Raw genomic sequence first — 69,157 nt, forward strand, 5'->3', positions numbered from 1 at the left:
CTCCAGCACAGACACACACACACAAGGGCACACTGAGGCTTGGAGACGGGAAATGACAGCCCTACATCATTGCAGCTGAGTGCCAGAGTCCAGACTAGTAGCCTAGCAGGGGTGACTTACCATCATAACAATTGTGGCAACTCCTTTCTAGAGCATTCGCTACCTGCCAGGCATTGTTCTGAATGCTTTGCATGAGCCCGCTTATTCATTTCTCACAGGCTGATATTATCTCCATTTTACAGATGAGGAACCTGAGACCAGGAAGGCTGTCATTCACCCAAGGTCAGGAAACTGCCGTCCAGTTTACCCCAGTGCTACCCCATGGATAGAGAGGGGGGATGAATTTGGTGCCTCTCCCCCAAGCCCCCCAGCCTAGCTGCCAGCAGCTCCCTGGAAACTCCCGGCGGAAAAATAATTGTGCTGGCCTAGGGCTGCTGGCAAGACCCAGGAGCTCCCTTCTCTGCGTCCTGCTGATGCCAGGTAACACTCACTGGGAAACCCGGGAAGGGGCTGGAGGGGAGTAGGGAATGGAGAGCACCCGCTCAGTTGTGGGATGGGGGTCCCCACAGATTCAGAGGGGACACTGGAGCCCCACTGTTCCCAAAAGTGGGATAGGGAATTGGGTTCCCAGCTTGGCCTGGCAAAAACAGTTCCTGGCCCTTCCCTCACAGCCCCAAAAGGCACCCACCAATTTCCCTCACGACTGGAATGGAGTGTTTCTGGAGCACCTACTGGGTGCCGACAGGCCCTGGGAGAGCAGATCCTATTCCTTTCCCTGCCTGGTCTGCCGGAAGAGCAGACAACAGGGCAAGCTGCGACAAGAAAGCCACCAGGCCCCAGTCACTGTGCACTGAACCCCTATGACACGCTGGGAGTTCCCACGCCCACTGGACCCTCCCAGCAACCCCTCGGGTGGCTGTCAGCAGTCCCATTTTCGAGAACTGGCAACTGAGGCTCCACAGGGGAGAGTGCTGGTCTAGCGTCATCCAGCTAAAAAAGGCAGCCCCAAGACCCCACCCCAGATCATCTGATGTCAGAGCCCACCGCCTCTCCTAAACCCTTCCTGGAAAGTCCTGGCATCAGAGCTGTAGGAGTGAGCTTTCCTGGGCAGGGCCCCGGCTGGAGATGCAGCCTCCCCCCTGCACTGGGAATAGCAGGGGGCCTGGACCTCACTGGACACCAGCCTTTCTTTTACAATGATGCATTATTTATCTCGTTCAGGCCACACATGTGTGAACTCTCTAGATAATTTTGGTCTGTCCTTTTAAGCAACAACAGTTATAATTTAACCACTTATGAGGAAATGAAGTCTACACAATGTCTTCTCTGTGTCCCTAAGAAAAAAATATACGACCACAAACCTTTTTCAGGCCACATCACCGTAGGGTAAGAGTCTAGGTAGAGTAAGAGCCTTATTGAGAGGGGAAAGGTTACCTGCACTCACACAGGTGGCCTCCACCTGGTATGTTGTTATGCCTGCTTTTAATGATTGTTCTGCATCCTCTCTTGTTGTTTGACTCATTTCTAAAAGCACTTAAGGTCTGTTCTGAAGAATGGAAAATGAGTCTGATGCCTCTTGTTGGTGACTGGAGTGTCCATGATTCTGTTGGGAGCACAGTTAAACAGCAAAGGGAATTCATCAAGAGAATCAACTATCAAGTACTGCTCAAGTTCAGGAAGCTCTGGGGACTCAAGGATTGAGATCGGGGTCTTGACACAGTGTGGCTTTTAGCCTGTATAGTAGATTTGTGCCAAGTAGAGAAAAGTTCCACTTCCTCGAGACACTTGACTGCCATCTGCTGGGAAATTGTCCTGATAAATACACAAGTATATCTTGTTAACTGTGTAAATAGCATCCTTTAGAATTATGCACAACTTGTAAGCTGTTCATGGCAGCTCTGTCTTGATGTCAACAGAATTCTCCTTCTCCATCACATTGTACCTTTTTCTGCCTCCATTTTGGTCTTCCATGCCTTAGATTGGCTTTATCTTTGTGGTCAAAATGTGACTGCTCTATAACTCAAGAAACAAGGTCCCTTTCCCAGGCATCCCCCAAAATAAAAAAGTATAGGTAAGGACTCTGGACCATATTGAGTAACACTGCATCACTAAATCACCTCTGTGATCATGGAGAGGGGACGGGTGTCCGTCAGAGCAGTCAAAGTTACTGCTGCATAACAAGCCACCCAAAACCTCAGTAGCTTGAAGAACAAAGATTTACTCTCACTCATACTGAATGTCCATCCCCTGTTTGAGTGGGGGCTCTAGTCACCTTGGGCTTTAGGGGACTGAGACTAAGAGATGCTATGGCTCAAAACATGCTCCCACCATCACCATGACAAAGGGTCACGAGAATCACCCACAGGCTCAGAGAGCTTCCACCCAGGAGGTCCACAAGCCCCTGAGCTCACAGTTCATAAAGCAAGTTCACGGCCACATCCAGCTTCAGAGGGTGAGGAAATATAGCCCTGGCCTGGCCTGGAAGAAGAATGAGGAGGATCTGAACTTTCATCACATTTCTACCTTCGGGGCAGGGGACCACGACTGTTACAGCCTGGGGAAAGAGGAGCAGGAACTCCTCAAGGAAGGGATGGGGGTGCCGGCTGCCCCAAACCACTGCCCAGGGTACTCAGCCAGCCCAGGACGGGAGGGCCATGTGTCAACAAGACGGCACGGAGCAGCCGCACCCAGCCTCTGGACACTGCAGCCAGCAGGACCTCCAAGAGACCCATGGGGACCAGAAGTCCAGGGAAGAAACACACGTACTCCAGCGCAGGAAGAAGCAGAGTCTGGGCACCCCGGCCCAGACTCCTCAGCTTCTGTAGAGGCAGAGTCTCGATTTGTTTTGTCTCTTGATTTTTGGGGTAGCCTCAGTGGATGGACAGGAGCTAGGCGAAAAAGAAAAGCTTTCAAACATCCCTTAGAGTCACAGCCCCCATTTTACAGAAGCGAGTGGCACCTGTATCTGGTCAAGGAACTTTCACCAATTCATGGAGCTCATTGGAAAACCTGCATTTACCAAGCGACTCCCCTATACCAAGCCTGTGTTCACGTTTCTGGAGTCCCTGTCTATGGGTCCATGGACAAGAAAACACAGACATCAGGGGCACATCGCAAAGCCAGGCAGGCTCACCTCTGAGGCCTCAGCCCTCTCCGGTTGCCCTCAGGATTTGGAGGGGTTGTCTGGGGTGGGGGGAGGCTGAGAGGAAGGAGCAGTGGGCATTTAAAGGGATGATGGGTCTGGTACACGAGCAAGGAACTCTGGGACCAAATGGGCGGCTGCAGGCTGCACTTAAGACACATTCCTAAGCTCCGAAAGGAGAAATAAAAGTGTTCCCTTGTCTGCGAGTTGAAGAGACAGCAATATTGTGGTGTAACTAGGACCAGATGGGCTCCAGGAATTTCCAAAGGCCTTTTAGCATATTAGACAAAATAGCCTCCCAGCCACACACCATAACTTTGTCTGGCCGCCTGGGTATCGGTTACCGAGACGACCAGCAGGCTGAGCGCACTGGCTCCAGGGTCCCAGAAGGGAGTGGGCCTCCGGCCCAGCAGGAACCCCTTCCCCGTTGCCTGTGACACCTTCCCCAGAGCTCCAAGGCCAGGGCACACTCAAGAGTCAGAAAAGGGCTGGGCAGTCCCAGAAACAGCCTAGCCAGAAGGCCCCCTGTTGTGCAAACCCTCCATCACCCCCACCTTCCAGAAGGGGGAGGTTACGCCCCACGAGGTGCCCAAGGGTGGAGCACATGCCGCGGCTCAGCGCCAGGCTCTGGGGTGAACCAGGGAGCATACCCCAGCTGGGAGACAGAACGTCCCTGCACCCCTCTCCTCAGCGGCAAACACCATTGTAGGAGGATGAAGCAGTGTAGCACACGCCAGCTGTCTGGGTGCCTGAACTGTGCGGTGAACCGGAAGTGCTGCATTGTGTTGGTTGCCATTACGATGGTCTTTGGAAAGCTCTGGCTGTGAGACCATCGGCCTCATTCCCCTCGGAATAGTATTATTAGCTAATAGTAATTGAGCACTTACTAATGCCAGCGCAGCTTCTGAGGGGAAAGACTCAGGCTCAGGGCAGTGATTTGTCTCATGAAAAGCCCTACGACCTTGGAGTGAAGTGGCCCAGCTGGGAAGCTAATTCCTGCTCTAGCCACCGTGTTACACTGCCTCCCAGGGGCCCAGCTCTGGCATGGAGCAAGGCCCCCGTGTCTCCAGGTCTCCGGTTTCCTGTCCGTGCAACAAGGGGTTGGACGGTGAGTCAGGAGGGTCCCTCCCACGCTCTCGTTCTCTGGATCCTCATGTTGTCCTCGAATGACCCAGAGACTATATGCCAAGCCCACTTCCGTCATCTCACACTGTCCTTGGAGAGGGAGAAGTGAACCTCAGAGAGCAGATGCCACTGGTCCTGGGTCACTTTGCTGGCTGGTAGAAGAGGCGGATTCAAGTCCAAGGCTACCAAGTCCCCTGCCTGCATTCTTTCTCGAGAGACCCCCTTGGCAGAGCTCATAGCTCCTACCTGTCCTGTCAACAGCATCTTAACCCTCACAACAACCAGGGAATGTGGAGAAAAACACGCGGGGGGCGGCAGAACCCAGCCTCTGCCACTTGGCCAGCTGTGGCCTTGGACAAGTGCTCGTGCCTCTCTGAGCCTTGCTTTCCTAGACTGTAAATGAGGCTCCAGGTCCCTGCCCAGGGAGGCTACTGTGAGCATGAACAGAGAGGGGGAGAGGGGGCACGGAGGCTGTGTGGTTTGTGGCGGGAGGGCTTCCCCAGGTCCTCTTCCGGATACGATCTTCTATATGTGCTCCACGTGGCCCCTCGGTCCCTCCCTCCTGCCGCCTCCTATAGGACTGACGGGAGGAAGCCTGGAGGCTGGACTCTGGTTCGTCTGCTCACCAGGGATGCCAGGCTCCTCAACAGCCCTCCGTGGGGCTCACATTTCCTACAGCCAAAGTGATGGTGGGGACTACCCACACTGGGCTGGGATCTGAGCAGGCCCTTGCAAGGGACAGCCTTCCCTCTCCTCCAGCCCAGTTGCGTCCCATCCAGCTGCGGGGGCACGAGGCTGGGCCTCCGTGCGCCGTCTGCGCAACCAATAGGTGGAACAGCTACTATATACTTCAGATAATTCATATATGAATTATGCCAATTTATAAAGCACTTCTCCGTGCCCGCTTGGTTTTATTTTTTAAAAAATTCACTTTGTGCTTGCCCCATTCAAGCTGCAGAAAGCCCAATGTGTGTCCTCCAGCTGAAGAGCACCTCAAGCGCAGGACATGGATGCTGTTCGTCTTTTCAGGCTCCAGTTCCAGCACACGGCTGCTTACCCACTTACTGCCACACTGCCTGCTGCCTGGCCCTGCCCCCACCATCCATGGGCCAAGGAGGCTGCTTTGCCCCTCCAGGTTCCCGCTCTCATCTGGACACTGGGGTGCTGACATCTGCCTCTCCCTGGATGGCTGGTAAGGGTGTGAGCCAGGAAGGGGCTGAGAGGTCCGGGTGGCCTGCAGAACACTACACTCCCCAAGATAGTCTCATTCTAAACCTTGGCCCACAGGTCTGATTTGGGAAAAGGGCACTGGTTTTGCAGTTAGGTGGACTTGGGGTGGATTTGGGTCCATTCCCTGGCTTTTTGATTGCCTGCTGTGTGATATTCACTCCTCTGGGTCCCTGTCTCCTCATTTTAAAAACAGCGATCATGATGATGGGTAACCTTTACTGAGTGCTTACTTTGAAAATTAACAAAGGAAAACCTCACTAGCATGGCCCCAAGAGGCCAGCAGGGGGAGCCCTCACACCACACCACTAGACGTCAATTATAGGAAACCCTGTCATTCAGACCTCAGCAGAAGAAACTTCTAAGAGGAAAAACCATCAGTTACAGCTCCCAATAGGAAACGATGCACGCTGCATCTTCTACAAGAGACTGACTACCCCAGCAACTCAGCCAGTGGAAAACCGTCAGCGCCTTTAACTCTTGCTTGTCTCCAACTGGACTTTCCTTCAGAACAACCCCTCCCAATTCCTCCCCTTCTCCATAAAATAACGTTCCTCTCCTTTATTAAGGACCAGCTATGGTTTTTACCGTAGCTTGTTTGCCCCAAGTTGCAACTGACTGCCATTCCCCAATACTCCCCCCCTTTTTTCTTTTGCTGGTAAAATAACGGACTTCTTTTTAAGATCAACAACTCCTTGCTGGACCCTGCTTTAAGCACCTTACTAGTTCATTCAATCCTCATGACAAGCCTAAGAGGGAGGTACTATCTTCCCCATATGCCCCATATGTATTGCAGATACATAAGCTGAGGCGCAGAGAGGACATTTTGCTCGGCTAGCAAGGGGAGAAGGTGAGACTCAAAGCCAGGCTGGTGAGAGATGGGAGGCTAAGCATTAACCGCTGTGCCCCACAGCCTCACAACCAATCCCAGGACAGTATCACTCCTAGGGGAGGGCACTGAGCTTCCCCACATTGGCCCTGGGCCCAGAGCAGTGTGTCCCCTGGCAGTGTTGGCTGAGCGAAATAAAACCAACTCAAGTGTGGGCTTCCCAGGAGGAGATCCTGGCCCTAAACCTCAAGCATTTGGCCGAGGAGCCAGGGAGGGTCCTGGAAGTCTCCTTCAGATCTGCTGGGGAGTCCTGCTAGGCTGGAAGGGCCCCACCTCTGTTACACGCAAGACAGCGGGCTGGGACATTCATTCTGCCTCTGCCCACTCCCTCCCCCGCCACAACGGGTCTGTTAGCCTAGCTTCTGGCATTCCCATGGATGGCTTAGTTGCAGCCGGGCACTGCTGTTTCCAGTGCCCGTCTGAGTGCTCCCCAGCTGGCCCCAATGGAGAAGAGAGCTGTAACTCGGGCAGATGAAACCTCTTCTCTCCAAGCCTCAGCTGGCCCGCCAGGCAGGCATGGCATTAGGGTCTCTGGGGAGAAGCAGGGAGGGGGGCTCGGAGGCTCTGAGCTGCTGCCGTTATCACCCCCCACAAACCTGCTCCAGACCTGTGGGCTCAGGACTGTGACTCCCCAGAATTGCTAAGGAAGAAGGCTCAGAGCGGCCAAGCCCAAGGTCCTACATTCAGGCCCAGGTAGAGCAAAGCTCCCATGTAGTGGGCTCGGGCTCCAAGGTCTACCCATGCCTTTGTGCACCGGGCTGAGAAGGGCTGTTCTGCATCCCACTTCAGATGTCCATGCTCTAGATCTCCAAGCAGCTATGCATGGGGTCTTTTGCAGAAATCTCACACCTGCCAGGCATCAGGGCTGCTGGTGGGATTCCAATGGACAGTGCTTTCCCAAGCTTGCCTGCTCCTCAAGTTGTCCCCAGAGCAGATGTCTGTCCCCAGCCTGTCCCCACTCTCGCCCTAGGCTGCAGATCCCTCCCCACCTCCCCCTGGATCAGCAAAGCTGCTGTGCTAGACCCTCAGTAACCCCCCCTAGTTGGCATGTTCCTTGGGTTTTTATAACTTGGGGTGTCACGTGCAAATAGCAAACTGCACGGATCTTAAGATCAGATCCTGAACACTTCACCTCAACTATCCTTGATTCTTAATAACCTGGACTATAGGAGAATCATCATCCTCAGGACTAACATTTCCAGGAGCTAAGAAAATGCGGCATGGCACCCTAAGTGCATTGCCTATATTACGGCATTTAATTCCTGGAACCACCTTCAGGTAAGGACCTTCAATGGCCCCATCCTACAGATAAGGAACCAGCTTATAATTCTGGAGCCTTGGTTCAAACCCTGTTCCTCTGCTCACTAGCTGTGGGCCTCAATCAGCTAACCAACCCTCTTTATGCCTCGTGTCTACATCTGTAGAACAGAGATAAAAATAGCTCTTAACTCAGACTTCTGTGACGTTCACCTCGGCCAAGAGTCTGGAACAGGGCTTGGCCTTTGTCAGCTTTCATCACCCTCCTTACGCCCAGCACAGGGCTGAACTGGACTCCTGCCCACCACCCTCCAATTTTGTCACCTGCCGCCCTTGTCCCCGGCATGAAAACTTGGGGGCCATCCTGCTCCTGCCCAGGCTATGCCACTAACACTGGGGTTGCCCTGGTCACTCGACCAGGCAGGACAGGTTCTGCTCTCCCCCCTTCCAGGACCCCTCTGCCGCAGCCCATCCCATCCCCGTGCTCCATCCACATGCTCTAACCACAGGCCATGGCTGGAAACCACCCCCCACTGCACCCCACCTGTGCACAGCCACCATCAAAGCCCAGCCCTACATGCCTCCCCTCCCCATACATCATTACCAGACCCTGGGCCCTCCTCTATCAGGAGATCAACAACCCCCACCTCATTCCTTCACTCCTGCCAAATCTGAGGCATCTGAGAACACATCCTTCAGTATCTGGCAGAGGTAGGTTCAAACCTGGGTGTTAGCACACATGTGGCCTGGGGCAAATGCCTTGTCTGGTCTTAGTTACCTCATCGGTAAAATGGGAACAATGACCTACTTCACTGGACTCCAAGAACGGAATGAAAATACTAGCATTTATTGGGCAGCTCTCAAGGTCAGGCTGTGTGAATTTTAAATCTTTACTTCCTTTAATCCTAAGGAGGTAAGGACGCTTCCCCCTGAAGAACACACAGCAGCCAATCTAGTCAAGAACAGCCTTTATGGTTCTCTACAAACAGAAGCTCAATGGTGATGAAGCGAGCCCACTGCCTGCCCCCAGATGTTGCAGGCCCCAGGTGGAAATGAGGGGATGTTAGGTACCTTCAGTCAGGTGCAGAGAAACCAATGGCTAGGACCCGGGGGCAGGTGTGGGAGTCCAAGTGCGCGGTTAGTGCCTCGAGGTCTAGTCCAGGAGGTCAGTCTTTTTGATGTTTATGCCTTTGAAACCCTTCCCCCATCCTCCAGCAGAGAGAGCACCAAGGGAGTATGTGGGAGAATGCAAGAGTACCCCCAAATGGTAATGAACAGGAGTCCCCCATGTGGGGTTGGTCAGGCATAGGGAAGCCTCAGCTGGCCCACTTTCCCTCCCCACCCCCCACTTGTGATCACTGTCTAAGAACGCACCCAGGGAATGAGGGGCGGATACCACCCCCAGCAACCAGCCTCCTGGGGGACCCTGAGTGTCCCCTTCAGATCAGAGCACAAAACAAGGTCAGGGTCTGCAGCATTTCAAAGACCAGATGTCAGGGCCCACTTGGGACCTTGGACTCCAAGCGCCATCAGGGCTTGGGCACTATGGGTGAGGCCAGTGGAGTCTATAGCCCCTTCCCCCACAACTCAAGGCCCTGCCCTAGCTCCTATCCATACAACCTACAGGCCAGGTTGGAGACCTCTGCCCTCCATCTGGGAGCTCTAGCCTGGCCACCAGCACCTCGGTCCTTACTTGGGGCCTTGGGTCCTAGCTTGGCCACCTGCCCCCATCCGCAAGATCCCCTTCTGGGCCTCATCTTCCTCTGTCCCCTCCCCACTGGGGCTGGAAGCCCCTTCAAGCCTCCGGTGCTGAGGCCCATCACAGAGCCAAATGTTCTTCCTCCAAAACCTGCTACTTTCCCTAAACAGGCAAGACAATGGCTGAAGCATGGATTTGGGGCTCCTCAGACCTACCCCTCCCCTTATCCCCACCAAGGAGCCCCGGGAAAATAGGTCCAGCTCTTGCTTTATTGAAAGGGGAATACCAGATGAGAAAACCCACTGGCACCCCCTTCCCAGCCACCCCTCACATCCAGGCCTAGGGCTCCCGCCGGCTGGGAATCCAAACCCCACACCCCCAGAGGCCTACCTGCAACCCCCAGCTCTTGGCCCCACTCACACGGGCGCCCATGGCTCCTCGTACCCCTCCTGCGTGAGGAGAGGGTGAAACGAATCCTATGACTTCTGCCCCCAAAGCCTCACCTGCCGTTCTCCCTCCTAGCGAAACCACCTACCTCTGCAGGGCCTGGTTAGACCCATGACCCCCACATGAGGTCTTCTGGGACTCAGGCCCTGTCTTCCGCCCCTACCCACAGAGGGACACCCAGTGGGGAGAGTGGAGGGACCGCCCCAAAGGCCGGCCCAGTCAGGGACAGGCCCCCGCCCCTCGGTGCCTCCTGGCTGCTGCCCCCACCACCCCCGTGGTTAGAAAAGGAGAAGCACTGAGGGGCGGGCGGGGCTGAGGCAGGCAGGGAGCCACGCAGAAGAGCAGAAGGGCAAGAGCGTGGTCAGGGCACCTCAGGGGGCAGCAGGGGTGTGTCTGAGTTCTGTGCCGAGACACTGGGGGACTCAGCCCCGATGAGCCCGAGGCTGTACAGATTAAGGATGGAGTCGGCGATGATGCGGGCTGTGCGCTTCTGGTAGCCACCAGAGGTCACCATGAGGATGGGCACCTGGCGGCCACGGACCACCCGAAACACCAGCTCGTCCCGCTTCACGATGCCCTGTGGAGGGATGCGGGAGGGCTTGGGTCCTGTGGCTCTGTCCAGAAAGTCCTGCCCAGCCCCTCCCCCACATCAGAAGCACCCTGGTTGGCGGGGGGGGGGGGGACTCTGCACCCCTTCCCCCGGGTTGGGAGGCACCTGTGGGCTGATGGACAGCCCTCCCAGGCGGTCCCCCTCCAGGATGTCTGTGCCCGCGTTGTACACCACCACGTCGGGCGGGTGCTCCTGGAGGGCCTTCTGGAGGTTCCGCTCCACTTTATCTAAGTATTCGTCGTCCTCTGTGCCCCACTCCAGCTCCACCTTCCGCCTGATGGCCTCTGAGGGAGAGACAGGAAGAGCGGTGTGTGTGTGTGTGTGTGTGTGTGTGCACGCGCGCGCGCCACACGCAAAGCTAGGACACAGGCTCAGGAGGGTCAAGGTCCCCAGCAACTGCTCCGCCTCCTTCCATCCCAAATGGAGCTCAAGAATGCAAGGCGGGAGGGCCAAGGGAGAGAAGCGACTTCAGCTAAAGCATTCTGCCCAGGGGGATTTAGGGACCCATGTGGGGGACATCTGATCTCATTGCCTCCTTGAACCCCTGTCCAGAAATGTGGACACCCTGCTGTGCCCTCAGGCCCAAATCCAGCACCTCCGAGACTCATTTCAGAAACCCAGGCCCCTGGGCCACACCTGGGGCTGAATTACCCTCAGCAGATCCACAGGCATAAAAGTCCCATTCCTGCATAAATGTTCCCTATTTGCCAAGTGGCCAGGGCACTGTGTTTTCAGAGAGCATCAGGGAATCTCTGCCTTTTGATTAGTAAGTTTAACCCACCTGCATTTATTTTAACCACCATTATATTTGACCTGGTTTACGCCATCTTCGCATTTCCTCTTTATCCTATTTTTCCTTTTTTCTTTTTTGTCATTCCCTGTTTTCTATTAGACAAACACCTACAGAGGAGGGGTTCTATTTTTCTTCTTCTGGTGATTACCCTAGTATAAGGTCCCACATGTGTTGTTTCTTGGATAGGTTTATGCGATCTTGGATGGGTCAAGTGAGTTAAGTCTCAGTTTGCATGTCTATAAAATGGGAGCCACCACCCCCTCCCAGGGATACTGAGGATAACTGAAGTGACTTCTGGGGAGCCCAGCATATAGGGAACACTCAGGAGAGAGACCTCCATCCAAGCATGAGTACAGTTAGGGCTGAGGGAGAGGGGGCAGCTTACGCTTGGCAAAGCGGTCCCCAGGGTAGATGTGGCGGTTGTAGACGTCCATGATATACACGCGCTTGTCACCCATGAAGTCCCGTTCATGCCCATTGCCCTATGGGGAAGGCATGAAAGCTGCTCACATGCAGGTGCCCTCGTCAAGGCCAGGACCCACCCACACACCCCAAGAAACAGCCCACGTGCCTGAGCAGCTCAGCTGGCCCTTGGAGGCAGAGGGTCTCTTGGCTGTTAAGCAGCAGAGCTGGAATTCAACCGCAAATCCCAGCCCCATGGTCTTCTGGTGTGACCTTGAGTGAGCCCCAGCCCTTTAAGCTTCTTCTTCATGGAGTTAGAAAGGAATTCTAGCCCTACCACCCTCCCTGGTCTGCAGTAGGATCAGCGGGGGTCAGAGATGGGCAAGGTAAACTGGAAAGGGCTGCACAGGTAATGACTTGGTTCCAGAGCTTGCTGTCACTGGACAACACCCCACCCACCCACCCAAAGCAGGGCACCCACCAGCACTAACGCACAATAGCAGGGGTGTGGGAGGTCTTTGAGAGCCCATTTCAGGTCCTGCCTTGTCTGACCAGAGGAGCCAGCCCAACATTTGGAGTCCTGAGGACTCTGTTGCTTTACCCCCAGGCAGTAAGTTCTTGAGTAGTGGCCCCGAGCCCCAACAACCCTGAGCCTCTGTCTAAGGGGCAGGTCCACAGGAGTCCTCAGCTATCTGCAGGGGTGGCACCCCAAACTGACCAGGAAGCACTGGGGAGCCATAGCAGGCTTCAGAACATGAGAGGGGCATGGCCAGACTGGGCTTTAGGAAGAGCCTCAGCCTGGTGTGTTGGGCAATCAGAAGGGAGGAAGGACCCTTGGGTTTGACAGAAGCAATGAGGAAGACCCAGTGCCTGGCTGGGCTGAGCAGGGCAGAGGGACAAAGACAGCCCTCTGCTTCCAATCTAAGGTGCAGAAGATGGGCAGCGAGGAGAGAGGAAGATGAGGGTGGGAGTGGAAGAGGCCCAGCTTGGCACTTGGCAATGTTCCCAGGGGGAAGGGAGCCCCACAGTGGGGCACTGTGCGACGGAGCTGAGGGGGCCTGGGAGGCAGGGCCACAAACCGCAGCCCCCACAGGGTACTCACCTGATGGGCATCGAGATCAACGATGGTGGCTCTGGAGATGCCTTCCACTCGCTCAAACAGAAACTACCAGCGGAGGGGAGGAGGAAGTGAGGACCCAGACAGGCCAGAGGACATAGCCCCTTGAGGATTCCTAGTTGGTGAGGGGTCAGGCAGGAGGCCAGACACACTTGTGGGCAATGAGGCCACCAGGCAAAGAATTCACCCACCCAGGAGAAGCACGAGAGAAACGTGTGTGCATGGTCTGGGAAGACCCCCTGGAGGAGGCAGCACGTGCTGCGCCCTGGCGGGCTGGAGGTCAGGAACAGGGTAGTAGGGCCTTGGAGATTCCTAGGGAAATATGTAGGGGTTGAGGAGGGAATATCCCCTCACGGCTGTGCCTGGAACTTCATTCTCTGCATTCTCTGTCTTAGCCTACAAGGCTAAGAACTTCATTCTCTGCATTCTCTGTCTTAGCCTACAAGCCCAAGTTCTCACATCTCCTTCTCTGGGAAGCCTTCCTTCCCCTTCCCTACCCTCTCAGAAGGTCTCGTGTGTGTGTGTGTGTGTGTGTGTGTGTGTGTGTGTGTGTCCCCTTCTCTGAATGGCCAGAGTCTGCTGACCTACTTGCCCTCCCCTCCCCCATTTGGTCTGTGCACCCTCTGAGAACAGGGAACATGCCAGCCCCATTCCTGATGCCCAGAACCAGGCAAGGCACAGGGTGGCTAAAGGGAGTTCAGCCACCCAACAGAGATTTAGGCCAGTGCCCGCCCTGCCCCTTATCTCTCTGAGTCTGGGTCTCCTCTTCCGTGCAGAGTAGGAGTAATTGAGGTGAGGACGGCAAGCGGGCTGAGCCTGCCAGAACCAGCCATCCCCGTCATCACATCATGTCCCATGCCTCCTCCCTCCAGTGGAATGATGTGCTCCCTATATTGTTGACCAATGGGCCGCCCCACTCCTGACCCCACCATTGTTGGAGGCCTCACTATCTCCCCGCGGCAGGGACAACGCAGAAGAGCAAGTGTCCGGTCCCAGCCTGGATGGGTACCCCCCCCCCCAGCTTCCTCCCCTCCTGGGACCCAGCTTCCTTCTTTGTAATGTGGAGAACACCCAGTGGGGGGTGGCAGGGGCATTCCAGGGAGGGCTCCTGGAGGCAAGGCCCCACATGCTCTTGGGCGCACCTTGATGGCCAGTGTGATGTCCGCATAGGCACAGAAGCCCCCGCCCCGGTCACTGGAGCAGTGGTGGAAGCCGCCACCTGCAGGAGAGCACATGTGGTGTGGTCAGGGCCTCACACTGTCCTCCCCCTCCTCCAACCCCTACCTCCTGCCTACAGCCCACGCCCACTCAGCTCCCAGGGACAGGCTCCTGGAACTCCAGGTTGGCCAAGTGAACTAAGCACCTGAGCGTGTCGCTATGCCTGAGTCAGGAGATAGCTGACTCAGGAGATAGCTATACCATCACAGCCATCTCTGTCCACAGCAAGAAACCTCTCGGGCTATCTCAACAAGTCAGCCCCCAGTGCCCATCATAGCCCACCAGGGGCCAGGAGCTCATCCTGCCCCAAACAAATAATTGTCCCTTGTCTCTGTAGGGCCATGCCTGCCTCCATGGGACATCCCATGCCAGGATGGGGCAGTGGGGCTTTGGGAGACCCATTTATCCTAGGACCGCCCACATGCTGCAGGTTGTAGAAAGGCACGGCCAGGAAGGGTGCCATCTGCTGGTCATGGCTGCCCATGGCAATCCCCTGGGCACCAGAGTCAGGCTCCAACCTCTCCCCCACTCTGAGAAACCCTTGCCCTGCAGCACCAACAAGAGCTTGAGTTTCAGGGGCCTCTAGAACTGAGCCCAACAGCTGCTCTAGCCAGCAGTTCAAGTCCAGGGCCCACGGCTACAAAGGACTTGCCTCTTCTCCCACCAAGAGGCTGTCAGTGGATCTTAACAGTAAGATAATAGCCAATCATGAACTCCTAAGGGGGCACAGAGCTCACTGAAACCTCCCTACAGCCCCAAGTGGGGGCACTGTTATCATCATGTCCATTTTACAGATGAAGAAACTGAGGCACACAGAAAACCAGCACCTTGCCTGGGATCACACAGTTCACTAATGGCAGAACGAAGATTTAAACCCAGACTGGATCAAGACCTGGGCTCTTAACCTCTACCAGGTCATAATATCTTCCAGGCAGGAAGGGGTTCCCTGGGTCTTTATGAGGACCCTGCTGCAGCCACAAAGGCACGTCTCCTTCAATCATCCGTTTAGTGGTGTTATCGTAACATCACTGTTATGCCAGGCCTAATGCTGGCTACCCGGCAGTACCAAGAAAGCCAAAGGTAGAGGTTCTCTGCTCCAGGACTCTGAGCAAGCCACCAGGCCTCTCCCCATACCTATTTCTTCATCCATACCATGGTACCAACAACAACAATGCCCAGCTCAAATGAGAGGCCAGAGAGGAAAGAGGTTTGCTAACTGTGAATTGCTGTGTCTCCATGAGGGACAGATGAAGACAGGACAAGGAAGAAGATGTGTGCAGCCTTCCCCTGAGCCAATCTTGTGGGAGAGTCCAGTGGACTGCAGGGTGCGCCAGCACCAGAGAAGCCCCAGAGAAGGACATGGTATTAACCCTGACTCTGTCTGCCCATTATGCAGACTGTCCTGGGGCCCAGGAGGCCGATGGAGTTTTTTCAGGAAAGACTCTGAAATGCTGCAGGTTTCAGCCACACCTGGGGCTGCCTAGGGAATGCTGAAGGCTTTAGAGGGCTTTAGAGGGAGCGAGCTCCTTATCACTGAAGTATGCAAAGGCAGGGTAGGGAAGCCATCTGGGAACTCCTTTAAATAAGGATCCTACCCCAGATGGAGGGACTAGCTGGTCCCTCCCAGACACCAGATGGCCACATAGCCTCCCCCAATCCCACTTAATAAGGCACCAGAGCCTCTCAACTCACAGGGGCTGCCTTCAGATTCCTCTTGGCCCTCCCAGCCCCCAGGATCCAGCAGGCCAGGCCGGCCAGGGAACTCACCCACATTGATGGCCCAGCCTCGTTCCATGGCCAGCTTCCCTGCCTTTGGAGACAAGCACAGGGTGAGGGGCACAGGCAATTGATTCCCCCACTCAGTCATTCATTCCCAGCTTTCCCCATTCATTCCATAAACACTGTGTCCAGCCAGCTCTGAGGTAGTGCTGATCTCTGAGGCGGGGTTCAGGAGGCACCCATCCTCCAGCAAGCTCAGACTCAGTCTTTGAAGCAAGGACCAGATTGGCTAGCATATGAGATGTGCAGTGCATAAGCCCCTTGGCAATTTTGCCAAGAAACTGGAAGAAATCGAAGTTAAGTAGTTATGATCACCCAGGAGCTGACAGCGATCTCAACAAGGCTTTCAAAGGAAAATAGACAATTTTGTGCCTGTGGAAATACAGCAGACTGAATACCAAAATCCTGTAGGAAATCATCATTTGGGGGTGGGCAGTAATATTCCAATAAACAAACAAACAAACAAACAAACCAAAAACCCCATTAAACAAAAAAAGGGACAAATTTGCAAAGCTGAAAAGAAAATCAATAGGTCTTGGTCCAGCTCTGGATGAGATCCCATGTTTAAAACTTTAATGTTCCTCTACCACTAGTTAATTCGGCAGCCTGTGGCTAGTTTTAAAGACAGCTACATAGGGGATATGACACCTAATTTTGCTGGAAGGGTTCTTTACTACCACCAGGATGCAGGGGGAGGGGAGGGTCACCCACAGCTGAACTCATGGGCGTTTGGTTATCTTATATACCAGCAAATACGGCAACTCTAATAGGCGGTCAATGGGGGTAGGAACAAGGAATTCAATGTCCTGGCTCATGTGGGAAAGGCTTTGGGAGAAAGGGTGATTGTTCCTGTGTTTTGACAAATATTCAGGATTTTGTTCAACTACAAAGTGGGAGGAGTGTAGTCCAGATGGAGAAGCCCAGGGTGGGAAAAAGCCCAGAGACTTTTGGGGGTCCCGAGCCCAGCAGTTCCTTCCGCCTGCCTCCCCACCTACCATGATGGTTCCTCCGGTCTGGGTCCGAAGGGGCTTCAGCACCTTCCTCTGCACAAGGAAGTTGGGGAGGAAGATGACTGGGGGGATCTCTGTGATGGTCGCAACAGCAAAGGACCACTGTGGAAAGAGATGCAGGCCATTGGCCTCCCACTGCTGTGCCTAAACCTCAGAGGCAGCAGCTGGGAAGTCAGATTCCTTGTAATGCCGGTTTCAAGGTGCCCTGGGTAAACTTCCAGTTTAGCACAATTCCTTTCATCAGAAATGCGAGAGCATCCCCCCACCCAGCTTTGGGCTCAGTAAAGAGCTCTTTCCTTAAAGCTGTTGGCCCACATTCCTCAGTGCTCCAAAGCCCTTGGCTGCCCCCTTGTGCCCAGAACAAGAGCTGCAGAGGACTACCATTGATGGGCTGCAGACCCAGGACCCCCCCCCCCCAAGCTGGCTCCCTGTACAAAACAGGGTGGGGGAGGGAGGAAGACACTGAGGTCCTGACCTGGGAAGATCTCCTCTGGCCCAGCATGACCTCTTCATGCACTGGAAATTGGACCTCCATTCAAAAGGGTGGCCCTCATCTCAGCTACTGACACAGGAGAGTCTAGGGTATCCAAAAGGCATTTGCTCCAGGACACAGTCTTCCCCTGGACCCTGGGCAAATGTCCACTCACCCAGGTCCTGAACAATCTGCTGCCTGGTTGAGAATGTTCCTGGATCTATGTTCCCTGCTCTCCCCTGACCCCAGGCAGAGCCTCAGAAGGGCCCAGGGTTCTCTGTAAATAATTAGTGAGTGCCTGGTAGGCAGCAGGCTCCAAGGCAGGGCCAGGCCTTTCCTCCTGACAGGCCTCGCAGCCTAGTGGGGAGACACTTATTTGCAACAAACCCTTAAAGGAGAATGTCGTCTGTGTCCGGGTGGGAGCAGAGAGGCTTTCTAGAGGCAGTGACCTTGAAGCTAAGACTGAAGGTGAACAGGAGTTGCCCAGATGTCGGGGTAAAGGTGAAAAGACAACTGGAAAGTGAGTACAGGCTCCCAAGAAGTTGGGCTGTGCCTGTCACATAGGGCCTGGGCTGCCAGAGAATATTTTCAGATAGCCTGGTCACAGCAGTGGGGAGCCATGAAATGGCGCTTTCCCAAGCTGTCCTGGCTGCAGCAGGAGGACCAAATAGGGGAACATAAACAGAAGCAGCAGCTTGCCCCAGGGAGGAAGGGAGAGATAATGAGGGTCTGGGAGAGGTGAGAGGGGCACAGTTAGCAGATAGAACAAGGGGGAGGGGCAGACAGATGGGTCAAGGATGCAAGGTTGGAACCCTAAGACTCCAACCATGAAGGGCCAGGCCCAGAAGTGTAGCCCACTGGGACAATCGAGGGCTGTCCTGGGACAGGTTGGGGGTGGGCAGAGGGATGGCGTTCGGGAGGCTAGGGAGAGAAGTTTCAGGAAGGAGCAAGCAAAGAGAGGTATTCAGAATGGGGAGCATGGCCACTGGGTTCTCCCACCAGGAGAGGAAATTTAGGGCAAAGGAGGCCCGAGCATGTTCAATAATGAGGAGGAACCAGCAGAGGGGGAACAGGAGAGGCCAAGGATGGGGTGAGACAAAAGGGGATATGCCTGGGAAGGTGCTGGCAGCACCTTAGTTGGACAGTGCACTTCGGGGTCAGTGCAGGACAGGATACCCATCAACCCCTGCAGGGGCCGCTGCAGCCACCATGGCCAACAGGGAAGACGTTATTCAGGGCCCAGGTGGGCTGGGCACCCAAGCTGCCTCAAACTGCACTGACCAGCTATGTGGGCACCCCTCCCAGGCTACCAAGATGGGGACAGCTCGCTCAAGTGAAGGAGCTGGTGAGCGTGGCCCATAGAACCCAGACCACTCGTGGTCTGAAAAGAGAGGTGCCCAGCCAGCCTTCCTGAAGCCCCAGGCCTCTGGCTGTAACATGGAGGGCACCGCAGGGTCTATGGGTGGGGGGTGCTGGATGTGAGACCAGGATGGTTAGAAAGCTCCAAGACCCCTCCAGGTACATGTGTGCATGCAAGCATGTGTGTATGTGTGTGTGTGTGCATGTGCACATTTGGGGGGGGCAGACCCAGAGGGCAGAAGGTGACCAGTTCTGCCCGCTCAGCATGCCAATCCCACTGCCAGACACAGGCCTGGCATGTGGGAAGCACAGGGCCACTATTTTCTCTGAATAAACGGTATAATAACAAGTGAGCCACTGAGGGAAACACATTAAGTCCCTGCCTCCCCCTCTCTCTCCCTCAGCAAGCTAGCAGGGAATAAAGTTGTAAAGAAAATGGAACCTTATCCTGGCCTCCAGAGAGATCCACTCAAGACACAAAAGCCATGAGAAGGGTGGCTTTTTTTTTTTTTTAAAGGATTTTATTTATTTGAGAGAGAGAGAGAGCGAGCAGGAGGAGAGGTCATCGGGAGAAGCAAGTCTCCCTGCTGAGCGGGACTTGATCCCGGGACTCCAGGATTGTGACCTGAGCCAAAGGCAGTTGCCTAACCAACTGAGACACCCAGGCGCCCCAAAGGGGTCTTTTAAACTGTGTTCCACAGCACCTGTCCAGCTCAGCACTCCCATCAGGAAAGGGTTCCACGTCAAAGAAGTCTGGAAAACACTGTTCCTGCTGTCTACCCCTTAGAAATTCAAAACACACTCTTGCACATTAAAAGCTCTAAATCGTGCAGTGAAGAATCCTGTCGAACTTTGCTTCACCCCACCTCCCAAACTTTCTGGCCACCAACATCCGTCGGCTGGCTTGGCTCATCTTTATAGAACCCAAACTGACCTTCAAAGGGGGCAGTCATCTAGAAAACACTGGGAACCTCTTAGGATAGAGGATGAATTGTACATGGGCCAGGTGTAAAGTCACCAGAAGCACGTCTGGGATTTGGCCAAGGTGATGTCTGCCAATGCATCCACTTGAAAGATGGTGCTAGACTTCTCCTGGGCCCCACGGTGGTTTCTGTATAAGGCAGCAATGGTCTAGACTCATGCCATCCCATCCAGCCACATGTGGCTACTTGGCTATACTTTTAAAATAATTTGAAACGTGTTTAATTAGAATTTTGTTACTTCAACGAAAAAAGTCAACCATACTTTGATAAAAAACAAAAACAAAAACTAGAATTTCTTTTCTCAGTCTCCCTAGCCGCAGTTCAAGTGCTCAATAGCCACATGTAGCTGGTGGCTGCTGGATAGAGCGCTTCTAGAACATTCTTAGCATGTCAGAAAGTTCTATTGGATGGTAGTGCTCTAGAAAAGCCACCAGCAACCAGGCTGAAAAATAAACCAGGGAGCAGGGGAGAAGGGGGGGATGAGCCCTGGAGGATGGGGAGGGTGGGGAGGGGCCACAGAGGAAGGGCAAACAATTTATCTGGGACCTGTGGCCCAGCGCAGATCTGCCAGAAGCTCAAGTCCTGGGAGAGCCTGGCCCCAGGCAAGAGCACTGAGAGATGAGCTAGAAGCTTCTAGAGTGGGGACAGGGCTCAGCAGTCCTCCTCAGCATCAAAGTAGTCCAACTCAAGGCTCTGCCACTGCTGTGTGAATTGGGACATGGCCCTTTACTTCCCTCCTACCTCCTCATCCACGAACCAGGAGCACCTCCCCACCAGACCTAAAAGGAGGACTTAGTCCCATCCACCAGGCCTACCCTTACCTCCCCATCTGAAGTACCCCGACCTGGGCCCTCCCTCCCCCCCAGTTCCCAGCTTTGCTTTATCTTTCTGAAGAACACCTGTCTCTACCTGACATCACAGTATGTCTCTGTTGTTACCAGTCTCTTCCGGAAAGGGGCCAGGGCCAGGAAGGGCAGGCAAACACCCATTCCTGCCATCCAGACAATGCCCAGAGTGACACCTGGCACACAGTAAGTACTCACAGCACATGCCATCCATCCTCGCCCAGTTCCCTACCTGCACACTCCACGGAGGAGGCCACCTCACCCCTGCCACCCAGGAGAGCCCCAAACAGTAACCGGCAGAAAAGGGGCTAGAACAGCCCGGCCCTCTGTCCTGAGATGGCACAAGGAAAGGGGATCCCCCCTGGGGTCAGGTGAGGCCACGCTTCTGCTGAACCCCCACGGGCACCCCCAGCTTCCCCTGCCCTCTCTGCCCCCCACCCGCTCTTACAGGTTTCACCGCCAAGCTGGCCCTTTGGGAATCCCTTGCACCCCCATCCCTGATAGCCCCAGCTTCTAGAGAGTGCTTCTCTGAGGCATAGTTCCTGGACCAGCAGCACCGGCACTTGAGAACTTGCCAGAAACGTAGACTGCTGAGGCACCTGGGTGGCTCAGTCGGTTAAGTGTTTGACTCTAGGTTTCAGCTTGGGTCATGGTCTCAGGGTCGTGACATCAAGCCCCATTGTTAGACTCTGTGCTCAGCGGGGAGTCTGCTGGAGATTCTCTCTCTCTCCCTCTGCTCCTCCCCTCACCCGCTCACGCAAACTCTCTCTCAAATAAATAAAATCTTTAAAAAAAAATGCAGATTCTCGGGCTCCTCTCCTGACCTCCTAATTCAGAAACTTTGGAAGTGGGGCCAGTGATCCATGTTATGACAAGCCCTCCAGTGGATTCCAAGGCTTAAGCAAGTTTCAGAATCACTGCTCTAAAGAACTTGACCCCCTCCATGTTGAATGAATGAATGAATGAATGAATGACACGAACAAGGGAGGTCTGCCCTAGCCTAATGCCCCCTGCCCACCAAAAGACATGGCCTATAAGCTTCCACATCTCAGGGTCTGGCCAGGTACCATGGCCTCTATGCCCAGCCAGCCTTTTGGGGACCCCACAGATAGCAGGACATACCTGAGGTTGACGACATCCCTGGGACCCACCCACCCCCCACTCCGCCCCGTACTCTCAGCTCTGCAAGGCTCTATTCTCCAGCTGCCTGATTTCCTCAGGTGGACCCTACCCTCAGAAATCCAAGCCAAGAATTGCTCTCAGGGGAGAGATGACTACAACCCCATTTGGAGCCCCAGTTGCTTCATTTGGGTCAGAACTCTCCATCAGTGAAAACAGGAGCAAAAGGAGAGAAGGGGAAAAAGCCATGATCATTTCAGTTGATGAAGAAGAAGCCTTTTCCAAAATCCAACACCCTGTCATGAAAAGTCAATCAACAAACTAGGAATAGAAAGGAACTCCCTCAGCCTGGTAGAGGGCATTTATCATATAAACATGCATGCATGCACAAACACACACACACACACACACACAATCCCATAGCTAACCTCATACACAGTACTAAAAAATGGAAAATCTTCAGCCTAAGATCAGGATCAGGACAGGATGCCCATTTTTGCCACTTCTATTCAACCTCACACTGGAAGTTCCAGCCAGAGCAATTAGGAAAGAAAAATTGGAAAGCAAGAAGTAAAACTATGCCTATTCACAGACGGCTCAATGTTAGTGACAGAAGGCCCTAAAGACCACACACACACACACACATACCTATTAAACTAAAGAAGTGAATTCAGCAAAGTTGCAAGATCTAAGATCAACACGCAAAAATCAGTTGTATTTCAATACCTTAGCAATAAATAATCCAAAAAGGAAATTTAAAAAAGTATTTAGAGGCACCTGGATGGCTCAGTTGGTTGAGCATCTAACTTCAGCTCAGGTCATGATCTGGGGTCCTGGGATCAAGTCCTGCATCAGGCTCCCCCCTCAGCAGGTAGTCTGCTTGTCCCTCTGCCCTTTCCCCTGCTAGTGCTCAATCTCTCTCAAATAAATAAATAAAATATATTTAAAGTAATTCCATTTATAATAACATCAAAAATAATAAAATACTTGGGAATAAATTTAACTTTAAATTTAAGGAGGTCCAAGACTGGTACCCTAAAAACTACAAATCACTGCTGAATAAACTTAAAGCTCTAAATAAGTGAAAAAATATCTCATGTTCCTGAATTGCAAGAAGTAATATTTTAAAGATGGCAATATTCTCTAAACTCATCTACAGATCCAACACAATCCCTATCAAAATCCCAATGGTCTTTTTTGCAGAAATAGAGAAGCTGATCCTATAATTCATAGGGAATCTCAAGGGATCTTTAAAAAAACAACAACAAACCTGAAAAAGAACAAAGTTGGAGGACTTGAAATTTCAAAAGTTACTACAAATCTTCAGTCATCAAAACAATGTAACAATGCCATAGGACTGACATATACATCAATGGAATAGAATAGAGAATCCAGAAATAAATCTATACATCTACGGCCAGTTGATTTTCTACAAGGGTACAAAGGCTAGTCAATGGGGAAAGTACAGTGTCTTTAACAAATCATGCTGGGAAAACCAGAGAGCCACATGCAAAAAACTACAGTTGAACCCTTACCTCACACCATATACAAGAATTACCTTAAAATGGATCAAAGACCTAAACACAAACTGAATCTCTTAGAAGAAAACAAATGGGTCCATCTTCATGATCCTGGATTTGGCAATGGATTGTTACATGTGACACCAAAAGCACAAGCAACAAAAGATGAAATAGACAAACTGAAGAAAATGTTTTGGACCTAGAGGCAATGTTTGCACCACATTGTAAATATACTAAAGGTCACTGAAATTTTATACTTTTTTTAAAAAAGATTTTCTTGAATTATTTGACATAGAGAGAGAGACACAGCAAGAAAGGGAACACAAATGGGCAGGGAGGGAGAAGCAGACTTCCCACTGAGCAGGGAGCCAGATGCAGGGCTGGATCCCAGGACCCTGGGATCATGACCTAATTTGAAGGCAGATGCCTAACAACTGAGCCACCCAGAGGCCACTGAATTTTACACTTTAAAATGGTTACTGGTTACACTATCTGAATTTTACCATAAATAAGGAGAAAAGAGTCCTCTCAGGGAGGAAGAGATAGAGAAAAATCAGAGGCAGCAGTGGGGTGGGGGAGCACTTCCTCAGAGACTCTCTGATACTTCAGCCCCTCCCCCTCCCCAATGCTCTGCTGCTAAGGTCTGTATCCCTCTGGACAGGACTCTGAGGGCTGGGAGGTCATGTCTAGGCTCAAGAGGTGCCCAGACTTCCTGAGGCTCAGATGTCCTTGGTTTCTCTTTCTCTTGCATGCCTTATACCCAGTGTGAGAAACAGAAAATTCTATTGTTTCAACTTCATAACAAACTGCATATCCTACACCTCCCCCAAAATCCATAGCTGCTGTTTCTAGCCTAGTCTGAGAGCCCAGGGCCTCTCACCAGATTACTGTGGAAACCTCCTTCCTCACTGATCTCCCTGCATTTGTCTTGATAGCCTCATCTCATTAAAGCTGCCAAGCAACCTGCTAAAACCTAGATCAGATCATCTCCCTCTGCCTAAAACATTCCTTGGCTCCCACATCCCTCAGAGCAAAGCCACAGCGGTACAAAGGGCCCAGTGTGGTCTGGCCCCTGATTGTCTTCTGACTCCATTTCTTGCCAGTCTCCGCTCCACTTCCACTTCCTCCCATTCCCATGGTACACAGTGTTTCAGAACACATTGGAGATACCCTGGCCCCAGGGCCCTTGCACTTGCTCCTGCTTTTACCTGGAATGCCCTCCCTCCACATGCCCACATAGCTCACTCCCTCACTGCTCTCAGTCCATGATCACATGACAGTAAGCTATCCCCACCACCCCCTTTCCTGCTGTACTTTTGCCCACAGCACTGAGAGCCTTGTAACACACTGTATCATTGACGTGATTGATATCATGTCTATGGACTGACTCTCCCCACATAAATGCCAGCTCCCTAAGGAGAGGGACTCCATCTCTTTAGTTCTAGCCTGTCTTCACTGGAACATAGCACAGTGCTCATTAAATACTTAGTGGATTTAAAAAAAAAAATACTTGCTGGATAAATGTATCCCAAGCACTGCACAAAGTCAGATTCACATCAAGCTACCCCACACCCCAGGCAGACTGTCACTGGGGTTAGCAGAAGACAAAAAACCTGGCACTGGCCCAATCCAACCACCACCCTCAATGGGGACAATTCTGAGCCTTGCACACAGTAGATGCTCAATAAATGTTTCTTTCCCTAAACAGACATCACCTGCCAAACCTCAGGCTACTGCATCTCCTTCAATGCCTGAATTATTAAGCCCTGAAGGCCACGCCAGGACAGGGCAAGGCATGAGCCCTGGAACAGAGGGGCAGAGTGAGGTGGGGCAGGGGAGAGGGTTACGTCCCAGAGCACACACAGAACAACTGGGGAAACCTGCAGGAACTCTCCAGGGCACTGTCCCAGGTGCCCACAGCAGAGAAAAAAAGAAAAGGAACCTTGTAGATGGGGGGGCAGGGGATGAGTGGGGGCAAGGGGGATGTTCCTGAGCCACAGTCCCTAAAGGCCAAAATGCCTGAAATGGGCATGGGTCCACGTGCTCACCAAGGGTACTTCACATGGTATCATTCTCCCACAGTACCGGGAACAAAATCCAAACTCTTCCCACAGCTCACAAGACCCAATGTGGCCTGACACTTCTAGCTTCCCTGACCACATCATGCCACCTAGCACCCTTCTCCCCTGTAGGAGGCAAAGTTACCTCCCCCTCCTGGCGTGTGGCTCTGCAATATTCTTCCTTCAAAGCTCCACAAGAGTGTCACCTACTCCTCATTCTTTTGTCTCAGCTCAAACCTCACCTCTGTGAGGCCTTCCCAGACCACCCGGTCACCCTCACCCTTCACTCAGCTACCCTCCATTTTCTTTCCTTCCCAGCCCTTGGTGCTCTGTGAAATGCTCTTGTGTGGTTATTTTTTTATTCTCAGTCTTCCACAACAAAAATACAAATCCATGTGACCAGGGGAACTTGCTTATTTTTTGTTTTGTACCCAGCACACAGTCAGTATTTGATATAGATGTGCTGAATGACTGAGTACTTCTCCTTAGTAAGTGCTGTGGGAATCCTCATGTTTCTCCATTTGCTTTTGCTGCCAGGGAGCTCCAAGGCAAATCCAGGAGCTCAATCATAGCATCTTGGCTAATCCTCTCAGTTGACATATCTGACTTCTCCTCCTGCCCTTGACCTCAATTTTCTACTTGGGTCTCCAGCTGTTGACACTTTTTTATTATTATTTATACACAGTAAGCTGCCTTAGGCTTTTGGGGGGGCCAAGGCCAAGCACAGAGGGAGCCCTGCATGGTTCTCCTTAAGGCTCCTCAAACAGATGGGGTCCTGGAGTCTATGCCCCCCTACCCCCAGCCTTATCTTGGTACATTCACATGCCATCCACCCAGGCATCCTTCTGTTCTGGTCTCTCTCTGTCCTGCCCCATTGCCATCTATCCCTGCTCCACAAACTCACCCTCTGAACTCTGGCAGGTGTGTCTTCCTGGCCCAGCTCCTGGGTTGTGGACTGTGACCACGCATGTCTGGGCCCTAGGAAACCAGGGCAGCCAAGAACTGGGCTTCTTTCCAAGGCCTTGCACACCTCTCTCTCCCAGGAGCCAGGTTTCAACCTCTTCCTGGTAATCTTTCATGAGCTGACACTGTCACAGCTTCATCTAGAATTCTCACAGCTCAGGCCAGAGCTGGGGAGGAGGGTAGGTAGCAACTGTGACCGGGAAGCAGGAAGACTGACTAGATGCCCAGCCTGGGGTCTCCCTGAAGGCTGGCTATTGGACTTCCTGGGTGATCTTGAGCAGGTGGAGCCTCTTTCTGGGCCTAGGCTTTTCCACCTATGGCAGGGAGGGAGGGGGTACATGGGGAGGGGTTGGTGACTTCTGGCATCTACTGAGTCTAGGATGAGCTGGGTGTCAGGGATGTGGGATCCCACACTGTTGGCAGAGAACCTGTGGCATCCGTGACCATCCCCCTGCCAGAGTGTGCTGGCAGTACCAGGTTCTGATGCAACACCCACTCCCGCAGCCTAGCTTCCCCTCCAGGGGAGCACCTCACCTAGGGGCCTCAGACTCACAAGTACTCATGAAAGCTTTGTGAGCTCTTCTAGAAAGAAGTCACAAGCAGGTAGTCTATATGCTTGGTTTGGTCTGCAGGGTGGACTGAAAAGTCTCGGAGAGTGGTCACATTAAGAAACCTGGGACTGCCGCTTTACTAACCTGAATTTCGAACTTCTCTTCAAAAGCCAGGACCCCGGCCATGCTGGGTCCACAGTGGAGCTGAGTAGCAAGCCGCCCACTTGGGAAGGGGCAGGAGCTCCCCAGATGACCCCCATACACCGCCACCACCTGTCTGACAACTTGTTTATACTCCTTGCTTGGCTCCAGAGAGTTTCACACAAGTTTTTAGCCCAACAGTTTTCAACAAGTCTTTAGCAGGAGAAGTTCGTACAAGAGTCTTATACTTAAGTGCAATATAAAAATAGACCTAAAAAAAGACAGCTTTGGTTGGATAGGACAAGGGACTGGGGGTCCCCTCATCCAGCATGTCAGCAAGGGTCTCTGAGGCTTGTTCACAGAACACAGAGTGAGGGGTGCCTGGGTGGCTCAGTTGGTTAAGCATCTGCCTTCGGCTCAGGTCATGACCCAGAGTCCCAGAATCAAGCCCCACATCAGGATCCCTGCTCAGTGGGGAGTCTGCTTCTCCCTCTCCCTCTGCCTGTTTGTCTCTCTCTCTCTCTCTCCCTGTCAAATAAATTTTAAAAAATAATAAAAATAAAGGACACAGATTCAAAGGCACTAAGGTAGAGGCCCAATACACCTATGAAGGTTCAAACCCCACCAGATGGGAAACCCTGATCCCATACCCCAGGGACAGGGAGCTCACTAAGCAGCTTAGCCCATCCTGGTATCTGTTTTTTTATGACACTCTCTCATTCTCTTGGGGACCACAGACTCTCATGCTCCCCCACCCCCGCATGAGGGGCAGGAATGGGGCCCCTTGAGGCTGTGCTTCCCCAGGCTGAGCTGCCTCTCTGCTCTGGCCACCCCTCACCCCAGGCCCCCTGTACCTTCAGTTCGTTGAGATAGCGCCTTGTGTGCACCACCAGCAGGTCCTCATCCGAAGCTTCCCGCGCCTCCACCAGCATGCCATCCGACAGAAGCTTCTCTTCTGAAACCACAGAGTGGGCACCCTGCTTCCCTGATGACTGGAAGGTGGACCTGGCTCCAGACCACTCCTCCAACAGAACTGCAGACTTAGCCTCTGCTATAGTCCTGCCTTGGGAGGCAGTGGGCAATCTCTGACTTCTGAGAATGGGTCACCTCCTGGGCCAGGGTAGACAACACCAGGCCTGAGGGCCCAAGGGAGTCAGACATTGGGCATGTAGCAGTCGAGGTAACACACGGACTGGTAATGTTGACTCTCACTTTGATTCTCCGGATTCTCCCTGCATCTTCTGATGACATCATGGAAGTCTCCATGTGGCGTGGCCTCTCTTTAAGACTTGCCTAAACCCTTGCTCATCTCCCTGTTTTTAACCCAAAAAGCAGCAGTCTCGCAGACTGCCAGGCAACAGGAAACAGCCTGAAGTGAATTATAGTTTTCCTGCATTTATTTTTTAACCATGACTTCCTATTTATGGCAAGTGAAACTGGCTTTTCCCATTTAGATGATATAATGTTTCCTTTTAAAACAAGTTCATTTAAGTTTTTTTTTTTTTTTAAGCACAGGCTAAGTCGATTTTAAAAAGTATACACACACACACACACACACACACGTGTGTGTGTGTATATATATATATGAAGTAAATAACGGAGCAGGTGGTATGAGGAAATGGCAAGGTCCCAATAGCCGTTTGCAAATAATTGATGTTTGGGAAACACTGCAGTATTTTTATCACCCCTCACAACCACCACACAAGATTTGCTCTGTTTTGCAAAAGAAGACACTGAAGCCAAGAGCAGGAAGTTCTCTAGGGCACAGTGAGAACAGGACCATCCAGCTCCAGGTTCTAGGGAAATCAAAGGGACAAGGTCATTATCTAAGGAAACTGTGTTAATGTGTAACCCGTAGAAGCCAACTAGTTCCATACATTACCCAATATAGCTTCACAGACAGAAGGCACTCTCTACTCTCCCCCGCCCTCCGCCCCAGTAACATTCCATGGCTCCCCATTGCTTTCAGGCAAAGGGCCAGCTCTTTTCTTGGCAGCTCCCAAGGCCCTTCACCATGTGGCCCCTGCCTCCTTTCCACCCACATCCTCAGAGGAGAAAGGAAAGAACTCAGGAGGACTGTCAGCTCAGAGAGGAGGGAGACAAGGAACCCTATGTTGAGCTGCTGGGTAATACAGGATCCCAAGAAAGGGCAATGGGAGCAGTGACTCAGGCTGGGTCTGCTGGAAACAGAGCATGAAGGACCACAGTCAAGAATGCAAGAGACCAGCTAGATGAGCAGCAGGCTGGCCCCACTCACCTTGCCGGGGTTTTCACAGTCCTAGCTCCCCACCTGTATTCTTTTCTACTTAAAGAGTTTTCTTTGAATACCTATTCTGGTCACAGTTGTAAATGGAAAATCAGTATCAGTTGCCATAAATAGAAGTTAACCAAAAATAGAATACATGTATGATAGCAACAAACCATTATTAATCTATTATTTGATTCTATTTTCTGTGATATGCAGAGGCTGTGGCTTGCTCTAGATTTGTTAAAAGGGGAGATGGGCTTCAGTGTTAAAGACAGGTTAGCCCCAAAGTGAAACTTTCTCCATGGTGTGATCAGGAATGTGTGATTTAAAGATTCCCCATGCCTTATCCTATGCCAGGTAACATTCTCTACTTCTGTCAATTAAAGAACCCCTAATGCAGGAGAAAGGGAGAATATTCTTCCACTAGCCTACTGTGATGCCCGAATTTCCCACCTAAACCAGACCCCCGGGTTACAAACCGAAGTTGAAACCATACTCTAGAGTACCACCTTACTCAGTGGAATGAGCTGTGAAAGGTGGGGGCCTAGAGCTCTGAATTCCAGACCCCACTCTGCCACTTAGCAGCTGTGTGACTTTGAGCATGTTCCCTAACCTTTCTGGGCTCCAATTTCCTCCATCTGTAATCAGCAGGGTTGGAGCAAAGGCTCTCTACCTCTTGGATTCTCCAAGCACTGGATTCCTCTGACCTTCAGCTTCCCTGTGTCCATCCTTCATCAGCTCCCCTTCTATGGGCCTCCACGGACAGAGACAGGACAAGCCTGTGTTCAAAAGCCCCTTTGCCACCATGGGTGGAAGGCAGTATGAGGAATGAGCCTGGACCAGGGAGATGGCAGCTTGTGGAAGGAGGACACCAGGAGGGGCCGGGGACTGGGGTGGGGAAGGTGGGCTGGAAGAAACACATGTAGGGTCTCATAGGGCCTCGCATACCTTTTAGGAAGCTGATCACTTTGCCCCATTTTCCTGCGTCAAAGGGGTGCAGTTTCTCCAGGCCCATGAAGGTTATGTTGTAGCGTGGGGAATACACGATGGGCCAGCGCGACTCCGGCACATGCTGGTACAGCTGAGTTGCGTGCGGCCTTCCATGTGCACAGGGACAGACACAGGGAGGGGCAATCTCAGTGTGGAAAGCATCCTCCTCCTCCCTGCCACCCCATTGTACTAACCCCACAGCCCTGACCCAGTACCACTAGCTCCCTCTCCCTTGGTGGCAGGAAGAGCGCCATTTAGCAACCGTAATAACAGTCATGAGAGCAGCTCCTTACTGAGCATTGGCTCTTTCCCAGCACTATCCAACCCAAATCTCGCAGGAGCTCTGGGAGGTAGGCACCACCATCGCAACAAACGCTTGGAGAGGGAACCAGGAGTGCCCAAGGTCACACTGCAGATCTGTGCAGCAGCCAAAGTTCACCCAGGTCCACCTGGGTGCAAAGGCTACACATCTCATTTCCACATTATAACAATCACGCTAAACAGCCGTGTGGCCCTAGACCTCAGTTTCCTTAACAGTAAAATATGGGGCTGTCGCGAGATAATGCATCCAAACAGCTGAGCACAGAAAGCGCCCTATCCCTTAGAGCTGGGGGTGGGGGTGACGGTTCCCAGAAACAGCAAGTCCGGGTTCATTCAGGCTGTGGCCCAACCCGCAGCCAGGGATGGAGATCACCTCAGCCTTGCCGCGCAATTCACCCCCCCCCTCCATTCTCACCCCATTACACCTCTGCAGCCACCGCCGCACCGGGACCAGAAACCCGGCTCCAGCTGCTGCCAGGGCGAGGGGCCTCCGCACTGTCGGCGGAGCCCGGGATAAGACAGACGTCAGACCCGCGCATGTCGCCTGCCCTCGCCCAGGTCGGAGCCCCGTGGCCCGCACCTCGCACCGCAGAAAAGTGGCGCGGGGCCGGCCGGGACTCACTCGGCCTGAGCGGCCCCTCGCCTGCAGTACCTGGGCACGCACCTGACGAGCCCGCCGGGTAGCCCGCGCATTAGCGCTCCCGCCCACGGGGACCCCTGGGAACCCCGGGGGCCAGGATTGGCGCCCAACCCCGCGCCCCCACCCCTGCCTCACTCACATCCCGGGGCCGGGCCCTCCCTGCGCTGGCCACTGCTCCGCGACCGGGCGGGGCGGGGCACGGCCCCGCCCAGGACACGCCCCCGGCCTCGGCCGTCTCCGCTGGGGGCGGAGCTCCGGCGGGCTTGACTCCGCCCCGCCCGCGCTCTCGCCAGCGTCACAGAGAGATGGAGTCCCGCAGTGAGCGCGCCCGCAGTTAGGAGGCCACGCCTCCAACGGCCATCAAGCGCGAAGTCCCGCCTTCGCAGACAAAGGCCCAGTGGAATCCCGGCTGACTCGGGAAGCCACGCCCCCTAGGGGGAGGGCCGCCCGAGTTTTCACCAGGCTCGCCACGGAGGTTTGGAACGTGCGGAATCGCTCCGCCCCGGGGGAGGGGGCCACCCACTGTCCCGCCCCCAGCCGACCCGCGCCCCTGCTCTCTTTCAGGGTTGAGGCCTAGGGACGCCGGGTTTCCCCGCTGATTCTGCGGCAGGTGCTCTGTGTGACCTTGGGCAAGCGTCCTCACTCTGGGGCCTCCGTTTCCAGTAAAATGGGATGGGGGTGCTCTGGCCCTGCAGTCTGTGACCTAATGAAATCCATGACTTCTCTGACTTGAGGCCACACGTGTGCCCTCCCCTCCCCATCTTTGGCGACCCCAAGATGAGACAAACTCCCCACACGTCATTTGGGCTCCTAGCCTCAGTTTCCTCGTCAGCAGAGCCGGTCTGGAGATCCAGTCTTAAGGGTACAGCCAGGTATCCGAGCTCGCTCCCTGTCCCTCCCACCCTGATCCAACAAGCCCAAGTGACAGCTGGGAGTGCCTTGGGGCTGGACGCTGGGACTAGGCTGCAACAACAGAGCTCCAGAAGACAGAGACAATGGGCCCCTCTGTTGGCCCAGCTGCCCCCTCCAGCCAAACAAGCAGCTGACCCAAGGGCTGCCAGGAACAGGGTAGCTGGGATCCCTGGTGGCTCCGTGAGGGCGCTCGTGTGCGTGACAGAGTGGGCCACCGTGAAGGAGAAGGGCACAGACGTTTGAACGGTGCCCTCCAAGTGCCTATCACTTGATTTTATGATGGCATTGGATTCTCGCAACCAATTCCTAGGAGGGGTTGCTGTCACCCCAGTTTTTTCATTATTTGAGCTGAGGTGCAGGTCTGGGTTAAACCTAGACAAGGCCACCTGTCAGCACCATGGCCTTGGGCAAGTTTGCTTTAGAACGTTGGTCCTTCGTTTCTGCATTTGAAAATGAGGTGATGCCTTCTCACCTACCCCGTGGGGAAGTTGAGACCATCTAAAGAGATAGTAATGCTGATGACTATTTAAAGAGCACCTCCTGTCTGCTGGGTTCAATTCTAAGAGCTTTATGATCACTTCATCTTTGTAACAAGCCTAGGAGGAGAACAACGGTTCTCCCCATTCTACAGAGGAAGAAACTGAGGCACAGAGTGGTGAAATAATTCCTTAGGGTCAGGGATGTGGACAGTTGTAAACTGTAGCCACAGAAGGAAAAAAAGTAATCTTTAATAACAGGTAAGAACCTGTGTGTAGCAAACCTGTTTCACCGTGAGAAGTTCATCTCAGGCAACGTGCTCTGTGGTTTGAAACACCCCACAGATAAGCCTGTTGTTGGGAGAACAAGGGTCTAGGGCAGGCCAGACTCAGGAAGCCACAACCAAACAGAGTAGGATTGATTGCTCTGGGTAAGAGGTTTTTTCAAATTGTTCCCTGTGTGGCTCAGAAGTGAGGTGGTCTGAGGAGCCCCAGGGGCTTAGGAACACGTTCAAACCACCACACAAGCCTGGACCACTGACCTACACCATCACCTGTGGGAGAAATTAACTAGGTTATTCCTATTGCTTGGGGCCTCTTTGTTACAGCATCTTGGAATGGCCACTCACCAAGACATGCACTGGGACACAGCTGTGAACCCAACAGGCAAGATCTGAATGTCTTACTCAAGCTCATGGTGGAGTGAGAGAGACAAATCTCAAACTAAGAAGTGATCATAAATTGCAAAATATAAGTGTTGTGAAAGGCATGGGCTGAGAAGTGGGAGAGAGTGATGGTACCCCCCAATTTAGACACTGGTCATGAAGGCATCTTGGAAGAGATAGTTGTTTTCTACTTTTTTTTTTAAGTTTATTTATTTGATGTGGAGAGAGCAAGCGAGTGAGAGACAGAGAAGCAATCACAAGCAGGGGGAACAGCAGGCAGGGGAAAAGCAGGCTCCCCAATGAGCAAGGAGCCCGATGCAGGGCTTGATCCCAGGACCCTGGGATCATGACCTGAGCTGAAGGCAGCCACTTATCCAACTGAGCCACCCAGCTGCCCCGTTTTCTACTTTTTAATCCTGTGAATCTTATTTTTTTAAGATTTTATTTATTTATTTGACAGACAAGATCACAAGTAGGCAGAGAGGCAGGCAGAGAGAGAGGGGCTCATGACCTGAGCTGAAGGCAGAGGCTTTAACCCACTGAGCCACCCAGGCACCCCTGTAAATCTTATTTTAAAATGCCGTTGTGAGGGATACTTGGGTGGCTCAGTTATTAAATGTCTGCGTTTGGCTCAGGTCATGATCCCAGGGTCCTGGGTTCCAGCCCTGCATTGGGTCCCCTGCTCAGCGGGAAACCTGCTCCTCCCTCTCCACTCCCCCTGCTTGTGTTCCCTCTCTTGCGTTGTCACTCTCTGTCAAATAAATAAATAAAATTTTTTTAAAATGTGATATAACAAGACACTGATTTATCGAAAATTATATACTTATAATTTTCCCCCTTTGTGCAATCTTAGAATATGTTTCATCTTCAAATGAATGAGAAACCCTCAAAACATTAACACTCCTTTTTAAAAAATACAGGCATTCAGTGACAACATTAACTGCAGAAATGCACCAAAGATGACTAATGAATGGCACAGATCCAATATTTAATATTAGTTAATATTAGTTAAGTTGACAACAGTATTAAAACCAGGCCCTTTAATAAGAAAGCACTTCTATTTGCACTCCAGGACTTGGCAAGAATAATAATGTTACTGGCTAGTGTTTTTTAAAACCTTAAGAGTGCCAAGCATGCTAACCATATATAATGTGTTTTGTTATTTGTTTTATTGATGAAGAGATGGTTCTTAAATGATCAGAGGAAACCCCAAGTGTGAAGACTAGATGCCAAATGGAGCAGGAGAATGTAGTGTATGTTTTATTCCTACCACAATGGGAAAATGTGTACCAAGCAGTGTCCCAACAGAAGAGGCAGGACCCAGTCAATAGGGTTTCATGAAAAGAATTTAGCAAAGGGGTAATTTACCCCAAGTGTATGGTGGGGTTGGGGGGCACTGTCATAAGGAAATCAGTGGGTGTCTGGGCTGCAGCTGAGGGGATACTTTACCCCCTAAACCTGAAGTGAGGAGGAGAGGAGTGGTTTCCTGGAAGCGGTAAGAGCCTTAGTGTTGGGTGAAGGGTCCTCCGAGAAAAGCTGTGGCTAGAGACACAGTCATTGCCAAAACTGGGAGTAGGTCAGGGGAAATACCCCACCCTCTGATGCTCATCAGTGCCTCCCACTGGCCGAACCCAACTGGGAGCCTAAAACCGAGGAAGCCCAGGTGATGGAACACAGAACAGGTGAAAACCATGGCTAAGGGATCAGGGATGTGGAGCCTAGGCAGAGAATAACCACAGGTATTCTAGATAAAATTAAAGATTTCTCCAGCCCTCTCTGAGCCAACTCTGAAACAGAAATGGGTTGGGCTTGAAAAGTACCCTTCTTGCCAGTATTGAGTACTTAGTAGGGCAGTCGCCATGGCAACCTTATACCCAGGCTTGGCTACCTGCATCTACCATCCAAACCACAAGTCAAGGAGCTGGTCCAGCCAGGTGACCAGGTGATGCCCAAACGTTGAGAAATCATTGCATCTGTTAGAGCCCCTGGCCTTGGGCTCAGCCAGGTCAGGTTGGCAGGGCCCCTTGAGATCAGCAAAGATGTTTGGACACCCTGGGGAAGGATGAAGTCATTGCTCCCATCTCTGGGCTCCTAAGGGTGGTTTGCTTTGCCAGTGAGGACTGTCCCTGAGGGAGTTGCACAGCCATGAGAACTCATTAGCCCACAGTGCTGCCTGGACTCTCTCCCTCGAAGACACATTGAGGCCAGCAACAAACAGCACGTTGGCATGCAGGTTCTCCCTCAGCTGCACACATGGTGGGAAACACATACCCCACGGCCACAGGCACGCACCCACAGCATCACACACAAATGCACAGATAGGTGCAGACACAGATGCTTACAGACAGACGTGGACCCACAGTGCATTCCCCCATGGCTCAGCCTGTGTCTGGCCACCCTGCTGATTCTTCCGTTCTTCCACTCTCCATTTTCCTGATGGTCCAAGGAGGAAGGGGGATGTCCCACAATACGCTCCTGTGGACCCCCGAACCTCTCTGGAATGGATTGTCTCCTTCATCTCTGTCCCTCTGTCACAGAAGGGGAAGTTTCTAGAGGAAGGAGGAAAGGAAAGAGGGAAAGCAAGAAGGAGGGGGACAAAGGAAGAGAGACAGAGACATAGTCATGATGAACATGGGACAGTCTGAGATAAATATGCCAGGGCAGATCCCAGTTTTGTTGGGCCCCATGTTTATATGCAGGGGTGGGGGTAGACTGGTTTTCAAAAAGGAAGACCAAAACTCTGAATACAAATTAGAGACAGAGGCTTGGAGGAGGCCTGTGTAAGCAAGGGACCCAGAGCTGCAGAGTAAATCTGCTTCTGCCACATGCATGAAACACAGACGGGTAGCCCCCTAATGCATTTAGGAACAACACAGACCCTGGAACCCCTTCCTCCCAGACACGTATGCATATGGGTACACACACACACACACACACACACACACACACGCATGGCCCCAGCCCTCCGTGGCTCTCAGGATCTGGGCCCTCTGGACACCAGGCTTCAGAGGCCCCTGCAGCCCTCATTTAGAATTTAGGCCCTGGTCCAGCTCCTTCCACATCAACTGGGCATCCTGTTGGACCCATTCCCATATGTGCACTTTGCTGTTTGAGAGGAGTGGACTCTGTTCTCTGTCCCTGCCTCCTCACCTGAACCTGTCCCTTCACTGTGAGCTGGCTTCCTATCACAGGAGCAGGCTGAGGAGGAGGAGGGAGCTGTCTCTGCAGAGAGGATTGGCCAAAGCTTACTGAAGTGCCCCTCCCCGCCATACCTCTCCAGCCCACCCTACTGCCTTTCCTGAGAATGGGAGGAAGTCCTGAGCTCTGTGTGGGTCCTCTTGGGGGAAGAGCAGTGTGTCACACACACACATACCCATCACACACAACTCTGGAATGCCAAAGATTACAAAAGATTCTCAAGACCGTAAAGCACAAAGAAAATGAAAACGACTCGAAATATGGCCGTACAGATAATCCTGGTGGAATTTTAAAAATAAAGCTAATGCAGGCCCACATTTAGAAAATTCAGACAGTCCTGAAAGATTACCAAATGAAAACTAAAACCTGCTCTTCTATCTCAGTCCCTCTCCCTGGATGTGATCGCTCTTTGCATTTCTTTCCTGAATACTTTGGTAGACTGGCTTTGACTGATAAAAACAGAATCACTCTGCCCACTGTTTTCACACCTTGCCAGTTTCCCACCTAAAACGCATCTCTGCAGAGCTTTCCGCATCAACATGGCCTAAGCTACTGCCGCCTTTTTAATGGCCATGCTTTTTTCTGTTGTCTGAGTGCATTCTCTGTCGATGTATATCACTTTCCAGTTTCTTGCCTCTTAACTGTAGCCCAGCAGCCCCTTGGTGAGCCCGATTCACACTGTAGATATTTCCGCAGGGCCAGTTAGCGTGGAAGCACCCTGTCAAAGGATACACCATTTTTAAAAAAGATTTATTTATTTATTTATTTATTTGACCAAGAGAGATTACAAGTAGGCAGAGAGACAGCCGGGGTCAGGTGGGGGGAAGCAGGCTCCCTGCTGAGCAGAGAGCCTGATGTGGGGCTAGATCCCAAGACCCTGAGATCATGACCTGAGCCGAGGACAGAGGCTTTAACCCACTGAGCCACCCAGGCACCCCGGATATATGAATTTTTAATTCTGGTAGAAATTGCCAAAACGCCCTTCAAAAGGATGGCATTAATTTACAAGTGTCTCAACAATATATGAAAGAGTCTGTCCCCCTACACAGTCCCTAATTTTGTCAAAACGGAGGAGTGAAAAGTCCTATCTCGGTGTTTTTCAACAACTTCATTGAAATATAATTCTCATTCTCTACAATTCATCCATGTAGACTGAACACTCAAATAGTTTTTAGTGTACTTAGAGTTGGGCCACCATCAGCAGCATCAATTTGAGAGCATTTCCATCACTCCAGAAAGAAACCTGGTACCCTTAACAGTCACTGTCCCATTTCCTGCCCTCCCCCAGCCCCTAGCAGCCACCAATCCACTCTCTGCCTGGATAGATTTGCCTACTGGGGCCATTTTGTAAAAAGGAAATCATACCCTCTATGAGCTTTTGTGTCTGCCTTACTTCACTTAGCGTAATGTTTGCAAGGATTTTCCATGCTGTAGCCTGTGTCAGCACTTCTTTTTTATGGCAGAACATTCCATCATGGAGATAGACCCCATTTTGCTTATCCATTCTCCAGAGGATGTATACTTGGGTCTTTTCCACTTTTTGGCTCTTGGGAATAATGCTGCTGTGAACATGAATGTACATGTTTCTGTGTGCACGTACGATTTCATTTCTCTCAGATACATACTTAGGACTCTGTTGTTTTAACAAGAGTTTCTTTTCGTTTCAAGTGTGGGTGAACATCTTCAAGAGCTGCCTGTTGAAACCCATTGTCCATTTTGCTGTTAGGTTGTTTGCACGTTTTCTATTTGTGGTGCTGTGAAAAAATATGTATATTTTTATATATTTGGTCTTCATCCCTTTCCTGGCATCAAGCTCCTAAAACCCTTGGAATTTCCTAAGCAATGAGGACCATTAAAGATATCTTTTGTTATGTTAATGAGGGTACTTTTGGAAAGTACCTGTGGGTGGGAGCTGGTTGCCAAGGGACCCCCTGTGATTAGAGGGCTGCAACTTTTAGGCCCACCGCTGACCTCTAAGGAGGAGAAAGGGGCCAGAGATTGGATTCAGTCACCAATGAACGAAGATTTAATCAATCATGCCTAGGTAATGAAGCTTCCATAAAAGCCCAAAAGGATGAGGTTTGTTGGGTTTCTGGGCACACAAACACATGGAGATTTGGGGAGAATGGCACCTGGAGAGGAGGACATGGAAACACCTTGCCCCTCCCCCATCCCTTCCCTTGTGCATCTCTTCCATCTGGTTTTTTTCTGAGTTATGTCCTTTTAGAATAACCCATTAACCTAGTAAGGAAACTTTTCCTGAGTTCTGTGAACTGCTCTAGCAAATCAATCAAACACAAGGAGGGGTCAGATTTATAGCTAGTCTAATCAGAAGGCAGGTGACAGCCTGGACTTGGAATTGGCATCTGAAGTGCCGGCAGTCTTGTCAGACTGAGCCTTTCACCTGTGGGATCTGAGGCTCTCTCTGGGGGAGTGTCAGAATTGAGTTGAATTGTAGGACACTCAGCTGGTGTCTCCGAATTGCTTAGTGGTGTGGGGAAAACACCCACATTCTGGAATTGATGAGCAGAATTAGAACTGGTGTCAGAATCATACTATTGATTTGAGTTCTTTGCTAAGAAAATGTAGTCCATTTTGTGGCACGAATATTGTAAACATTTTTTCCCAGTTTGTTCCTTGTATTTTTACTTCATTTATGATCTTGCATAACATTCAGACATCAAATTTATGTTTTCAAAATTACTAACCTTTTCTTTTTAGGCTTATAACCAGCTAAATAAGGTCTTCCCCACCACAATTATAAATTTATCTGTAACTTCATGGTTTTTGCCTTTCCTCCATCTTGTTTTATAATGTTTAAAATTTGGATCCTTGTGGGTTTTATTCTGGTACCAGGAATAAAGATCCAGTGTTCTTTCCAGATGGTCAAGTAATCATCTCAACGTCTTTAATTGAGGAACCCATCTTTGTCACCACCCGTATGAAATTTCTTTACCATAAATTTGCTTCTTACTACTTTACCATAACTTTCATGTTCCAGTGTTGTCCTCGAACCTGCTTTGTAACCCTATAGCACCATGGCTCTCAATCCTGGTTGCACACTGGAATCATCAGGAGGCATTTAAGAAAACACCAATATCCAGATCCCACCCATGGGATCAGAATCTCTGGAGGGTAGGGCCCAAGTATTGCTTTGTTTTATTCATCTTTTTTTTTTTTTTCTTAGAAGCACTTTAGGGAATGGGGGTCCTAATGTGGAGCCAGGTTCAGGAACCACCACTCGACAGCCCTCCACTGACTTCTCAGGCTATTTCTTCTTTTCTCCCAACACTGATCTTATTTTCAGCCAACAGATACTTATTGAGCATCTACTACATGCCAGGCACTGGGGAATACAGGAGTCAACAAGATAAGAATCTCTGCCTTCAAGACCTAATAACCCACTATCGGGAGGGACAGACAATCAATGTGTGAGTGGGGTCAAGGAAAAATTCTCTGAGGAGGTGACATTTGAGTCTAGCCTATATGATATCTCTGTTCCTATGAGGCAGACCTGGCAGTGCTCTCCTCACCTTTCCCTTCTCCTGCCCCTTGCTGACAATACCCCAGCTTTGTTCAGGGCAGCAATGAGCCTTGCCTAGGTGACTCCTTCATTTCCCCAGGCTCTACTGCACACAGTCCTGGCCAAGGAGGCCTACGCTGAAGTCTGCAGGATGACTAAGGATTAAGTGGGCATTCAAAGATAAGAAGAGGTGACTCGTTGCCAGCAACTGCTTACCTCTAGTAGCATGAAGAAAATAAACCCTTGTCTTTAAGCCATCGAGTAATAGACTTTTTGTTATTTCTGCCTGAAAAGCATTCCTAACAGATACAACCGACACCAGAGATTTGGTAGAAATAACCCATCTATGTCCATGTCTTAACACTGGCAAGTTCAATTTAAAAAGTAGCAGTGACTTGGCAACAGAGGAGGGTAAGGGAAGCATTCTAAAACTGAATAAGGTTTGGCCACCATCATCTCAATTTTTCTTTTAATTGTGGTTAAAAAAATTAATCATAACTATTTTGAAGTTTACAGGTCAGTAGTGTTAAATATATTCACATTGTCATACAACAGAACTCCAGAACTTTTTATCTTACAAATCCAAAACTCTCTACCCAGCAAAAAACAACTCCCCATTCTTCCTTTCCCATATGCCTGGTAAACCACCCTTTTACCTTCTGTGTAGATGAATTTGATCACACCAGGGACCTCATGGAAGTGGAATAATATGGTGTTTTTCCTTTTGTGACTGGCTTATTTCACGGAGCATTATGTCTTTAAGGCTCATCCGTGTTGTGGCATGTGATAGGATTTCCTTCTTTTTTTAAGTCCAGATAATATTCTATCATATGTATATTCCCTATTTTCTTTATTCATTCTTCCACTGATGGACATCTGTATTGTGCCCACCTCTTGGGAATTGTGAGTAATGTTGTTACTAAAATACCTCTTTAACATCCTGCTGTCAGTTCTTCTGGATATATACCCAGAAGTGAAATTTGCTGGGTCATATGGTAATTCTGTGTTTAATATTTTGAGGAAGTTCCACAGGGCTTGCAATGTTTACATTCCCCAAGAGTGCACAGCGATTCCAATTTCTCTACATCTTCACCAACACTTGGTTGGTTTGTGTGTTTTTGATAGTGGCCATTGTAACGGACATGAAGTGATATCTCATTGTGGTTTCAATTTATTTTTCTCTAATGATGAGTAATATTAAGCATCTTTTCATGTGCTTGTTGGCCATTTGTATGTCTTTGGAGAAATGTCAATTATGTCCTTTGCCCATTTTTAAAATTGGTTGTTGTTGAGTTGTAGGAGATCTTCATATATATTCTGGATATTATCCCCTTATCAGGTATACGATTTGAAAATATTTTTTTTCCCATTCTGTAGGTTGCCTTTCTACTCTGTTGACTGTGTCCTTTGATGTGCAGAAGTTTTTAAGTTTGCTGTGGTCCCATTTATCTATTTTGCATTTGCTGCTGGAGCTTTTGGTGTCATGTCCAAAAAATCATTGCCAAATCCATTGTCACGAAGATTTCCCACTATCTTTTTTTCTAAGAGTTTTCTATTTATACATGGCCCATGTATAAATAAACACTGACTGCATATAAGCTATTTATACTGCGTTGTCAGTTTCCCATGTGTGCTCACATCCATTTTTTCGCTTCTCTTGCCCTTTGGCCTCACATGTGGCCAGTGGAAGCCGTGGGAGTACAGTGAAGGTAGGAAGAAAAGAGAAGCCAAAGTATTTCTCCTTTTCTTCACCCCTGCGAGATCTCTGACAATGTGTGTGTGGGGGGAGTGGTTCTCCTCTGTAGCTTTTTGTGGCCCTTGCTCCTACCAGGAAGGCTCCTACCATGATTCTAGCGCCTGCCAGGCAATCTCAGCTCCCGCGTAACCCAGAACACTGATGCCTCTCTTTATCCAGAGGAATGATACGGACTTCCTCCTGGGCTAACCGATGGGATACCTCACTGTCCTCTATTTCGCTTCCAACTCCTCCATTACCTGAGGAACCAGTTCCCTCTGGGTGGTTTGTGTCTTGCTGGCTATACCGAGGCTGATATCTACACTGATGGAGAAAAAAAAAAATTTTTTCAGATCATAAAAGTTGTATGTATTCATTGTGCAAAATAAATCCAGAAACATATACAAATGAAATAAAAATCAGCCATAATCCTACTACTAAAATTTTAGCACTATTACTATTCTCCATGTTTCTTGAATATGTGATACTATATCCTGTATAATTTTATAATCTGCTTTTTTTAGCTGGCAGCATAGTACACGATTTCCCCATGTTTATGAATTTCTTGTGAACATGGTTTTGAATGGTTATCCATAATATATCATTACCTGAATGTAATATATTGTTGGACATTTAGATGGGGTTTTTGTTTTTGCTAGTATAACACTATAATTAAAATCCATTTGTATATAGGGTTCTCCCCCCCCCCATTTTCAGATTTCTTCTTTAGCTAAATTGAACCCAAGGTATGGACAATTTAAAGGTCTTTGATATAAGGACCTTTATATGGTCCTTATAAGGTCCTTTATATGGATAAAGAAGATATGGTCCACATATACATTGGAATATTACGCATCTATCAGAAAGGATGAATACCCAACTTTTGTATCAACATGGATGGGACTGGAGGAGATTATACTGAGTGAAATATGTCAAGCAGAAAGAGTCAATTATCACATGGTTTCACTTACTTGTAGAGCATAAGGAATAATATAGGATACTAGGTAAAGGAGAGGAGAAGTGAGTTGGGGGAAATTGGAGGGGAAGATGAACTATGAGAGACTGTGGACTCTGAGAAACAAACTGAGGGTTTTGGAGGGGAGGGGGGTGGGGGGTTGGATGAGCCTGGTGGTGGGTATTATGGAGGACATGCATTGCATAGAGCACTGGGTGTGGTGCATACACAATGAATTTTGGAACACTGAAAAAAATTAAATTAAAAAAAATAAAGGTCTCTGGTATACACGATCAAATTACATTCTATAAATACTAAATCTATTTATCTCCCCAGACCCTCAGAGGAGGACCTTGCCTACCATTACAGGATAGGACCTCCTGTGCCTTGGATTATAAGGCTCCTTAACTGATAGGAGAACGCTCCTATCTATGACATAAAATGCCAACATTCCCAGTGGGCCTGGGAAGAAGGGCTCATTTCCAGGGTGCAGGCATAGAAGTATAGGGAAAAGCCATGCATCCATTAGCTATCATTGTCTTACAATTCACCCCAAAACTTAAAAGCTTGAAACAACAAATATTCATTATTTCTTGTGAGCCTGTGGATCACTTCAGTGGTTCTGCTAATTTGGGTCAAGTTTTGGTGATCTTGGCTAAGCTCAGCTTAGGATGCCTTGGATGGGATGACTCAGCCTTCTGAGTTAGTCTGCTGTAAACTCATGAAGTGTATCTCTTACCTCCTTCCAACCAGCTTGCCTGGGTATATCCTCAGGGCAGTGGCAGGATGCCAAGAGACAAAGCCATGATGATCAAGGGTTTTGTCAAGCTTCTGCGTGTACTAAATCTCCCTCCATTCCATTTGCCAAAGCAAATCTCCCCCCTCTTCTGTGGGGAAGCCTATGGCCAGCATGGGATGGCCCTACTGAAGGATGCATGGCTTTTCTCTATACTTCTATGCCTGCAGGAAACAGGAAAAATCGGGACCCTTATTGCAATCAATCGGTCGTAGTTGCATCCTTGGCAGATGGGAATATGATCACCATAGCAACCAGCAAGGACTACTCCTGAGGCCCAGAAGGTACCAAGACAACATCTTAGTGGAGGCTACTGACCTGCCCCCAACACGTACTGGTCATCGCATTTAATCCTCCCGGAATATAGGTGCACCATGGGAATAGGAAGAGGGGAATGCTTGAATCACCACCCTTGAGGAATGAGGTCTGGAAAGAAAAATTAAGTTGGGATACAAAAAATAAAAATACAATTCTCCCACACCTGAGTTTATAGACTAGCCTTCAAAACCACAAGAGATGAAAAAAAAATTGGCCTTGGGTAGAATGGAGAGAGGCTATTAAGACACTAGAATGCTAGTGTGCAGTGTTGGAGGGAACGAAGACTCCTATTCCCTCAGAATTGCCAGTTTGGGGGCCAGCAGGTTCCTTACATGTCAACCAACATCATCCCCTCATTTCATAGCCCAGGAAACAGAAGCCCAGGGAAGTTAAATAACCCATCCGAGATCTCACAGTAAGCTAATCATGCAGGAGGTAAGAACCCATGCCTCTGCTTCCCTCTGCTACGCTGGGCTGCTGCTGGGCTTTGCTGCAAACACTCAAATTGCTTCTTAATTGGAGTCTCCTGCTTAATTAGCTGCTTCCTGAGCAGCCTGTGCTCCCTGTTTGGAAATCTCAATCAACATCATCATCTCTAAATTGGTGTGACCTCGCTCTTCTCATGTCCTCCACACAGGGATTTGCTTCATGGTTTTGCCCAGTAGGATGGCTGGGGAGGGGACAGGGCTTGCAAGCAAGCTGTCTTCCAGAGAGCACAGCTGTTCTCACCACCACCCCCTGCTCCAGGGATTTCTGAGCACTTCCCAACCTCCCCAGGAGGATCAGGCAGATTGGACCCAGTCCAAGGTTCCCCCACTAACTTCCTGTGTGATCTTGGGTAAATCTTGGTCCCTCTCTGAATCTCAGTGACCACTAAAAGTCTTCCCCACATTAAAGTTACCAGATGTAGTAAATAAAAACAAAATGCTCGTTTACATTTGAATTTTAGTAAATAATACTTTTTTAGTATGAGTGTATGCATGCAATATGGGTCGTACTTATAATAAAGTCTTCTGTTGTTGTTTTACTGAAATTCAAATTTAACCAAGCATCTTATATTTTGTCTGACAGCTATACCCCCAAATGGACAGTTCTGTTCCATTCTGCTCTACAGAAGCAGCCAGGGGCAGCACTCCGAGCAGAGGCTTAGGGTAAGGCAGACCCAGGTGTGAATCCCAGATCTGCCTTTGTGATCTCGGATAAGTCACTTCCCCTTTCTGAGCCCCAGTTTCCTAAATGATAAAATGGATGTGTTAATCCGTGATTGGTTTTCTCTGAAGGCTAGGTGAGCACAAATAAAAAGATATCATTAGAATTCCCTTACAGACTGCAAAATGTGGCACAAAGTTGAACATTTATTAAGAACCTACTGTATGTGACACTCCATGAAATATGAGAAATAGTGATGGCAGTGCAGTTGGGAAGACATCTGTGTAAGAAACAAAATGCCTGAGGCTGCCTGTTTTTTCAGAATTCTTCCACAAAGTGAAATTTTCATCTGGAATCTCAATTCTGCCTGCTATAAACTGGTAAGGAATTAGATGCTTTAGGGGAAAAAATCTGCAAAGTACCGGGAAAGAGTCATGCGTGGTCTTGGTTCCAGAAAGAGCTGGAGTGCTTCTTTGGACAAGCTGGGCTTTCAGATTCCCACTTGGGAGGGGACCAAACTAATCCCAGTAATCACATATATCAGTTTGGATGGCATCTTTCCCATCATGCCTTTAGGCTCTATGTGTCTCCCGGCTACATTTGACTCCTACCTTCTAGAAGCCTGCACTGGGGGGATGGATGTCCATGGAATTGCCTGCCCAGCAAAGCCTCTTGTTTAGAGAATCTATCCCAGCCACCCAGAGTATGGGAGAAAATATTTGCAAATCATATATGATAAGGGATTTGTTTCCAGAATATATAAAGAACCCCTACAACCCAAAAAACAAATTCACACTGGGAAAAGGATTTGAATAGTTATTTCTCCATAGAAGATATACAGATGGCCACTAAACATATGAAAAGATGGTCAACACTGCTAACCATTAGGGAAATACAAATCAAACTACAATGAGATACCACCTCACAGCCATTAGGATGGCTATAATTAAAACAACAATGACAGGGGCGCCTGGGTGGCTCAGTGGATTAAGCCGCTGCCTTCGGCTCAGGTCATGATCTCAGTGTCCTGGGATCGAGCCCCGCATCGGGCTCTTTGCTCAGCGGGAGCCTGCTTCTCTCTCTCTCTCTGCCTGACTCTCCGCCTACTTGTGATTTCTCTCTCTGTCAAATAAATAATAAATAAAATCTTTAAAAAAAAATAAATAAAACAACAATGACAAAATGACAGGTGTCTGTGAGGATGTGGTGACCTTGGAACCTCAGGCACTGCTGGTGGGAATGTAAAGTGGTACAGTGTCTATGGAAAACAGTAGTGCAGTTCCTCAGAAAAATTAAACAAAAAACTACTACATGATCCAGCAATTCCACTCACGGATATGACCCAAAACAATCGAAAAAGCAGGGTCTTGAAAAGATGACTGTACACTCCTGTTCATATCATTATGCCAATGGCCAAAAGGTGGAAACAACCCAAAAGTCTGTTGACAGATGAATTGATAAACAAAATGTGGTATAAACATACCATGAAGTATTATTATTCGGTCTTTTTTTTTTTTTTAAGGATTTTATTTATTTGAGAGAGAGAGAGAGAGAACTTGAGCAGGCAGAAGGGTGGAGAGAGAGGGAGGAGAATCTCAAGCACACTCCCCACCCGCTGAGTGGAGAGCCAAACACCAGAACCCAGACATGACCTGAGCCAAAATCAAGAGTCGGCTGCTTAACTAACTGAGCCACCAAGGCACCCTGTATTCATCGGTATTAACAGGAAGGGTATTCTGGCACCTATCACAACAAGGATGAAACCTGTAGACTTTGTACAAAGTGAAATAAGCCAGACACGAAGGACGGATATTGTACAATGGCCCTTACATGAGGTCCCTACAGGAGTCAAACAGAGACAGGAAATAGGATGGTGGCTGCCTGGGGCTTGGAAAGGGGGAATGGGGAGTCAGTGATTGGTCAAGCACAGGTATGTGACTTGAGCTGGGCCATCTAGATCCCTTCCTGGGACTGTTGCTGGATCTCTTAGAAAAAGCAGCTTCTTCACAGGAGCCTGCTAAGTCAGGGTATAAGGAACATACATCAGGAGCTGCTGGTGAACGCTTTGCCACCAATTCTGAAGAGCCTAGCTGAGAGTGAGACCAATTCATCATAAGCCTAGTGCAGAGACAGGGAGACAAGACCCCAGATGGTTTGAACCATGCCAGAAGCCAGTTCTCCCACTCTGTAAGCTCCCTTTGTGCTGGTCTGAGCTAGATTTTCTGTCACCTGCCACTGATGGATGTGTTGCTCCAATCTGCTAAGATAGGCAGAGAGAGGCTTCATATGAAGACAAAAGCCTCCAGTGGCTCAGCCAGGCATCTCTGATGGATTCACGTGCGCTTCCTACATATTGAGTGCCTGCTCCCTGATGCCTTAAACAGGCAAACCTCAAGATGGACAATTTTCATCAGTGTTTGGGATCCAATAGCCACACTCCATGGGCAACCTGAGAAGGACCTTAGAAATGTGAGCTGTATTCCATTCCCTCTCCCCCAAGCTCATCTCTCATGCTGGCCCTCAAGTCAAACCCTCATTTGACCCCCTCCTAGCTCTCTAGCCCAGAACATTTCCCCACCCATTTTACTTCAGCCACAGTCTAAAACCTAGGAAACGGGCTCTGCTTCCCAGCCTCTACACTTTTTCCTCTTCCTGTTCCTTCTGCCTGGTGTGCTTTTCTGCCCTGTTTATCCCCATTTTTCACTTGTTGAGTATCTACAGAAAAACAGCACATTGCCACCCCCTCAGAGACATGTCCCTGATTTCTGTCCCCTTGATTGGTACTTAGCCCCATCTGACAGCATCCAAGAGCCCCTGCTCTGAACCTGGAGCAAAGAGCACTCTGTGTCAGAGTCCCAGCCTGAGCCTATGCTGAGCTTGCCCTGGGTTCAGAGGGGTCCAGACCCATCCTATAAGCCAACAGAGCTAAGGAAGAGACACCAAGTGGCCATTTTCGAGACTGGCGCCTACATATGAGCCCTCTCCAAGCTTCAGTTCCCACATCTATGAAGGGCGCATGGGAAATAATACTATGGACCTCATCTAGTTATTGTGAAATTAACACAAGCCATCCATGACTACTATAGCCCACTGCACATTAGCATTTACATGCAGGAGTTACATCATATGCACTTTTACTTGCACTAAATCAAACATAAGAGAAAGAGCTCTTCTGAACATCCTACCACTTCCCCACTTCCCACCCATTCAAATTAGCCTTTGGTCTCCATCATCCCAAAGAAAATAAGACCATGGCCAAAAGGAAAAGAGAAAAAGTTAATGATTAGATTAGAACTTCCGAGGGCCCTAAATTCAGTGGAATTTTCAAGGGTGAATTGACTACAATGCATTTTGAGTCTTACATATAGGCTTTGGAACCTAACCGCCACAGAAGGCAAAGTTCCTTTATGTCCTCCAGCCGCCGCCTTCACCAAACTTTTGGATCTAGGACGCTGGGGGCTAGTCCCAAGGCCTCAGTCCTGGTGATGAACACCAGGCAAAGGGAATCTAGAGATTCCACTAGAGTAAACCTGTCTGGCAGAGTGGGGTGTTCTATCTAAAGACTCCCTTGCAAGAATGGACAGGAAGAACGCACCATGGAACATAATGACTTGAGGCCTGATCTGTCTTGTGTTGGTGGAGGGAAGCCTTGGATTGTACCAAAACTAGGAACCCTGGCATGCTGAGCATGATTTGAGGATAGTGGCTGACCACCAGAGTATCCGCCACAGCCTTGAACAGTGTAGGACAGCACTGCGGCCAGTTCCAGGATCCAGACCAGTGAGAACATCATCATGGGATCAGGTTCAACAGAAACACCCTGTGGCAGGGGTAGAAATAATCCCAGCTAAAACTGGGCCCTACCACAGGCTTGGTCCAGCTCTCTTTTCAAGAGTTCCTTTGTTGGAGGGGGAGTGGGCTGGAGGGGGAAGTTCCTTCGAATTGCTAGACTGAGTAATTAATTACTCAGTTTTCCAACAATTCAGGAAGAGAACTTATCTAGGAATATGCAGACTCAATTCTGTTTAAATGTGAAAAATTAGAGGGGAACCTCATTTGTATTCCCAAACTGCTATATTAATCACAAGTTAGCCTTAATTTTGTTGTTAAATTGTCTTTTCAATGATATCCCACCCCGGGCCTTAGTCGCAGTCCCTACCTGAGGTTTCTCTTTTCCTTTTCTTGTTTGCTCCTACGTCTGCGGCTTTGCCTGCAAACACATGTGTTTGATTGTTGGGATAAGGTTTAATTACCTCCCACTTGAAATGGGAAGGGTAAACTAGGCCAGGCACACATCTAAGGTAATTAGTTCCAATTTTTCCCTCAGCCTCGGCATCCATCCAGGACTGTCAAGTTGATCACTTTGTCAATACATCTAAATTCCCTCTAATCACGGTTCGGTTTCCCAGGAAGCCTTGCTTGTGCTGGAACTTCGTGCAGGGCGAGGGAAACTCAAGATTGGGGGCTGGCAGGGAAGGGACGTCCTCAAAGGGCCCTGTCTGTGTTGTCTCGGGTATCGGAACCCGAATCAGACCCTTCCAATACCCAATCTTCCTTTTGCTGAATCTTCTGTATTGATTAGTGTAAAATATTGGCCCATAACAGAGACACCAGAAGTAACAGCTTAAACTAGCTAGACTTTTACTTTCCTCTCTCATAAAAGTCTGTTGGGAAGGGGAGGTGGGGTTGGTCCAGGACAGGTAACCCAGCTCAGGGACAACGCAGGCTCTAATTGTTGCTCTGCCATCCTCTATGCATGACTCTTTGGGTCTAAGACAGACGCTTCCACTTCCCTCAGCGTTCCTTCCCTCCCGACTGTGGAAACGGAAAAATGCAAGAGGAAGGTAAGCACCCTGCCTCTAAGGGCATAGACCGGAAAGTGCGCCCAGACTTTACTTTTATACTATTGGCCAGGAGAGGCTCTCATAACTCTGCTTACACACTATTGGCCAGGAGTGGCTCACGTGACTCTGCTTACACACTATTGGCCGGGAGCAGCTCACGTGACTCTACTTACATACTGTTGCCCGGAACTTAATCACATGGCCACAGCTGCGAACGATTCTGGAATATGCGTTTAGCTGGGTACCAGCCCGCGGGGCCAAAATACCTAGATGTTGTAACAAAGGCGGGAAGAGTAGAAGGGCGTTGGGGAATGAAGGGTCCTTCCTACTACGCCTGGGAAGCGGGTTTTTGATGAGAGTACGTGGAGCCGCCCCCAGTGAAGACGAAGAGCCACACTGGCTGTTGCAGGTTGGGTTCCCAGAGGGACAGTCTCTGAGAGGCATGTTTGTGTGCAGGTTATTCGGGAGTGCCTTGGGGAGCAACACCAGGGAGGGCATCAGGGATTGAAGGGAGCAGCTTTGGCTGTTGGGAGAAATACAGCTGCCTCACAGTTGCCAAAAAACCCTCAAGGGACACCAGGATTGGGAACCAGGTGGCGGCGGGAGCTCTGGAGCTGTAGCACTCGTTACATTCTCCTCCTTTCCCACCAGCCCAGCCAGGAGAGCATAGAAGGGCACGGGATTAGGTTTGGCCAACCCAGTGCTGTCACCCAGGATTGGATCCTTCAGCGGGAAGCAGCGATTACTGACAGAGGCTATGCCGACTGTCCCGGCACGGGGACAGGCAGAGTGGCCCAGTCCTGCAGCAGGACCTCCGCTAAAGATCCCACTGCCCAACCGTACCCTAGGTTCTGGCCCATTTGCAAGCTTGTTCTTCCAGGCTCCCAGACCTGCTGGAACTCCTAGAATCCTTATGAAAAGCCCCGCTTTGGGATTAAGTCAGCCAGAGTCAGTTTTTGGTCTTTGCAACCCCAAATCCTCTAATCGTGTGCAGCTCTAAGATGGGTTGGAATGTCAGGGTGCGACTGGATTTTTGAACACACTGTGGGGCCCAGCAGGTGGGATATAAACAGGAAATGGCTTTATTCTTTCTCACAAATGCCCCTTTCCCACCGCTCTAGGGACTTGGGTCTCCCCATCCTTTAGACAGATCTCATAGGTTTTGCTCATTTTCTGGTTTAAAAAAACCCCTAACTATGCCCTATCTGATAATCACATGCCCCTCCAGGCCTTCCTACTGAGGTTGCCCTCCCTTGAAGGAGACTCTTGGGCAGGGGTTTTCTAACAACAGCTCATGGGTTTACCCCTTCCCAGGGATCTGCATCTGGTCTGTGGGGAGCACATTTTGCCTTACTACACCCAACAAGGACAGAATTCCCACCCCCCCCAACAAGACCCGTTTCTTGTGCTGCCCCGAGTCAGTGTAATCAAAAGTGAGTATTGAGGCACCCTTTAGGGTAGAATTTGTCCAAGATCATCAGGGCACCTCTTGCTCCTACTCTGTGAGGTTCAAGGAGCTGTGGAATGCAGCCTTGCCCTGGAGTCAGGGAGATGACCTTCCAAGACAGGACGTGGTTTGCCCTCAGGTGTTGCTCACTTACAGATAAGGAGGAAGCAGGTCCCTGGGTAAAGCAAAGGAAAATGGGGCTTCTGAGACAGACCTCACAGAGCACCTCCAGACCCTGTCCGTTCCTTCCCTTGGTCCCTCATTGTACAGGTGGAGGAATTGCCCAGAGAGGGAAAGTGACTTACTGGGTGTAACACAGCGCAGGAGTGGGGAACAAGAAGGGACCACATAGGTGTCTCAGAGTCAGGGCATGTTACTGGGAAATGCTCACCCTGATCTTTCTGCAAGTGAATCACATTCTTCATGCTTCTTTAAATTTGTGAGATTGGATCATTGGTAATATATCCCCTGGCCACAAAGAATCAAGTTGAGATTTCTCCACCAGCTAGCTATGGCATACTGTATCAGATGTTCTGCCTTTCGACCTCAAATTTTTCACTTACCTGCTTTGGGATTCCAGTAAGTCACTTGGCCTCTCTGAGCCTCAGTTTTTTCATTTATTAAATAAAGGTTATGATCCCTATCTCACAGGGCTTTGAGGGTCAAATTCCTTTATTCCACAAATACTTGGTGAGCATCTCGTAGCTACTGGAGGTACAGAAATGGACAACAACAACAAAACCCAGACTGCTTCCTGCGCTCCAGGAGTATTGTTCTAGGTGAGAGAGACACAGAGCAGGTAAATAAGCTCTGGAAAAGATGAAATAGGGTAATGTTGAAACTGAGTGAACTGGGAGCACTTTATATGGAGTGATCAGGGACAGGGTAAAAAAAGAAACAAAGAACCTGAATAGACATTTTCCCAAAGAAGATATATGAATGATCAACAGGGACATGAAAAGATGCTCAACACTGCTAGCTGTCAGGGAAATGCAAATCAAAACCAGGGAGGATAGGGGCTCCTGGGTAGTTCAGTCAGTCGCTTAAGCATCTGCCAGAGCACAGGTCATGAGCCCAGGGGCCTGGGACGGAGACTGCAGTCAGGCTCCCTGCTCAGTGGGGAGCCTGCTTCTCCCTCTGCCTCTCCCCCCTGCTTGTGCGTGTGCACACCCACGTTCTCTCTCTCTTTCTGTCTAAAGTAAACCAGAAGGGATAGCACTTCGCACCTGTTAGAATAGCCGTCACCAAAAAGACAGGAGATAATCTTCTCAGGGTTCATCCATGTTATACTATGTGCAAGCTTCCCTTTTTAAGAGCTGAATAATATTCCATTGTATTCATAGACCGCATTTTGTTTATCCAATCATCTGTCAAAGGACTCTTGATTTGCTTCTACCTTTTGCTATTGTGAATGCTGCTATGAGATGAGGGAAGAGACCTTGAACGTGTCTCTTCAAGGCCTTGCTTTCTTGTGTTCGGAGTACATACCCAGAAGTGGAATTGCAGGGAGGGAGGGAGGAAATACCCTACGGTTTTCCCCAGCGACTGGGTGGTTTTACATTCTCACCAGCCTCCCTGTGGGAGGGCTCCAGTGTCTTCACATTCATGCCAACACTGGTTATTTCCTGTCATTTTGATAGTAGCATCCCGATTCATGTGAGGTCCCATCTCACTGCGGCTTTGATCTGCATTTCCCTAATATCTATGCCTTTTGTGGTGTGAGGGGCCTACCCTCCCATCAAGAGTGGCGTCTGTTGCTGGTTTACGTCTTACTTTGGCAGTTAGGATGCCGCTGCTGATTGCCAGCCTCAGCCAAAAGAGGCCCGGCAAGCATCTCTGCTTGTTGAAACCCAGCTACTGTGTGAACAAGCCGAGGCTAGCCCGCTGGAGGATGAGAGACACGTGGCCCAGTTACTCCCGTCCCCCAAGAGCTGTCAAGCATGGGCACATGGCCCTGCCAGCCCCGCCAGTCCAGCCGAGCTGCCACGTGACTGCAGCTTGGATCCGCCAAGCCTGGCTCAGCGCGGAACCACCCAGCGGACCTGCGGCATCATGGGTAAGTCTTCGGTAAGTAATTTTTTTTTTTTTTAAGTGACTGTATTTTTTTTTAAGCCTCCGTGTTTGGGAATGGCTTGTTATGTAACGATTGCTTACCCATACATCGCTGTCCCAGCTCCTGCCCCAGGGTTTTATCCTCTGCATTCCATGGACTCTTACTGATTTAGGACAGGTGAAACTTCCACCTAATTCCTGGAAGAAAGCAGACCAACTCTTTCTCTGCCATCTAGCAGGAAGGACTCTTTTAGAACACCAATCTTCCCCCCACCCCCATGTTTTATTGAAATGCGATGGACATGCATCACTCTATCAGTTCCAGGGGTGTAGTAGAAAGGTCTGACTTACATATGTTTTGAAAGGATCACCTCAGTAAGTGTAGCTAACATCCACCCCCTGATATAGATATAATACAAAGAGATGGGGGGAAAAAACAATTTCTCCTTGTGATGAGAATTAGTTGTTACCAACTTTCACAGATATCCTGCAAGGGTGGTAACTCTAGTCACCATGTGGTACATCACAGCCCTCAGATTTATGTACCTTCCAACTGGAGGTTGGTAGCTTGTGATCACCTTCCTCCGATTCCCCCCTCCCTGCCCTCTGCCTCTGGTAACTGTGCATCTTTTTCTATAAGATTTTGTTGTTGTTGTTTTAGGATTCCACAGATCTCAGACCTCATACAGTATTGGTCTTTCTCTGACTCATTTCATGGAGCGTAATGTCCTCCAGGTCCAACCATGTCACAAAAAGCAGGTTTTCCTTGTTTTTTTTTTTTTAATGGCTGAGTAATATTTCATTGTAAATAGGGGTGTGTCATGTGTGTGTGTGTGTGTGCGCACATATACTTATGTATGCACACAACGTACCACAACTCCTTTATCCATTCATCTGTTGATGGACACTCCGGTTGTCTCCACGTCTTGGCTATTGTGAATAGCGCTGCAGTGAATGTCCAGGTATCTTTTCAAGTTAGTGGTTTCATTTCCTTTGGATATATTCCCAGAAGTGGGATTGCTGGATCATATGGTAGTTCTATTTTTGATTTTTTGAGGAACCCTCTCTATTTTCCATAGTGGCTACATTAATTTACATTTCTTACCCAAAGTACACAAGGGTCCCCTTTTCTTCACATCTTTACCCATATTTGTTATATCTTGGCTTTTTGGTGATGGCCGTTGTAACAGGTGTGAAGTGGTATCCCTCCTAGTTTTGAGGTGCATTTCCCCAACAGCTAGCAGTGCTGAGTGTCTTTTCATGAACCTGTTGGCCACTCACATATCTTCTTTGGAAAAATGTCTAGGAGGTTCTTTGCTCCTTCTTTCTTTATTTTTTTTTTTTTAAGTAAGCTCTATGCCCAATGTGGGGCTTGAACTCATTACCCCAACACCAAGAGTCATACACATCATTGACTGAGACAGCCAAGCACCCTTTGCTCCTTTTTTAATTGATTTTTTTGTTTGTTTGTTTTTTGCTGTCGAATTGTATGAGTTCTTTATATTCTTTGGATATTAAGCCATTATTCTTTACATGGTTTGCAGTTTTTTTTCCCCACTCTGTATGTTGTCTTTACGCTCTGTTGATGGTTTCTTTGGCTGTGCAGAAACTTTTCAGTTTGATGTAGACCCTTCTGTTTATTTTTAATATTGTGGCTTGCACTTTAGGTGTCATATCCAAAAAGTCATTGCCAAGAGCCAAAACAAGGAGCTTTTTTCCTATATTTTCTCCTAGAAGCTACATGATTTCAGGTCTCTATTTAAGTCTTTAATCCATTTTAAGTTGATTTTTATGAGTGGTGTAAGCTAGTTTCATGCTTTTACATATGAATATCCGATTTTCCCAGCACTATTTGTTGAAGAAACTATCTTTTCTCCACTGAATACTCTTGGCTCCCTTGTCCCTCTAAATATTAGTTGACTGAATATTCTTGGGTTTATTTCTGGGCTCTCTGGAATCTCAGTCTTTAATTACTGCTCTTAATGCAATGCTGTTCGTCCAATCCTCATGTGGGCCCGGGGGCCCTCTGACACCCACCGTGTATTTACCTTCCTGTCTTCCCAAGCTCCATGCCGACTTCTGTGTGCCCCTTTCCCAAAAGATTTATGAAAGTTAGGAAAGAGAACAACTAAGTCTGCACACTTCCCTTGGAGACTGCTTCTTCCAGTTTCAAGACGCTCCATAGAGGCTGGAGGAGTCTTCACCATTAATAGGCTCCCAGGCAGATCTAAGATGCAGTCTGGTTTGGGAATGGAAGTCAGGATGCCCCCAGAAATGCTCCGCAGGTGAAACACCAGATTCCTCCTGGCGGTCAGCCCCGCTGGCTTCATAGGGTTCTGCTGCCCCACACCTCTCCCTTTATCCTCCTCTCAGGTGAATCAGGCCTTGCCCCTGATTTTCCCTTGATGTACTTGAGGTTGTCACCCACTCACTTGCTATCTCATCCACTAGCCCAGAAGCTCCCAGTAGCTAGCACAGGACTTAGGACAACCAGTGTGGTGACAAAGAGCACAGCCCGTGACCATCAGACTCCCAGGGCTCAACGCCCTTACCCGCATCCCCACCTTGCAAACCTTGGACAGGTGGCCCAGCTCTTCTACAGTTGTATTTTCTCGTTTATAAGGTGGGAATGACAGTAGCACCTGCTTCACCAGGTGTTGTGAGGTTTCAATGATGGCACTATACAGGAGGCAATACGTGGACAAGCACTAGGTGTCCACGTGTGTTTTATTAATTATTAAAATTAAATCAAATTTTTAATTCAGGTCCAATGTATAGATCTTAAGTATGTATGCATGTGCTCATTTGCCAAATCAAGGCATGGAGCCTGTCCATGGCTTCAGAAATGAGTTGTCCTTTCCCAATTAATTTTCCTCCCCACTAGAGGCCACCACTGCTCCAATTTCTAAAAGGACGGATTGCTTTCTGTTTGTTCTTGGACTTCAAGGAAATGGAATCGTATAGTTAATGCACTGTTGCTGTGTCTGGCTTCTTTCATTCAACATTATGCCTTCTGGATTTGTGTCTTCACGTTTATGACTGGCTGCTCCTCCATTTTTTACATCCTCCCGTTGATGGGCAGGTGGGGAACTTCCAGCCTTGGAGCTATTATAAATAATAATTTATTAATAATAATAATTTATTATTATTTATGGGAACTGTCTACAAGCCGACGTATCATTTTACTTGGGTAAATAGCAGTGGAATTTCTGGGTCACAGAGTGGATCTAATTGTATAAGTAACTGTCAAACAGTCCTCCAAAGCAGTTGTCCCAGTCCACACTCTGCTAGCAAGAAAGGGGTATTCGGTTGTTCCTCAGCCTCAGAACACTTGGGGTTGTCACTCTTACTTGTTTCAGCTGGTCTGGCAGATGGGAAACAGTGTCTCGTTGTGGCATTTCTTCACATTTCTCTGATGACTAATGATGGCATGCACTTCCTGACGTACATCCTGGCCATTAGTGTATCTTTTACGGAGTGTCTGTTCATTTTTACCCCTTTTTTTTTTAATCACATTATCTGTCTTCTCAGTATTGATTTGTTGGTGCTTTAAAATAAATCCTGGAAATAGTCCCTTTGTCAGAGACAGGTATTGGGAATATTTTCTCCCAGTGTATGTCTTGCCTATTCGCTTTTTTTTTTTTTAACTTTTTTAAAGCAACTTTAGGGGATGACTGGGTGGCTAAGTCGGTTAAGCATCTGCTGTCAGCTCAGGTCATGATCCCAGGGTCCTGGGATCAAGCCCTGCATCAGGCTCTCTGCTCAGTGGGGAGTTTGCTTCTCCCTCTCCCTCTGCCTCTCTCTCATGCGCACTCTCTCCCTCAAGTAAATAAAATCTTTAAATAAATAAATAAATAGAACAACTTTGGCATGTGATTGATAAACTCTACGTATTTAAAGTATATAGATGGATACGTTTTGACATGTATGTCAACATGTATATACATATATTTGTACATGTGTGTGTGTATGTATATAAACACTGTGAAAACCATCATCATAATCAAGACACTACGCATATTTGTCACCCCCCCCCAAAGTTTCCTGGTGCCCCTCTGTGATTCTTCCCTTCCTGCACCTGCCTCTCCTGTCACCCATCCCCAGACACCCGTTTATCTACTTTCTATTGCTATAAAGACTTTTGTGTAAATGGAGTCATACAGCATTACTCTTTTTTATGTCTGGCTTCTCTCTCTCAGCAGAATTATTTTGAAATCCATCCATGTTGCAACGTGTGTCAGTGCTGCGTTCATTTCTGTTGCTGAGACGTATTCTGTTTTACGGCGACACTGCATTTTGTCTATCCACTCATCCAGTGATGGACATGTGGGGTGTCTTGAGGTTTTGGCTGTGTCAGCCAAAGCCACTGTGAATATTTGTATACAAGGCTTTGTGACAAATACTTTCATTTTTCTGGGCAACTACCAAGCCACGAGGATGCCCAAACATGTCGTAGGTATATGTTTGACTTTTTAAAAACTGCCAAACTGATTTTCAAAGGGGCTGTGCCATTTTACATTCCCACCAGCCTAGGATTCTAACTCTTCTGTGTCCTCATCAGTGTTGGGTTGTCTTTTTCGTTCTCGCCATTTCCGTCGGTACATACTGGTAGCTCACTGTGATTCTGATGTGCATTCTTGTCTAACAAGGTTGAGTGTCTTTTCAGGTACTTATGCGCCACGTTTATCTTTGGTGAAGTGTCTGTTCAAATCTTTTGTGTATTTTCTTATTCCCTGGCTTGTTTTCCTATTGAGTTTGGAGGGTAATTTATGTATTCTGAATACATAGTCCTTTCGCAGATGTATGATTTGCAGGTACTTCTCCTGGTCTGTGGATTGTCTTTCCATCCTCTTACCAGGGGCTTCAAGGAGCAGAGATCTTAAAATTCTGATGAAGTCCAGTTTGTCCATTTTTTTCTTGTTTGGTCTTGTTATTTAGAAATCTCTGCCTGCCCCCAGGTCACAAAGGTATTCTCCCGTGTTTTCTCTAGATGGTTAATGGTTCCAGCGATGATAGATCTCAAATTAGTTTTTAGGTATGGGTTTGATTACCCTGTTGATATAGCATCAGCCATTAAAAAGTTTTCATTTTTTAAAGATTTTATTTATTTATTTATTTATTTATTTGAGAGAGAGCATAAGCGGGGGGGGGGGGTACAGAGGGAGAGGGAGAAACAGGTTTGATTCCAGGACCCTGAGATCATGACCTGAGTCTAAGTCAGACACCCAACCGACTGAGGCTCCAGGTGCCCCCAAAACTTTTCATTTCTTACTTGAATTACCTTATCATCTTTGTAAGTCAATTGGTTATATACGGCAGAGTCTATTTCTAGACTGTCCTGGTTCTGCAGTTCTATCCATCTATTCTTTTGTCCGTATCATAAATGGTCGATTATTAACTTTACAGTGAGTCTTTCAGAAGTTTAACTCCTCTGAATCTGTTCTTCAAAGTTGTTTTGGCTGTTCTAGAGCCTTTGCAACTTCACATACATTTTAGGATAACCTTGTCAATATCTACTAAACAGCTTTGCTGGTTTTGTTTGTTTCTTGGATTTGCGTTGAAATTTTAGGTGAATTTGGAAAAAATGGACACCTGTAAATTTTCCAGTCCTCTAGTGTGTGAACATACTGTATCTGCCCATTAATTTAAATCTTTACTATCTCTCACTGTTGTCCTGTAGTTTCCAGGGTAGAGATCATGTGCTGCTTTCATTAAATTCATTTCTAAATATTTTGGTTTTGTAGCTATTACAAATGTGTCCTTTTACATCCTTTTCTTCTTGCTTGTTACTAATACATATAAACACACATTTGGAAGACCGACCTTGGATTCTGAATTCACTTAATTTTTCTAAGTTTTTTTTTCTTTTCCTTTTTTTAAAAGATTCTTTAGTTGTCTGTATACAAGATCATGTTGCCTATGGGTAAAAACAGCTTTATTTCTTCCTTACAATATGTGTTTTGTTGTTACTTTACTGCACTGGCTAGAATTTATGGATTGATGTTGAATAGAAATGAGATTAGACATCCTTGCCTTGTTGCCGATGTGGAGGAAAGCCTTCATGTTTCACTATTTCCAAGTTTTACTAACACTAAGCTTGTTGTTAACTACATGTATTTCATACATGCACCTTATAAGCCTGAAGACATTCCCTTCTCTTCCTATTTTGCTGAAAATTGTTATCACCAATGCATATTGAGGGGTGCCTGGATGGCTCAGTCTGTTAAGTGTCTGCCTTTGGCTCTGGTCATGATCCCAGGGTCCTGGAATTAAGCCCTGCTTGAGGCTCGCTGCTCACTGGGGAGCCTGCTTCTTCTTCTCCTCTGGGTGCCCATCCCTCGGCATGTGTGTGTGCTCTCTCTCTTGGTCAAATAAATAAAATATTTTTTAAAAAACACAAATGGAGGCCACCTGGGTGGCTCAGTGGGTTAAAGCCTCTGCCTTCAGCTCAGGTCATGATCTCAGGGTCCTGGGATTGAGCCCCGCCTCAGGCTCTCTGCTCAGCAGGGATCCTGCTTCCCTCTCTTTCTCTGCCTGCCTCTCTGCCTACTTGTGATCTCTGTCTGTCAAATAAATAAAATATTAAAAAAAAAAACAAATACAAATGGATATTGAATGTTCTCAAATGATTTTTTCTGCCTTGAGGAGATGGTCCTGTTATGTTGCCCTTTTTTCTTGTTAATGGGATGATGTATATTGATTGCGTTTTGAATGTTAAACCAAACTTTCATTCCTGGGATAAGTCACTGGATTCTATTTCCTGATATTTTGTTAAGGATTTTTACATTTCTCGTTATGAGGGATATTGAACTGTAATTTTTGTTTCTTATAATGTTTGGTATCAGGGTTATGTTAGCCCACTAAAAAGAGTAGGGAAGCATTCCCACCTCCTCTGTGTTCTGGAAGAGATTGTATAAATTATGTTATTTCTTCCATAAATGTTTGATAGAATTCCCACAGAGAAGCCATCCAGTCTTGAAATGTTCTTTGTGGGACAGTTTTTTATTGCAAATTAAAATATTTTTTTTAGCTGTCATGGGTCATTCAGATTTTTAATTTCCTTCTGTTTTGGCAAGTTGTGTTTTTCAAAGGATTTATTAATTTCATCTAGGTTGCCAAGTGAAGCTGTTCATGATATTGAAGATTTTAACGCCTCCTTCCAGTGGAGAAGAACGTGAAATGAGGCATCAGTGAAGATACAGAGTATTTAAATAACACTATCAACAAACCTGTCTGAATTGTAGGTATAGAATATCATGCTGAACACTTATAGGACACACATTCTTTCCAAGTGGACATGGAATATTCGCTGTATGTATACCACATGTGGGTCCATAAAATCTCAAAAACTGTATTAAATTAGATATTAATGAAAATACACTGTTCTTCATACCTGTTAATATGGATACTATAAAAGAGAAAAACAGAAGCTAACGAGTGTTGGCGAGGATGTAGAGAAATTTGAACCCTTATGCATTAATGTAACATAGTGTATCTGCTGTGGGGAACAGTTCAGCAGTTCATCAAAAAAGTAAAAATAGAATTATCAGAAGATCTAGTAATTCCACTTTTGGGTATATTCAAAACAACTGAAGGCAGGCTCTCAAAGGGCTCTTTGCACACCCACGTTTATGATAGTGGTACTTTGCACAGTAGCTAAGAGCCAAGAGGAGGAAGCAAGCCAAGGGTCCATCAGCCAGGGAATGACTTAACAAACATGATCCAGACACATGACAGAATGTCATTCAGCTTTAAAAAAGAAGGGAATCCTGACACATGCTCTGGCATGGAGAAAACCTGAGGACATTGTGCTACCTGAAATAGCCAGTCACAGAAAGACAAATTCCTTTCATATAAAGTTCCTAGAGATGGACTCTTTGGTGGCTAAGTCAGCTGAGCGTCTGACTCGATTTGGGCTCAGGTCATGATCCCAGGATTATGAGATTGAGCCCCCCATCAGGATCCATGCTCGATGGGGAGTCTGCTTGAGATCCTCTCTCCCTCTCTAAATAAATCAATAAATAAAATCTTAAAAAACAAAGTCCCTAGAGTCAAATTCAAGGAGACACAAAGTAGAATGGTATCTGGCAAGGGCTCGAGGGAGAGGGCAGTGGGACATGTTGTTTAATGGAGGCAGAGTTCCAGTTATGCAAGGTGAAAGAGTTCTGGAGACAGGATGGGGAACTTTGCATGCAACTGTGAATGTGCTCAGTGCCACTGAACTGAGCACTTAAAAAAGGGGAAGGAGGTGGTCTTTCTGTTATGTTCACTGCAATTAAAAATAAAATTAAAAAGCAATCCTCCCGGGAGGGAGACAAACTGTAAGAGATTCTTAATGTCACAAAACAAACTGAGGGGGACTGGGGAGAGAGGGGTAGGGAGAGGGGAGTGGGGTTATGGACATTGCGGAGGGTATGTGCTATGGTGAGTGCTGTGAAGTGTGTAAACCTGGAGATTCACAGACCTGTACTCCTGGGGCTAATAATACATTATTTGTTTATTTAAAAATTTAAAATTTTTTAAAAAAGCAATCCTCAAAATCTCAACAACACTTGATTGTTAAACAATCTACTTTTAGATAGTGATGAATGAAAAAGTCACAAGGGAATTTGGAAATATTTTGGAACCGAAAGCAAAAACAAAGAAGCCAGGAAAGCAGTGCTTAGAGGAAATTGGTGGCTCTTATGTTGGTTCATTTGTGTGTGTGTTGACTGGATTGGACCACAGGGGGTGCACACATATTTGGTCGAGCAGCATTCTAGGTGTTTCTGTGAGCGTTTTTGTGGGTGAAATGAACATCTGAATTGGTACCTGAGTAAAGCAGATTGCCCTCTCCGAGTGGGTCTGATCCACTGAACACCTGGAGAGAACAAAAAGCTGAGTAAGAGGGAATTTCTGTTGACTGATTACTTGGGCTAATCAGTAATCATCGGTCCCCGTTCTCAGACTAGAACTTACAAGTAGGTTCTTCTGGTCTCAGACCTTCAGATGCACACTGCACCTACACCAATGGCTCTTTGGGGTATCTAGCTTCCCTTCCACAGACCTTAGGATTTGCAAACCTTCATAATCATGTGAGTCATTCCTTATAATGAATCTCTTCATACCTGCACACACAGGCATACATACATGCATATAGGCATACGCTATTGGTTCTATTTCTCTGGAAGCCCTGCTAATACAGCTCTAAACAGTTCTATCTGAAAATAATAAACTTTTGGGGTGCCTGGGTGGCTCAGTGGGTTAAAGCCTCTGCCTTTGGCTCAGGTCATGATCCCAGGGTCCTGAGATTGAGCCCTGCATCGGGCTCTCTGCTCCGTGGAGAGCCTGCTTCCTCCTCTCTTTCTGCCTGCCTCTCTGCCTACTTGTGATCTCTCTCTGTCAAATAAATAAATAAAATCTTAAAAAAAAAGAAAGAAAATAAAAAACTTTTAATAAAGTACAGAATCAGCTCTCTAAGGACAGGCAGTCCTGTAGTCGGTATGTGGAAGAGCCAGCTCCAGACAGCCAGCTCCAGAGTCCGGAGCTTAACCCGCAGGCTGCATCTTGGCTTATGTGCCTTCCATTGGCTTGTGTCAAGTTTGCAGGGAACGGCAGTTGGGGAGAAAGTGGTGGTCAGGCTAATCCTGTGTGGTGCTCCCGAGGGCAGACTTTGGACCAGTGGATGGAGAGCAGCTCTTGTTAGCAAGGCAGATTTGGAATTGACACAGAATGCATGACAGGCTGGGTGAAATGGCAGTGAATGCTTTGTCCCTGGAGGTATTTAAGAGCAAAGTCAGACAATAACTTGTCTCTACTCATAGGCAAACCCTGTAATTGATGTTCAAACCAGGATTTAATGGACACTCTTCAAAAAGCTATCATGTTCTGCCTAATTTATCTTGGGGTTTTTTTTTTTTAAGGATTATTTTTTACAAGCCATAATTTTCTGGTTCTTGGTCTAAAGACCATGAAGATATTTAAAATAGGAACATGGTCCATTTCCCTGCATTTCCCTGCCTGACAGAAATGTGGAAACAAAACTGTCTTGCCTTGAGGAGTACGGAGAGGACATTCTAACTTCACCTCAGTCTCAGTCCCCCAACTACTTTGGGCCCAAGTTCTGGGTCAAGCTCTGTGGGATCATGGTCATGGTACTTTACTGCTCTTGGTCTCAATATGCCCATCTCTAAGAGGGGTGTAATAACCAAAGTCCCAAGTGTTTGTGTGTTTGTTTGCTGGGTCTCTTAAACTACTTTTCCAATTGTTGTGTCCTGTGCTTTGATTTTCAGTGAGGATAAAAAGATCATGCATGAAAACAACATCTGAAAAGTAAAAAGCTGAATGCACACACAGGGTGTAATTTTCTCCTGCTTGGGAGAGAAAAAAACCCAGGATATAATTTCTTTAGCATCCAAATGCCACCCTTTTTTGCCTAAAGACACATTTAGTTCTGTGACAGCAAACATCGTCCCACCTTGGGGACCAAAGATGGGCATTTGAGAACCACAAAATGTTTCATGGCAGCTCCAGGACAAGTTTTTTTACTTTGCTTTATCTCTCTTTTTAAAAAAATGACTAATATATCCTTGGGTCAGTGTGTCCCTGAGCTGACCTTAGCAACATAAAACTGAGACTAATTAGTGTGGAGATAATACAGATGGGTCCACTTCCTGTTTCCACAGACATCTCAAACTTGGAGAATTAAAACTAGAAAAGAATTCTGATTTTTAAAAAATACATCATTGGGAATATTCTTGGCAGTGGCCTGGATGGATGTCAGGAGAACTGGGTTTTAATTCTCAGCCTACCCAAATCATAAGAGACTCTTAACTATAGGGAACAAACTGAGGGTTACTGGGGGTGGGGGTTGGGGTAACTGGGAGATGGACATTAGGGAGGGCACTTGAAATAATGAGCACTGGGTATTATATAAAACTGATGAATAACTGAACTCTACCTCTGAGACTAATAATAACACCATATGTTAATTAGTTGAATATAAATAAAATTTTAATTAATTAACTAATTAATTCTTAGTCTACCCACCGAGTGGTCCTGAGTCCCTTCAAAAGCCACTTACCTTGTTCAGTTTCCAAAGTTGTAAAGGGGGTTGGTCTTACTTACCTACTGTGGCATAACAGAAAAAAATATATGTATTGATCTCTTCCCCCAGTTCCTGGCACAGAGCTCCTAAAACCTTTGTAATTTCCTGTGTCATAAGAGCACTGGGAACATCTTTTGTTTTAATATTTGGTCTTTGACTCCAGTTCCTGACACAGAGCTCCTAAGTCTCTTGGCATTGCCTGAATGATGGAGGGGTGTCTTTTGTTCTAGTGCGGTGACTCTTGGTGGGTTCCTCCATAGCTTCAGGCTGGAGGCTAGTACCCAGAGAGACCAAGCCATGGTCAGAAGCTTGGAACTTTCAGCTCGCCCCACCCCAGTCCTCCAGAGAGGAGAGGTGAGCTAGAGATTGAGTTAATGATCTCTCACGCCTGCATGAAGAAGCCTGTGTAAAACCCCCAAACCAGGCTATTCAGGGGGCTTCCAAGTTCCCGAACACACCCACGGGCCCGGAGAATGACACACTGCAATTTCACAGGGACAGAAGCTCCCGTGTGTGGGACTCTTCCTGACTTTGTCCCATGGAACTCTATATTTAGCCTTTATACTGATCCGGTAAGTGTAAGTTACTGTTTCCTTGAGTCCTGTGAGCCGTTCTAAGAGGTTTATCAAACCTGAGATCATGAGAACCTCAGCTTAGACCTGGTCAGTGAGAAGTTTAGGTGACAAGCTGAACTCGTGATTGGGGTCTAAAGTAGGGACGGTCTCGTGGGCCTGAACCCTAACCTATGTCCAGGTCGATGGTGTCAGAAGTGAATGGGATGGTAGGGCACCCAGATGGTGTAGAATGACTCGATGTGTGGAAAATCCACACATCTGGTATCAGAAGGGAAGTTTGGTAGCCATGTGAGAGCGAAGTGGAAACACAGGAGTGCTCTGTCTACACACCTGCCAAGCCGTGAGGAGGAAATTACATTAGGAAAACAGCTCTAACCCTGTAAAGAGTTTAGCACCCAGCAGAAAAGGTCCACAGTTCTTGCTTTAGAAGGTCCACTGGAACAGATCCCCCCACCCGCACCCCTGCTTGACACTGGGTTGGGGGTTGTCTGATGGGTTCCCAGAACATCCTCTCTTTTCCACTGTTCTAGGGTAACGTGCATTCTATTACTTTAAACTTTAATTTGTTTTTGTTTACAGCCATTAGACATGTTCTTGCAAAAATCCAAACTCTTGGAAAATATATAGGCAGAGCTGTTTTGTGTCCCAAATGAAAACCTTGGTTTTCAGCCTTCCCCACTAGACTGTTAAAAGTTCTGGTTACCAGTTCAGATAAAGGGTGGGAAGTCCCCCTCCCTTCCCCCCACGCCACCAAGCAATGTTCCAAGGCCCACTCAGTGTCCTACAATCCAACCCCATTCTGACACTCCTCACTCAGGATAGCACTGGATCCCACCAGTCAAGGGCTCAGCCCCACAAGACTGCCCTCTGCTTCAGATATCAGTTGAAAGTCCAGGTTGTGCCTCTGATCAATGGGCTATAAGTCAGAGATTCCCTCAACCCACTCCTTGAGGTTCCGTTAATTTGCTGGAGCCGCTCACAGATTTCAGGAAACCTGCTTACTCACTAGATTGTGGATTTATTACAAAGGTTATTAAAGGAAAGAAACTAACAATCTGGGGTACCTGGATGGCTCAGTGGCTTAAAGCCTCTGCTTTTGGCTCAGGTCATGATCCCAGGGTCCTGGGATGGAGCCCCACATCGGGCTCTCTGCTCAGAGGGGAGCCTGCTTCCCCTTTTCTCTTTCTGCTTGCCTCTTTGCCTACTTGTTATCTCTGTCAAATAAATAAATAAAATCTTTTTTTTTAAGATTTTATTTATTAGTTTGACAGAGAGAAATCACAAGTAGATGGAGAGGCAGCCAGAGAGAGAGATAGGGAAGCAGGCTTCCCTCTGAGCAGAGAGCCCGATGCGGGACTCGATCCCAGGACCCTGAGATCATGACCTGAGCCGAAGGCAGCAGCTTAACCCACTGAGCCACCTAGGCGCCCAATAAATAAAATCTTTATTAAAAAAAAAAAAAAGAAACACTCAAATGAAGACAAAGAAACTTTTGTCCTCACAGAGTTTGGGCACAGTGGTACATGGAAGTGTTCTGGTCCCCAACTTGAGCATTCTTGAACCCCCCTTCCCTCCCTTTTTTTTTTTTTTTTAATGAAGTCTTCATTACATAGGCACAATTGATTAAATCATTGACTGTTGTGATTGATTCAACCTCCAGCCCTTCGCCCCTCCCTTAGAGATCAGGAGGTGGGACTCAAAGTTCCAACCCTCATTCCTGGTTGGGTCCCTGACAACAAGTCCCCATCCTTAGGTGCTTTCCAAAAGTTTCCTCATTAACACAAATCCAGGTGTGGTGGAAAGGGGCTTGTTATGAATAACAAGACACTCATTCCACCATAAGGGTTCTGAAGTAATTTTGGGAACCACAGACAAGAGACCAAATACTATAACAAAAGTTGCTCATGAGATTTCAAGGGTTTGTGGAACTGTGAGCCAGGAACTATGGACGTAGACCAAATGCATGAGAAATGTAGTCTGATCATCTGAAAGATAAAATATGTATTTCATATAAATTATATCTCACGCACTGGGAACAACCTGAGACACCAGTTTATCCTTCTCTTATCTCCCAGTTCATCCACTGGAGCAGAGGATACCAGGGCACTCGACCAGTATCTATCTATTCCATCAAAGTCATTTTTTTTTTATCATTAAGCATGTTTTAAAGAGCTGTCCAAAGTTGATCTTTCTTACAGTTATAAGAGCTTAAAATCATTGTCTTGACGTTGTTAAAAAAATTCAACTAAGGAAATTTTAAAGATCTTATTGGCTTAATTTGATGATTCGGGAATCAGGCAACATCCCACCTAGCACATAGAAAGAAGTTATACAAAATGGAAGATCTTTATAGGCAGAGGAAACAAGGAAGTTACACTATGTGAAAAGTAGGTTGGTTATTGCGAGGTTACTTTCCTGTAGGAGACACAGTTTCTATCAGGCAGATGACCTCACTAGTGCTGATCAGGCAACAAGGTTTAAGATTGCATTTCTCAGAGACCCAGCACTGTAATTAAGTCTCAGTTTGGTGACGTGGGGCTTAGCGTAAGTGACTCTACTTTGGGCCTGTTGTCTTGTTTTCAGTAACATGGTATTTCCTCCAAACTATAGCATTCATGTGAAAGTAGGCCAAAAAGGAAAAAAAAAAAAACCCAAGAGCATCTCTATTATGAAATTTTACTGTACATCTAATATAAGTACCAATGTCAATCTGTAGCTTTAGTTCATTTTTTAAAATTTCATGAATATGGTTTACTTATATGTTCTTGTACTAAGTGAAATTAGAGATGTTTCTAGTTGGTTCACGTTCACAAAAAAATCTTACAATAGATACATTTCCTTTTATCTCCTTATACACATGTGAGAATTTCTCTGTAGTCGTTTTGTCAAACTGGGGTTGTAACCTATTAGTGGGTTGAGAAATCAATGTCAGAAGTTTTAGCCAATTTTTTTTACAGTTTTAGTAAAATAAATTTCACATATCATAAAACCCACTGATTTAAAGCATAAAGTTCTGTGTTTTTTAGTATTTCAGAGTTGTAAAATCACCATGATCTAATTTTGGAATATTCTCAAAAGCCCCCCAAACACACCTCATGACCATTAGCAGTCACATCTCATTTTTGCTGCCCACCGTACAGCCCACTCCAGCCCCAGGCACCCACCAATCTATTTTCTGCTCCTACGGATTTGCCTAGTCTGGACGTTTCACATAAATGGAATCAGATAATATGTGGCCTTGTGTGTCTGGTTTATTTCACTTAGTGTAATGCTTTTAAGGTTCATCCGTTGGTTAGAACATATTGGTACTTCCATTGTGTGAATATACCACATTTGTTTAACCATTGGTTGATGGATAATTGTTTCCATTGGCTATTATGAATGTACGAGGTATGTTTTCATATCTATGGGGAGTGGAATTACTGGATCATATGAGAACTCCAGATGTTTAACCTTTGTGAAGCTGCCTCATTCTACATTCCCATTAATGCTATATGGAGGATTCTGTGATGACCTGCCTGAACCCCCCCCTTATTTTATTTTTCATAAAATAATTTAAAGATTATTAAAAAATAAACACAGCTGAGTTTCAGCAAATGCAAAAAGAGCCTTTTTGGAGCTTCCATTATCTAATTAAAAGCAGAAACTTCTGGAAGTAAGGTTGCCATAAATCACCTCTCCAGGGGAATTTTACTAGCCAGAAAGAAGGCAAAGATCATTCATATCTACTTAAACAAATATTGTCACAAACTTTTTGTTCTGTTTGTTTCCCTAGAAACTCATTTGCTCTTCTCATAGAAACCTCGTCTTCCCAATCTCTCTCCCCTATTAAGTTAGGTATGTAAACTCCCATCCTATACTCTTTAGAGAGTCATGTTTTTCTGTGAACTCCACATACATATGTTAATAAAAGTCTTCTCTTGCTAATCTACACCTTGTTAGCTTAATTTACAGGGCTCCAAGAACTGAAACTAAGAAGGTAGAGGAAAAGGTTTTCCTCCCCAACAGTTCCAATTTCCCCGTATCCTCCCTAATACTTGTTATTGTCTATCTTTTTTATTATAGCCATCCTAAGGTGTGAAGTGGTATCTTATTGTGATTTTGAATTGCATTTCCCTGATGGGCAATGGTATAGGACATCCTTCTGTGTGCTTATTGGCCATTTGTATGTCTCCTTCAAAAAAAGGCTTATTTGGCCACTATGTCCATTTTTTAATTGGATTATTTATGTTTTTATCATTGAGTTGTAATCCAACAATTTTCAAAAAGTTGAAATGTAGAAAAAATGCTTAGAGCTGTGCAGGCATCTATTAAACTGCACAGAAATCTGGAATACACATCAGGGTGATCACCTGTAGGTAGGGTGGATACCGTTTCATGAAACTTTGGTTTGAATCATACAAGTGTGTATATGAATTGTATTTCTTACTGTGGATTGCATTCATAAAAGTTCAAATCCCATTATTTTAAGGTGTCTACTTAGGAGATGACTTGATTGG

The 69,157-nt window shown here is 48.1% G+C and overlaps 1 protein-coding gene across 3 annotated transcripts; it reads right to left on the minus strand.

The window, feature by feature from the left end:
- Positions 1-8,593: 8,593 nt before the first annotated feature.
- HDAC11 (histone deacetylase 11) lies at positions 8,594-31,207 on the minus strand. 3 transcript variants are annotated; one of them, XM_045063371.1, is made up of 10 exons: positions 31,067-31,207; positions 29,925-30,073; positions 27,583-27,683; positions 16,701-16,817; positions 15,694-15,736; positions 13,851-13,927; positions 12,694-12,756; positions 11,575-11,671; positions 10,502-10,680; positions 8,594-10,363 (listed from the first exon to the last, which is right to left on the minus strand). In XM_045063371.1, coding segments are annotated over exons 1-10 (1,044 nt in total). In that variant the 5' UTR covers positions 31,069-31,207; the 3' UTR covers positions 8,594-10,147. The 3 variants fall into 3 exon arrangements, with proteins under 3 accessions (XP_044919306.1, XP_004738667.1, XP_044919305.1); XM_004738610.3 differs by lacking the exon at positions 31,067-31,207 and adding an exon at positions 30,952-31,056; XM_045063370.1 differs by lacking the exon at positions 31,067-31,207 and adding an exon at positions 30,703-30,909.
- Positions 31,208-69,157: the final 37,950 nt, after the last annotated feature.

Source organism: Mustela putorius, unplaced genomic scaffold, assembly GCF_011764305.1.
Source record: "Mustela putorius furo isolate JIRA1106 unplaced genomic scaffold, ASM1176430v1.1 tig00003850_pilon_pilon_pilon, whole genome shotgun sequence".
Taxonomy (NCBI): domain Eukaryota; kingdom Metazoa; phylum Chordata; class Mammalia; order Carnivora; family Mustelidae; genus Mustela; species Mustela putorius.

What these genes read in the sequence shown, in the direction of transcription:
- HDAC11 (XM_004738610.3), bottom strand. Translation starts at nt 30,980, where the DNA reads ATGCGCGGGCTACCCGGCGGGCTCGTCAG. An exon ending in AGACCGGAGGAACCATCATG is followed by an intron (nt 15,737 to 16,700) that starts GTAGGTGGGGAG and finishes TTGTCTCCAAAG; the next exon opens with GCAGGGAAGCTGGCCATGGA. An exon ending in GGCTGTCCATCAGCCCACAG is followed by an intron (nt 10,364 to 10,501) that starts GTGCCTCCCAAC and finishes ATCCCTCCACAG; the next exon opens with GGCATCGTGAAGCGGGACGA.